At 37.5% G+C, this 72,089-nt stretch overlaps 1 pseudogene; it reads left to right on the plus strand.

The window, feature by feature from the left end:
- The first annotated feature begins 2,171 nt into the window (after positions 1-2,171).
- On the plus strand, positions 2,172-36,986 carry LOC121160212 (annotated as a pseudogene).
- Positions 36,987-72,089: the final 35,103 nt, after the last annotated feature.

Genomic DNA, 72,089 nt, shown 5'->3' on the forward strand with positions numbered 1-72,089 from the left:
AACTATATTGGCAATTTCACCAAGAAGAAAAAGAGGGATGGTGAGCTCCCAGACCGGGTGCCCCCAGGAGAGACTGGGGCATGGCTGCTTTCAAGCCTAGTTGGCTTCAGACACAACAGGATCCTGATCTTAGGGACCAGAACTCAGGGCTGCGTGTTCTGGATTCAGAGCACACATTCCACGTTGGTCTGCCTCCTGTACTGATTCCTGTGCAGAAGACAGGATCATCCCAAGGTGTGCATGAAAGATCGGCCTCAGTCAAGCCTTTGTTTTCCATTCTATCAAATCCACTGTAACTCAAGGCTGTCTATTCTTCCTACTTCTTTGCATGATCTTCTCTGGAAACTGGTATTTATTGCAGAACTCCTTATGAGTGGCTCTAATATAAAATCAGAACTTATAAGTATGTTACAAGAGTTTAAGTTTAAAAACAACCTGACTGGGGGGCACTGTGGCTCAACAGGCTAATCTCCCACCTTGCAGTGTCCACACCCCATATAAGTGCTCGTGCATACGCCAGCTGCTCTATTTCTCCTCCAGCTTCCTGCTTATGGCCTGCGAAAGCAGCAGAAGAATGGCCGAAGGCCTGGGACCCCGAAGAGCCCTCTGTCTCCTGCTTTCACATCAGCTGAGCTCTGGCTGTTGTGGCCATTCAGGAAGTGAATCAACAGATAGAATTTCTACCTCTATCACTTCATTTCTGTAAATCTTTCAAATAAAAATAAGTAAATCTTTAAAAAAAAATTCTTATTTTAGGTAATTTGGCCTTTACTTTAGAGCAAATTCTACAGCAAATATACATGTCTGTGAATCTTGTCTAAAGTAGGCATGTAGAGTAGGCACATATAACCCACAGCCCTTACGACAGACACTCAGGACAGGGAGAAGGTTTGAGGTAAGTCACAAAATCTGTCACCTCAACCAACGGTAGTATATTTACTGAAAGGATGCTCAAGTTAGTTGGTTTTCCAGTGTGTACAGGGGCCATCAATCACCACCTAGTCCCTGGAAAATAACAAAATACAATCTATCCCATCCTAAACAGCCCTCTATTTGTAATTTGCTTCTTTCTAAATTTGTTCATGTTGAAAGATAAATCTTTTCTGTTTCCCGAAGCCAACAACTTCTCACACTAATGATGACAGCACAGGGAAACAGCCATTAGAAGTGACAGGAAATTTTCTGGTTCAAGAGATGGATCCATTACATGAGATGGAGAAAGATTTCCAAGCCTGGGACATCCAAGGCCTATGCCCACAATCAACAGGAAGTAGCTACAAAATATATAATTACTATGCATCCTTCAGCAACCCTTAAGATTAAGGGCTGGAAATCTCTGAAGGGGAAATGAAATGGGACAGTTAACTAACAACGGTGAACTGGAAACCACACCTCCCCACTCCTATGTAACACTATTAGCCTCTCTGCCAATCAGATGATGACCTTTTACCCAGGATATATTTACCTCATCCTGGCCTGGTATCTTATCCACATTCCCCTTTCCTGGCTCAGCTTAAGCCTGGCATTGGGGAGCGGTACTCTAGCTTTCTGAAAACACAGGATGTAGACAGAATATCTCCCTCCCTCCTATCTTTCGCCTTCCTGCCCACTGTGTCTCTGAACATGGCCCACAGGCTTTCAAGATTTACTCACTCTTCACCAAGCTTTACTAAAAAAGTGCAGAAATAGAAAAAAGGAAAATAAAGGGAAGCTTTTAACAACTCCCTTGAGCAACTGCAGGAAGTCGGGCAATTATAATGCCTCCATGAGTATTCTTTGATGAGAGATACGGTTAGAGAGAACAGGAAGTGAGAAGCAATTTGGATTTGTGTATCTCCCATAAGCAACTTCCAAGCAAACATGTGAGTGATATAAAAACTAAATTTCTTATAAATATGTAGATATTTCATGTGATACTCAAATAATTCTGTCTTGCTCTCTTCCAGTTGGTGAGTTTTTCTGTGCTATTAAATATTTAAACAGTTTTATATCTGATAATAGATAAATGGCATGCAAAGTGTTCCATTAAAAAAAGATACAGTTCTTGGTTCAACGATGCAAAATTCATTCACAACTGAAAACAGATTTAAAATTACTTGTAGTGCCATTGAGAGCGTTCATCATTACAAATAATTCCATGAGGCAAGCATTCACAGGAACCACTTCACACCATGACTCTCGACGAGCTGACTGTTCCTAACTGTGACATATCCTTTCATCTTAACCGGAAACCTCAGGAGGTAGACTGTGTTCATAATTGAAAATATAATTGAAAACAAAGTATCATGCAATGTCACTTGGAAAGTCAAAATGATAATTTGCACATTTTCTGAAGTAAAATTAACCATGAGTCAAAAACATAGATGTCAAAGTTACTGATGTTTTAACAAACCATGAAGAGTGGCACAAATGATAAAAGTTGAAAATAAAATTTTGATTATTTGGATTACTCATGAAAAATATATGTGCTTCTGAAAACAATTTTCTCTTTTCCACAGATTTATAGTGCCACTGATTGAATGCCATTATTGATATTTCTAGCATTTTTATACTGCAGTTGTTGAAAACACTCACTCTGAACAACCTAAACTAACTGCTCTTACTCAAACAGAGCTCCCACCTCTTTCTAAACTCACAAGCACGGATCAGGGTCAAAGCAAGCAGGACTAAATCTACACATCAGCAGAAGAGACATAACAAAATTACAGTGTCCACATTACAAGACTGTTACATAGTAAATCAGGTCTCTTGTGCCAAGAGATTATCACGTGCACTTCTTATTCAAACAACAACAAAACCCAGCTGCCCATGATTTCGAAACTTAGAATGTCATTCCCACCTTAACAAAAGTAAAATGTGAGGTGATTCTGTAGAATTTTAATTCTTCATAAATTCGTCAAAAAGCTGTGGCTACAGTCAGCAAGGAACCAGCAATCCAAGACAACTCTAAAACTCAGACACTATGTGGACAGTGTGGTGGACTCAGGTGGATGAGTGTTTTTCAGCAATAACCGTTCATGCATTTCCACAATCACCTGTTTACAGTATGAGCGTGATATAACCCAGATGTACATGTTGAAGTCCTAATCTCCAGCACTTCACACTGTGATATTTAGAAATACTGCATTGAGAATCCTCTGCTTGGTGCAGTAGCTAAGTCACTGCATGAGACACCTGCGTTCCATATTGGAGTGCTTGTTCCAAACCTCAGCTCATCTGCGCCTGAGTCCCAGTTCCTACTAATGGGCACCCTGAGAACACGTTACAGCACAAGTAGTTCAGAGAAACTGAGTTCTTAGTTTTGGGCTTCAGCTGGGCCCTGCCTTGTCGCTTTCTTCCATGTTTAGGAAGTAAACCAGCTGATAGCAAGACTTCTCTTTCTGTCGCCCTGTCTTTTGTGGGAAATGTCCTGCTACCTGGTGGGTGTGGCCTTAAAATGACTTCCCATTGGTCTGAGGCACAGCTCCCAAGCCCACACATGGAGTGTGACCTCCAACCCGGCTGGAAAGTCAAGGGCAATACACGGGGAACATGACCTCTGACATGACCGGAAGATCAAGGGAAATAAATGTGTCATATAGCCAATTACAGTGTCTTTGGTGGGCAGGGAGTCTGCCGGAAGAAGGCCTCCTGCCCTCCCCTTTCTTGCCCTTTAGAGACTGTAACCTGTGCATAATAAAGCAGACATTCCTCACCAGCTTTTCTCCCTTGCTTCTTAAGGCCAAAGAGCACCACTGCCTCACACTTGGTGACCTCAGGGACTGCTGGCAGGCCTAAACCCCAAGTCTTTCAAATAAATAAGCATTTTTTCAAATGTGAACTTAAAAGCAAACCCAAATCCAACATGACTTTCGCCCTCAGAAAGGGAGAGAATGTGAGCAGAGAGAGCAGGATCCACACCGCCCTGGACCAAGCTCATGGACACACTGCAGAGGCCTCAGAAGCCAGGCTCGCCGGCAACTTGGCATCGGACCTCCAGCATCCAGAGCGGTGAGCACACAACAAAAAACTCACTAAATTAATGATTACATAGAAATACAATTATCCTTAATTTAAATATCATGGCACAATTTAACTTACCCCAAACTACATGAAAACAAATTAATATAAACATATAATTAAAATAAAGATCATTATTAATTTCCTTACTTTTCTAGCTATAGCTTCGCCACCATACCATATTTATTATTTAAAGAAACAAAGTAATATTAGAAAAACAAATTACGGTATGCAGCTATATAGCAGAAAAACATACTCATTTAGATGTCTGAAAGAATATTTAATGTGTCCTCCATGGGTGGCATCAAGAAATATATAAATGTAAGTGGATCTACAAATTTGCATAGTATAAATATGACCCATAATTAGGAATTTCAAACTCTTAAGCCCAAGTGTAAGCACAGGATAATTTTTCAAATGTGATTGCATTTATATTTATAGTTTTTAACACATTAAAATCCAGTTTATTTAATTCTATCAGCAAAATAATTGAATCAAGTAAATTGAGGTTAGGTCATATTTCCCTGATATCATTAACAATACTCATATAATTAGCTCATGATATTATTTGCAACTGATTCACGCCTCACAACTTTTCTGGTTTCAAATATAGTTTGTTATAAATAGATGTGCACTTGGTAATAAAAAGAACTTCAAAAAGTTTATAGAAAATGTATATTAATATATATAACGTATAAATTTTAAAAATCAAAAAAATGTTTTTGTTGGTGTCCTAAATTAATCAATGTATATGATATCTGTTAATGATTTTTTTTCTTGTCATGGAATGTATTTTCTCATTAGCGATTGACACAGTGGGAAATAACAATTACAATTTTATATCTAGGGACAGACCATTTGAGGGCAAGGCAAACATAAGTGAACATGAAGTGTCAGTCTAGAGTTTATAATATGTTAATAAGAGTACACAGGAGATAATGTGAATGTTTCGTGTATATGCAACTTTATGTAAAACATGTCACATCACTGGAATAATTATGTTTTATGGAAAAAATTTCCCTAAATAAACTTTACTTCTTTAGAATTGAAAGGTTTTAAGCTCTTAAAAACACTGGCAATGGGATATCAAAAAAGAGAAAAGCATCATAAGTTCAAATCATGTCATATTTTAATCATATATTTTTTCAAAATGTGAAAACTCAGATGCTAACAATTAATCAGCCAAATTTCTATTTTTCACATAAGTAACTTGGTTGACATATATAAGTGTGAGAAAATATGTAGTGTAATAAAATCTAACATGTAAAGAAGACATATACAAATCACAAAATGTGTGAATGCTGTAAGAGCAAAGGACACTTGCGTAAGGGTGTCACTGGCACAAGAAGGCAATTTTGATGATTTTGACCAGGACAGTCCGGGGAAGATGAGTCCCATGCCCTGATGTCTTCATGATGGCCTAGGTGGTTTGTGGATAGAATCATAACCATTCTCTTTGCTTTCTGTTTACAGTTCATTAAGGTACATGCGGTGACATATTTAATGCATGAATAATTTGCGCACCATAAAATGGCTTTCATTTGTAATCACTTGTGAATATTAGACTTTTAATAACTGCTGGGAAGAACTGTACTAATTGCCTCTTATTTATGTCTCCTGGAGTTAAAAGTCACTTTCTTTCCAAAAAAAGTTGTACCACATGTCTGTGGCTTCAGTCTGCAATATTGGTGTCTCCATTAACCACCTTTTTCTCACTGTGTTCCTGCTGATATGAAAATAGTGCTATTATCTTGCCTTAATTTTGCCCTCCTATTGCTACCTCACAATTTATTTTGTTTACTTTGCACAGCAAAAACTGCCTGCACCACTGTCTTGTTTCTCAAACTAAGTTGAAATTTACTTTAGAGAAAATTAGAACCATGGATGAGAACAAAGCAATAATGGCTAATGAAAAATGATAATATTTAAATGATGCAATGCTTGTATGCTGTTGTTCAGGGATCTAGAATATTCTTACATTTATAAAGGATAAATATAAGAAAAGCTTATAATAATAATAAAATGTAATCTAAAAGTAGTCAAGCAGTAAACTGATAATTTTCTTAGTAAAGCTTTTAGTTCACCTTGAATTAATCTGTGTATGTTCTCAAGAAGCAGTGAGGTCTGAGTCATGGGCCATCCTCCACTGCTTTCCCAGACCACGAGCAGAGAGCTACCAGGAACTGGAGCTACGTGGAATTCCTGCACGGAATTCTGGTACTTGGTAAGGGGAGGAGACTATCCAATTGAGGCATCATGCTGTGCCACACTCTCAAAGTTATAAGTTTTATACATAAGCTTGCTAAAATGAAATGTTGCACTAGACATGAGTAAAATCAGCATCTTAATACTGATGCACAGAAATATACTAGTGATAAATTTTTTAAAAGATGAAGTGTTAGTGCTATTTTATTAAATAGAATTTATTTATGTGAATCTATGCTTGTCTGATAGCTTAATACATCCTGGTGAATATGAAGTCATTTCAAATGTAAAATAAGTGTATTCTCAGATGATCATAATTACAGACACTTAGAGAAGCCATATGAATTTATATTACATACATTTAAGAAGATACTGTGTTCTTTTAAAGAGATTTATGTATTAAAAATATAGAGTAACAGAGAGAGTCAGACACAAAGACCTTCGTTCTTCTGGTTCACTCCCCGAATGGCCCTAACAGCCAAGTCTACACAGGCCCTAAGTTAGAGATGGAGAAATTCAAGCAGTTGGGTCATCACCACGACTTTCCGAGGCACACTAGAGGGCGCTGGATCAGAAGTGAAGCAGCTGGGATTGGAGCAAGCACTGATAGGAAATGCAGGAATCTGAAATATTGGCTTAGCCCACTAAGCCACAGTGCCAGCCCCAATCCTGTGACAACACTCTTCAGGCTTGATGGTCAAACAACAACCAGAAAGATAAGAAAGTCGCAAGATCAGACCTTAAAATCCCTTGGAATAAAACATTAGATGCCTTATTTCAAGTCTTCAGAAACTACATGGAAACCACATGAAAAAAATCACATGCACATTTCAAAACCTGCATATAAAATCAATTCATATGTACTTTCATATTGAAGGCAGTGCATAATAATTTTGACCCCCCACGCAGTGTATGGTATAATATATACTTCCCAACAATCTTTAAAAATCTCTCAAGTCATTCTAGTTAGCAACTTAAATAACCAAATGAAATAAGGTTTGCATTGTTATGCTCTTCTCAACTCCAAAAATGAACTAAATTGATGAAAACAACAAGTATTTTTGAAGCCATGTATTCATTAACATATTACGAAAATGATTGACAGTGGACATTACATTGTCTCATTTTCCCTCTTGGAACAAATTCTTCCAAGAGTAGATCTCATTTACTGCAGGCTTTGATGGACTATCCTATTCCCATGCTTCGGATGAACTTGGATGTCACGTGTCCATTTAGAAAGGTTGATTCCACATAGTCTCCTCTAATTCATGACAGGACCATGTGAGAAAGTCTCTGCTTACCAGGAGTATTTTTTAAAAATCTTAAAAATATGATCTGGAAAAGGTCAGTTGCCTTATTAGTTCTCATCTTTGATAGCATTTTCTAAGCTTAGGGTTTAATATCAGCCTTGAAATTACTTCACACCTTTGCCATTTGGGAATCTCTTTCAAATCATTGCCAAGTTCCTAAGCCTTTCCCACACAAACGTGGAGGGGATTTGTTTTTTATGATGCTCCCGCAATTTTACAATGTGACTTTTGCCCCTTCTTTGATTTGTCACTGGAATTTTTGGCCTAATGAAATCTGTTTTCATTTCTTGTATACCTTCTTTCTTCTGGCATCCCTACTTCAAAAGGACAAGCTCGGCTTTGAGACGGGCCTTCACCTTTGGGCCATAGTTGCATAAAACAGCAAAACCTATTTTTCAGTCCACCTTGTGTTTAGGTCTAGCAGCCTCTGTGAGAGTCAGTTTCCCTCGTGGGTGAGTGAAGTTAACAGGCATGGAGGTCAGCGGTGCCTTCTCTGATGGATTAGGTTTCACTGTGACTCCTCTGGCCTCAAATATGGTTGTTCTTTATAAGATTTCTGAAATGGGTTTCTAAATTAATTTCTGGTCATGAGGGACTCCGGTCACTTTATATTAAATCTCATCATCTTCCTAAAGGAAAACACCTAGTGCATGTTTCCTACATTTATTCGATGTTTTGTTAAGGTCCATTACTGTTCCCACCAAGAAATCACATTTTTAGACTGCCTTCAGCAGAGGGACGGGCTCCGAGAGTACAGAGTGCAGCAGGTGTGGGAAACGGGTTCCTGCTACGTGTTCCTGGGAGTGCAACTAAGACTGAAGAGGTTTTTTTGTGTGTGTGTGTCATTTCAATACTCCGGTAAGTAATAATAGTTTAAAATCCCTACACCAATCATAAATGGACTTATAAATTCACGAATGCACAAATGAACTTTTCTAACACCAATAATCCCGTATCAGTTAATCAGCAGGATTTTTTTTCCTTTAACATTCCTGAGTAACATGATTGAGATTTTAAGAATCAGCAATATTTCAGAAAGTTTTGAAAATGGAGAAAACAAATATTTGGACTCTTCAAATATTTTTCTTTGAAGTTTATAATGTGCCTATAGAATTCACATTTAATAAATGTTGCTTAAATCCAACTTTTCTATGAGTACTATTTTCATCATACCGGAGTTCATGTACACCTCAAAATATTTAACATCATTAAATACTCAAAACTGTATGCCAAAGCAAGTATAAGCACTTTTGTGAATTTGAGGATGAAAACAGAGAAAACATATTTTTCACATCTTCAACAGCGTGCACTATTTTTGTCACAAAATGCTTTTACACTTACATAAAATACAGCTATACGAAGAACTAAATTAGGCTCTAGCCTATAGGCTTTGCTGTGCAATTTAGGGAACCAGAGTTTTATAGCTGACCTTTCCATAGCCTGGAAACGTGTAAAGAAACAACGCAATCCAAAAATAGTGTTTGGCATGGATTTGACTTAACACAAAAGACTTTCTAAGAGTCTAAATGCTGAATTTCAGCTTATATATTCTAAAGTTCATCTAGTACTGGGCAAAAGGGCTAAATCTGCTCTATGTAGCAATAAAATGAAACACTACACCGTTTCGTAAAAGTCAAATGTTAGATGATGACCCTATTTTAAGGGACCAACCACTTCATAAGCCATAAAATGGATACAATTGATTATTGATGATGATTTCATTTCTCTTTGGAAATAGACTCCAGTTTATTACCTTATGTTAATGTACCAGAGTAAAGCAGGCTTAGGTAATTACGCTGTGAGTATTTTATCTCTGAGTTATTAAACTTGTCTCTGCCTCCCTCCACACTGATGTCAGAGGTTAATAGCAATGTTCTATTTTATCCAGTGCTTTACTTCACTTAATGCAATGATGCATGGCTTTCATTAAAGCATGAGGCAAAGGAATTGCAGGAAAAAATTAACATCTAAATTCAGGGAAAAATAACCTTGTAAAACAGAATCCAATAGTGGTAAAAATCTCTGTCAAGTTTAGCTAGGTATACAATGTAGCTGCAAAATTAAATTTACGTTTTTAAGACATAAAAAGAACATTAAATCATATTACAGCATTTCCAAGGTGATATCTTTACTATTGCTTTCATACACTCATATCTGTTTAAAAAATAACAAGCAGATAAAATGTCTTATTGCCAACCAATCTAGCTTTTACCATTTAATCAGGTGCATTGCTCTTGAAAATGGTTATTGGCAATGATACTGAATAAAGGACAGTATAATTGGATGGGTGTATTTTTTTCCCATCTTAAATCATCAACCCTTACCTTAACTAATTCTATTTTTATACATGCTGAACAAATAAGAGCAGTCATTCTCTGCATCTTAATTCCTTTTTGTAGTTACACATTTAATTTTCAATTTACAGCACTAATTCAACTATCTGACATGTTTGGGAGCTTCCTTTTCCTTGTAAATTGAGATACAATGAATTTCTGTCTCCAACATCCTCGCCCTTGTGACCCTGATTTGCATTTGTCATGCCTGTGCAGGGTATTTGGATAGCTTGTTATCATTGGGGTTCCCCATGAAGTTAAGCCTTAAATGAGTTTTGAACCGATGAATCAGGTGGGAGTGAGATTCTCTGACTCAAGGTTGTCCTCTCACGTATCGACATCCATCCCATGCCCCTTTTTTCAAACTTAATCTCATATACATGATGTCATTCTATATCTTCACCACAATCATTTAAAGTTTACCACACTAGTATATCAATTCTGAAGTTAACTTTAGAATCTAAAGAATTCAAAATACGCTTTCCTAATGGTGTGTATTACAATGTTTCTATTGTTAGCTATGACAAACAAAGTTGATACCTACGTTTTTTTATAAGTCTTTCCTACAGAATTCCATATTCATTCTTCTTAAAAAAAAAAAACCCCAAAAACTTAGAAATAAAGTTACTGGATCATAGTATATATCTCCATTTCCCTGAATAAAAGCAGTTTCCTAAAGTGACTGCAGTCTATATTTTTGGCCAGGAAACCATAATGTCTTGGTTGCTCTTGTCAGCTAAGAGTGCTGTCAGCGTGTGTGCCAAGGTGAGGATAATGGCCGTAACAGGCAGTGCCTGTCCATTAGAGCAGCGTCTATGTCCTCACTCTTGCTGAGTGAAGGTGCTGAGATAATGCTGGACATCAGCAAGTCACATGTTGTGCACAGTCTGCTCCCTTGAGCTAGGCACTCCCTGAGCACACACCCAACAGAGGCACAATGAGGCACTTTAGCACCTTGCCTGTCTCCACACAGAGTCAACCAAAGGACATGGGATTAAGGTTCAAAGCCACCTAAGGTAAGTATTTTACTGCATCGTGAGGTTATTCTTAAAAACAAAAACTGGAATTTTGTTTCATAGTTTGTGTATTGAATGTGAATAAAACAAAACCTGCCTATAGCAACTGGCAGCCACTGCAGTGATCTATGCTATTTAATTCTCTATCCTTTGCATTATCTGCACAAATGGCTCCAAACAAAGAAAGATACATTTCTTAATATTAGTTTGAACACAGCTGTGACTGCAGATCCCATGGCAAGGCCTTCAGGACTTCTCCATACCCATGAACTACAATTTACCAACTTTTTTTTTTTTTGGCAGCCATAATACTAAAAATGTATACTATTGTGGATGCAACCTACATGTGTCTTCTTACAGCCAATCTTAAAGCTAATTTATTGACAAACAGAAAAGAGAAATACGGTGGTCAGTATAATTAGTTCCTGATTTACTCTCTCCTAAATTTAATAACACTAACAAAATACTTGGTCCATATAACTATTGGTAATAAAAATAAATGCTTAGGGGCAGGTGCTTGGTGTAGCATCTAAGACACTGCTTGAAACATTACACATACCACACAGCCAAGATCTGGGTCCCAGCTCTCCCCGCAATCCCAGTTTCCTGCATGTCCTACAAGCTGCAAGGCAGTAGGCGATGAGTCCTACTGCCTGCTACACAAGCCCAGACCAAGTGCCCAGTCGGCCCCTTCCGGCCACTGCAGTGTCAACAAGTGACTGGCACATCTCTTTCTCTCCGTATGCCTATCTCAGTGTCTGAAATACATAAATGAATAATATACTTTATGGACCACAGAAAAACAGAGAGCCCATTTAAGATAAAAGACAGCTTGAATAGTCGGAATGCAAAGTAACATTTTAAATATTTTTGACACATCAATTTTGTGCAAAATGCAACCACTATATATATATATATATATAATCACAAACAGAACAAATACAACACTAATGATTTCTAGAAATTCAATGTTTTCAAATAAAACCTCTTGAACTGACATGCTGTCTATTATATCTTATATACAAAAATCCCATATTAGAAATTAACTATCACTTGAAGATAAAAATAGGAAAAATAACCTATTCTACAATTCTCACTTATGAATAACAGTGCAGCAAATCAATGCAGGGATAAAGAGGAACTAAGAATATTATAACACTTAAAGTTTTCACTCCAGTACAATATATATCAGTTCTATTTTAGATTACGACAAAGGCAGATAATTAGCAGGAGTAAAATTCAGTGGTTCAGGAAGGGAAACATTAAAGTCCAGCAAGTTCAGTCAGACAATTTAAAGTAATGAAATGGTTCAAACACACTTAAAATAGATTTTTTTAATTTAAAATATGAGCTTTGTGAGGTAAAATTTTCACCTTAAAAACGTGTCCCAAATACTGTTGAAAGGTTTTAAACAGAATAAGCATATAACTGAACAGTCTGATGATGAGCCTCAGACACTGTGATTCGCACTGTACACACAGACCTCAAACACCAAATAATCCTAACAAGAGGCTATGTAATTACCGACGAATGCATATTGACGCAGTGTACAAAAACAAACAGAACACCTTGGGATAACGCAAACGGAGACCTGCAAACCAAGCACCTGTGCCGTGCAGCCCATCTTCTGGTGCTGTGCGACCTAAAGGCTACAGAATTCTTTCACATTTGCCAACAGCCGAAGAAGCACACGAGAAGCTAAGTCACAGGAGACGAGCACTGTGTGGAATTGGAAGGTCAAGGAGCATGACAGGAGCTTCACTGGACACAGCCGCAACCATACATCTGGCTTTGACTGCGGCACTTGATTTAACTTGTTGCAAAAGAGGCCAGATGGCACACAGGGCTGAAAATATTCAGTCTCTGGCCTTTCACGGAAAAAAAAAAAAAAAAAAAAAAAACCTCGATGACAATATCGGAGATAGCATTAACAAGAGAATATATTTTAAAACAGTAATTCAAACTTTCATTATAAAGCTGGAATAATTCTCATAAATCCTTTCCGTGGTTGCTTGATTTAATATGAAGCCTGAGTGATCATCAAAGCGGCTGTTACTCAACATAGCACTGACCTGGTTTTAAAACATGACATTTGAGATACAGTAAAAATTAGTATGTGGCCAGTACTTAACTGCTTTAGATATTCAGGCACTGATGAGGAATTATTCCTGAAGAACTTTCAGATTCTCTATTTCTCTCCATAAGTTAGGAGCTAAGAGGCAGAGGTTGTGGCACAGTGGGTAAAGTGACCACCTGTGGCCCTGCGGATGCACTGGGGTAACTAGCTGTACCCACGTGGAACACCTGGATGGAGTTACAGCTGGCTCTTGGTTTTGGCCTGACTCAGCCCCAACCACTGGAGAACGAATCAACATACGGAAGGAGTTGCTGTCACTCTGCCTTACAAATAAATACATCGATACACACACACACACACACACACACACACGAGGAAACAAAGGCTCATGGGAATTGGGCAAATCAGTGGTGGCACCTGGAAGGGAGACAGCATTCAACCTATTTCACTTCTTTATGTGTGATTATAAGAGAATTTCCAAAAGTCCTGTTGACTTCAGACATTTCAATGAGAAGCAGTTCTTTTGCCGTGTCTGTGAGCCCTAGGGTTGGAGGTCCATCTTGGCCCAGGTTGCCTGGCCTGGGTCCATGAGCCCACCTAACAGAACTGGTCCTCCTCAATGTAAAGGATGGAGTGCTGGACAGCAGACCATGGTGCACATAGAAGACATTGTAAACCATTGGGATCTGCAAAGGACATCTGGTACCATAACAGAGAATGGAGAACAGAACATATGGACAACTACCCCAGCCAAACAATGAGAGCAAATATCTGGACGAACAGAGACTCTAAGGTCCACTGTGGCAGCCAATGACATTCCTCATCCACAGATCAGCAAAATCAGCAGCATTTCAAAATTATCGCATCCACCTGGGCAGAACCCTCAGAGTGTGTGCCACATTGTGACCCTGGGTTGATACTGAGTGGCCTTTCCCCATCCTCAGGTACTGGGACGGTTGGGAGGCTAGGGATGGCCTATCTCCTTATCTCCTTCCTGCTCCCAGAAATGAGAAGAAGTATAAAGTTTGGAAACACTTCTCCCCAACCCTAGATCCTTCCCACCCTGATCGACTATGTAAACATCATCTAAAATAATAATTTTAAAAAGCTTTTTTTAATTATATATGAGGGTACTACAGAAAGTCCATGGGAAAACAAAATTAGCAGTCACTTATTTTGGGCAAAATTTGAAATCAACCATAGTTGTTTTTTTTCTCATATTGCACAAATTTCAATAGTTACTTAGGCATATGGGAAAGGACAATTTTAAAAAATTCTGTGCCTATACCCAATATTATCAAAATATATTATTTATCTGAGAATCACACACAAGTTGGGGAGTTGGGGGAAGGGAGAGAGCAACACAGAATAAGCTGCCATCCACTGGCTTCCCTGCTGTGACTGGCACTGGGCAGCAGCCAAGGCTGGCACCTTAGGGACATGAGTCAGATTCCGTGTGTGGATGGGCACAGCCCAGCCACGTCAGCCATCAATGCTGCCTCTCAGGGTCTGTGCCAGCAGGCGGCTGGATTCAGCAACCAGAACCAGGAAGCATGCAGAGGCACAAGGGACTCTTCACCTGTTAACCTGCTCCTGCCTCACTGAGCAAACACCAGCTCTACAGCTGCGATCTTAACGCACTGTGAGTTTCTTGCCTATGTCTGAAGCCATAGCTTCAATCCTGTACTTGTATACACATCACTCGCAAATTTTTTCAAACACCTAAGATATTTATGTAGGTAAAAGTTTTTGCATTTTTAACATTATTTCTTTTGCAGTATAAGGCTGCAGTAACAAAAGCTGGGAGAGGAGGATGGGCGAAGAGAAAGGTAGATTTTTTTAATTTCAAAACAAAACACGGGGCTTTTCTTTTACATTGTTTGTAAGGGACAACAGGTGGGCTGCACTTCTAACTCCCTGCACATGGGATCACATGACCCAGGCTGAGGGGACAGTCTCAAACAGGAAATGCCACAGTGAAGGCAAGAAGGAAAACACAGCACAGTTGCCGGAAACATATGAAGTAGTTTCCCGGGGAAACTCCTCACAATTTCCTTATTAAGGTTTTTCATTCACCTTGAATTAATCTATGAATATTCCCAAACAGCAACTTAAGGTTCTCTTGCTCCATGTGAAGAAATAATCACCCCACATGGTTTAACGATTCAGCCTGTTGAAACTAAGTGATGTGTTCGCAGCATAGAATGAATTCAAGGCCCTCCATCCTTATTGTTGATGTATTTTCCATACAAGAATTAACTCATCCTTAAAATTTTGATAAGTACTAGCAAACATAAGAATTTTGCATCAGAGTTCAATCTAGGCATGGTGCATTTAATCACATTTCTAATTCTTTTGGAGTCAAGTTTGTCAAATTATTGCTAAAAAAAAAACACTTTTTTTATGTTTTCAAATTTAACAGCTTAAACTTAATATTGAATTTTGAAAAGTGTATCTTCCCATGGCTATAACCCGTATTATTTCGTTCTTAGTATCAACAATATTCTTTTTTTTTGTTATTCATCTTTACAAATGCTTAGGCAGTTTATGAACTTTTAAAAATCAAATTTAATTTTTTTTAAGATTTTTTATTTTTATTATTTTTTATTGGAAAGGCGGATATACAGAGAGGAGAGACAGAGAGGAAGATCTTCCGTCCGATGATTCACTCCCCAAGTGAGCCGCAACGGGCCGATACTATGCCGATCCAAAGCCAGGAGCCTCTTCCGGGTCTCCCACGCGGGTGCAGGGTCCCAAAGCTTTGGGCCGTCCTCGACTGCTTTCCCAGGCCACAGGCAGGGAGCTGGAAGGGAAGCGGGGCTGCCGGGATTAGAACCGGCGCCCATATGGGATCCTGGGCGTGCAAGGCAAGGACTCAACCACTTGCGCCACCGCGCCAGCCCAAAATTTAATTTTTTTGAATTTTTTTATTCACTTTTACATTTTTTCTTAATATGATATTATTCTTACTTCTAAGTTGTATCTTTTGTGAATTCTATTTGGTTCTAATGGCCATTTATCCATAAGAAATCCAACATCTAAATTGGAACCATTTCCACTCCTGCCGAATCCTGACACTTTAAGGCTTATTTACCAAGTGATTGCTTCTGATGTCTTTAAGAGATCAAGTGCTGCATTTTGACGCCTTCTTTACTCGCTGTAGTGACCTTAGCCATGCAGCTATCAGCTGTTATGGGGTCACGCCTTAAAGTTACATGCTTTATCCCTGCTCAGTATTTATATGGTGAGACTACGGGCATTATTAATGGTCATTTCAGTATGATAGATTCAAGTTCTTAAAATCTAAAAATGTGAACCTTTAATTTTACATGTGATTTCTATTATCTGACACAATAAAAGAGATAGGCTTCAGAAAGACATTCATTATAAACATCCCTTCTTGTTATAGCTATTCCACTCAAATGTTTCAGTTATATCAAAGGATAAGCAAGACATACCATTTGTAGGATTTTGAAAGCCGTGAAATATATTCTAAGAAACTTGATCATTTTCCAGTAACTGAACTAGAGCTACCACAGACATTTAATATATCTAATAAAAGTGCAGATAAAATGAAAGCACTACCAAAGTAATATATAACTAGAAACTAACATTTCAATGACTTCTTCAAGTACTGAATATACCATCAATTGCAGAAAAACGATCTTAACAGCTCATCAGGCAGCTAGAAAAGGGAAATTTCCAAAATAATCTTGTGCATCATTTTCAGGTATTAGGCTATTAATAAAATGATAAGCCTTTCCCTGGGTGTAAGAGATCTGGGAAATGATTTATAAAAATAGGGTTATTTAGGTTTCAATGACTTAGAATCACCTTTCAGCAGCTCTTTTCTGAGAACATCCTGTAAAATTCATCAATTTAAGGCTTGTCATCATTGCAAATTTTAGGGCTATGTTTTGTGAATTACTAACTATATACTCCATATATCTGAGAGAGATACTTTTTAAATAGTAACACATATGTTAAGCATTAATTAAGCATTAATTTAACAAACTCAAGACAAAACATTTATGTAAACAACTACATGTCACTTGTTAGCCTAAAATCGAATCATTATAATTACTGTGTAATCTTTTATTGTAACATATATATTTGATGCCATTGCATCTTATCTTTTTCTTTTGGCTCAGAATACTTTGCATATTCTAATAAATTCTCCTCCACTGACCCTCTATTCTCCTGCCCCCACCACCACAAAAAAAAAATCAAAGGAGAAAAATACACACAGAATTATGACCAAAGATTAAACAAAATCCCCATTGTCTTACTATATTTTTATGTATTGTGATTCTCAAATTGGAAGTCGCCTGAAACTGTATTAGATACATTAATCACCGAATATGAATTACTAAACACGCCATTCACATGATTTCCATGTTTAACAAATTAACCAAAATCATGAGAATTAGAATCATCTGGAATCCTATGAAAGTACAGTGCCTGAAATTGATAAACTGGTAAATTTAGGATCTTCAGATGGCTTTAATATCCTAGACCTTAGCTTCTCCCTTTATCTTACTCTTTACAATTCTCACATTGACTTCTTGATGCTTTTGATGATCCCTTATGTATAATCTCATTCAGCTTTCACTGCAAGTGAATGGGGTATATACTATCGTCCCTGAACTATTCCAGTAATGAATTTTGACGCAGAAAGCACAAATGAACTACACAACATGATTAGCAATGCAGCCTAACTCACCTCACATTCCAAAACCCATTTCTCTCCTTTGTTTGCTTGTTCTCACTGGTATTTTCAGAACTATACTCAACAGAAGTGGTGACTATGAGTACCCTTCCTCTATCCCAACAGCATGGCACTGGCAGAAAAAGAGAGTCCAAAATTAACTTAGGAATACACAGTTACCCAATCTTTGCTGAGAGTGCCACAAATACAAAATAGGGAAAGGATGGTATCAATAATAGTTGATGCTGAAAAAAGTGGACATTCACATCTAATATTCATTAGATTCACACACACACACACACACACACACACACACACACACACACACACACACACAGAGTAAACTCAAGCTTGACTACAGAATTAAATGTCATTCCTCAAAACTGAAACCCCAGGAAGGAAATTTAGGCAAAATGCTCTTTGATATTGATTGTGGTCATCATTTTTCGTGTATCCACCAGATAGTATGTCATAAAAAAATGTTAAAACAGACTTGAAAATTCTGGCAGATTTTGTGATTTTTTTTAAAATAATTACAAAATCTTGTTAACACTCCTAGAAAACAGAATAGTACACACACACACGTCTTTGAAAGTAAGGTTCATGCTGAAGAGACTATAACTTCAAGTCACATTTACTTTTTGTATACTACTCTCATAACTAACGTTAGCACTTCTGAAACTGCCCCCTCACATCCCTTTGTCACTTCAGCAGAACTACATTGATTACGGACTGCAGGATCGAAAGGGCTGCAGGAGTGAATAATCTTGTCAATTGGAGAACAATCATTTCAAGTGCATTTATTAAGGAAAGGAAAATAACAGTGATTTCCAAGTTCCCTGTACTTACTTCTTGGAAATATCTATTTAGCTAGGCTTGAATATAGATCTGTCATCCAAAAAGATATTAGGCTCTGAATTGAAAAGAACAAATGATTCTGCATATAATGGTGAAAAGTAGAAGAACATTATAATGTTATTTAATTTGGTTTTGCAGAAAGCACTTTATATGAGAGATGGAGCATTAGTGGCTGGGTGAATCTAATATGTGCTACCGAGGGCAAAAAGAAGTTACAGAAATCGAAGTAAATGAACTCAAGATCGCTACCAGAAAGTTTTACTTCCACTGGCAGAATCTCAAGGGAAGTGGATAAATGAAATTGACTGAAACTACTGAAAAATTGACTGCAAACTTTTGTTGTTTTACATAAACATTTTGGTGTTATAAAGGAGAGAAACTTGCTTTAGAAATTAAAAGCAAAAGAGAGCTTGAAGTTCCCAATCCCCTTAGGGACTTTGGCAGGGCATTTCAATGGACCAACTCAGCCTTCCGTGTTTCCTTCTAACTGCCCAGGAGGCAAAACCTTCCAAGTTTGAAAATGTTCCCCAAAAGCTTTTATAGCCCCAGAATATATAATGAATTCCTCCATCTCAACAAAATCATCAAAAACATAATTTAAGAATGACAAATCATTCATATAAATGCTACTCAAGAAATGAAAGTGAACACAGTAAACAAACTTCTAATTGTCTTCATCTGTAATCAGGATAACTAAAATCAGACAATAATCAGGTAACAGTTCAAGCATATGACCCATTATCTGTGGCCTGAGCAGGAAGAGGAATTCAATCAGTGTACTTACAAGTACATAGGTATGAGAATCTGGTTACCCTGCAACTCGTGAAATTATTAAATGCAAATAAATGTACAAAACAAAAGCTTAAGACATGTAAAAAATAGTGTGATTTCATGGGTAAAACCAAAATTTGTATTGAAGGAATCTTCCTAATGCTGTAACAAGTTGCAAAACTGACACACTAGACCTAGCAATGAATATGTCTTTTTTCTATATTTGTTTTTACTTATTATCTTTTTTGAGCTCTCACATTGTTCAATAATTTGTCATTGAATAAACACAATCTGCTCAAATATCGACATTATTGACAGAAAGAGTCAGTTGTATACAACAAGTAGTTTCTAGAACTTTGACTATAACTTAAAATATTAACATAAAATATGTTATTAAAATAAAGCTTGTGACAACTGAAAACTTTGTCTTGGCAAGTGACGCTGGATGTGACAGCTCAGCTTGCAGCCCCAGTGCCTGACACAGCAGTCAGTCCCTGTGCATTTCAACCATCTCCACCAGAACAGTCACTTATCTAGAAGCTTTAGTTATGTGATGGTTCAAATACTAATTACTGAGCTGCAATAAAACAAACTTATGAGAAGATGGTCACCAAATGGCTCTGAAATACTCATATTTTATACTAAAACACCTTCAAAAACACTAAGATAGTTTATCATTTTTAGATCTATCAGCTTAACATATACAGCACAACTAAGAAGGCTAAAGAAAAAAATCATGATGAAAGATGAAGAGAACAGAAAGGAAAAGGCATGAGAAAACATCGAAGAAAGCAACAATTATAAGAACAAACTGAACACAAAGATAAGGAAAACAACTCATGAGAAATAGTCAGGCTTGGATTTATCCAGAAAATACTAATAGTGACACTAACCCTGATAGAGCGATACAGAAATCTCAAGGTCTTTTACATACCATCAAAGCAAAGATTTAGAAACAGTCTGAATTTAACTAAGAACATAACATTTCTAGGAAAATAAAAGAGGGTTTTTATAATTTGTAAACATACCTGATGTGACAAGCTTTAAAAAGACAATAAAAAGAAAAGAAAGGTGTAGCATCTCCAGGATATTATTTTTCTATTTTTGAAAAATAATCATTCTTTAATTTTAATCATTTATAAGAACAATTTTTTTCTGAGTAAGGATATCAAAACTTGGTTTAAGACATGTATTTTTTTAATTGTTAGCAAAAGTTAATGGCTTTGCAAAAGATGTGAATCAATTTTATTGAAACATTTGCATATTAGGGCATTTAAATGGTAAAACAAACTTGAAGCCAAATGATGAGAAACTCGTCACCAAATCAGGTTTTCTCTGCTTTCTCATTCTTGCAGCAACTAGTGATTTTAATTCTAATGAAGTTCCAACTAGCACTATAAATTTTGTTCTAATTAAAAACAGTGTATCATTCACAAATGGACTGCACTACAAACTGCAGCAGGACTTGAAGAATGAAGAATAAGCATGCCAAAAGACTTTTCAATTCATTTCAACTTCACAAAAAAGGAAAATGCTTTGGTTTTTCATGATCTATCATTTTATGCTAAAGTAATACATTTTATAAGTAGTAGTGTGTGTCTGACTCATTCACCAGTGTTTTCATTTTCCTTACAAAATAGACACCACCATCTTAAAAAGAACTAAAACAATAATAGCATACTCAATCCAGCTGTTTAACAACTGAAGAGATGAGGAGATAAACAACTATGTAATGTGTCAAACTTCAGTCAAGCAGGGGAAGAATGATGACTCCGGCTAGTAGAGTCACCCTGATGTTGCATTGTTCCCTGCATAATTAGACACTGGGGCATGCGTTACTTTGCACAAGACTCTCGTGTACTGACCCTGACTACAAGGGATGAGCTGTATTTAAGGCTTTTACAGACATTCACTACACAGTCCATTTCTGCTTTCAGGTTGCAAGCTCCCTACGAGGGAACCATACTGGGGCTCATATTACAATTACTTCATATAGACATAAAAACAAATACTCCCATAAATAAGTGAAATATCAATACATGAAGTCATGTATTGTCAATGATGAACCAAATTATGAGCTGGTGGGGAATGTTATAAAGTGTTAAATGTTCAAAGGCATTATCCTCCCAGCTTCTTCAATTTTGAAATTCATGATCTCTTAATATTGATTATTATTCAACAATAAGCTGCTCCTGCATTAATACTAAAGTGCACTGTAGAAAGCACTTACTGATCTCAGTCTTTAAAAAAAGCCACAACACACTGGGAGGAAAGACTGAAAATTCAAGTGTATGTGACATTAAATGTTGAACTGGCGGGATTTATGTAACAGCTTATCAACATTTAAAGACAGTGGTACTTGATTCCCTCTTAAAGAAAAATTTATCTCTGAATTTGAAGCTGGTAAGTCATAGGAATAGCTTTTACAAAGAATGCTAATTCATGGCTTTATTAAATTCTCAGTGTATATATTGCAAACTACATAAATGGAAATGTCTGTGCACTGAGTCTCAGCATCAATAAAGTCCTGATTATGAGCCAAAAATGCCACAAGATTAAACTATTTGCTGTTCTATATTTTGATTAGTCCTTTTAATTCTCAAAAAATGTTTTAGATGTAGATTTAAAGTGCTTTTAATTTCATAAATGCTTGTTTTGAAATGTATATTGTAAGAGATTCATGTCTTAGCTAATCAAGTGTAGTTTTGAAAACAGTCACACTACAAGCAAAGCAAGCTGTCCCATGATGGACTACCAAGAGGACCAGTCATTCTGCGAGGCTGCTTCCAATTCTGTAGGCAAGCAGACATAGTAGACCAATTATACAGCTCATATATATCCATTCTGTACTTGTAGGAGCGATGTCTTTACACACTCAATGCAAATCATAAAAAAAGATACTTGTCTTCACCTGTTGGAGCTGCTCTGACAAAGGTCAGTGGACTCAATCACTTGAAGAACCATCAACACGGCTTTCACTGTCTGGCGGCTGAGCCCAGGATGAAGGCACTGCTAGAGTGCATATATTGTGATGGCCTGTTTCATCACAGTGGCGCTCCTGCGGTAGCTCACAGCACACAAGGAGCCAGCGGCATCCCTGGCATCTCTTCCAAATGCACTAATCTTGATCACAAGGGTCGTCCCTCATATCCACTCACCTCCCATAGGACTTACTTCCCAACATCATCACCTTGGGGGTTAGAAGTTCAACAGATACATGCTTGAGGCTGATGCAAACATTCAAATATAAACAATGTTACGAAATAGCTTAGAATTTTTCAGGTTCTCAACTTGAAAAATCTAGACTTAAGTTCAGTGAGGTGGCTTTCAATCCCTGCACTGTTTGCCACTTTCTCTTTCTTGATCCACTCCCGATCAAACCCCCTTGCTATCATTCTGCTACTTCTCTGGCTATAAAATATCAAATAGGAAATATTTCTGTCTTATTTTTTTAATGAAGATATACTTCATGAAGATGAATTTGAAATAAAGTTACAGAAATAAAGGGAAAGAGAAAGATCACCTATCCTCTGACTCATTCTCCAAATAGCCTCAATGACTGAAATCAGAAGCTTCACTCAATCACTAGTGTTTTGGACTTACTGAAAATTAGTACCATCTAAATTAGTGAATGGAAGTAGAACATCATAAATCTGGGATAGTAAGTAAATGTGACACACACAGACTGACAAGCCAAGAGTTCCAGTGATCTATACACACACGTCAGGACAGAGAATCAAACTCTGATAAGGAGAAGTACCTGTTTCCAGTGGAATCAATAAAGTAAACGTGGTCTTTGAAACTAGAGATACTTAAACTGTGTATTTTAATGTATTTTCAAAGTTATTTTATATATTAATTTCAATTATATAAAAATTAACACATCTGAAATTTTCAGATCTGAAAAATATCTGAAAGACATTAGAAGAGGTTTTATTAATCCTATCATAAATTCACCACAGAAAGAAAACAAGAATGACCTTTAGAGAATAAATCGATAAGGTTAGTTTAAACCATAAATCCAGTTAATATGAAGCATCCCCAATCTTTGAGATATCTTGAATGGTTAATATCCTTCAACGTACTCATACAGTTCTGTAGGAAACCACATTTTAAAAATCAATATTGGCAAAATTATATGAGATGTTGGCATCAATATTAAATTTGGATTCAAATGATTAAGTTAGTTCATACTCAGTGGCCTCTGCGGTGCAAGATACAGACTAAAGCATGCTCAATCTTGCTGCATTTGTAGGCAGCTGACACCAAACCAGTGTCTTTTTGCCACTTAGAGAACACTGTATTATTTCCAGCCTTTCACTTTTCAGATGAAATCTGACAAGCTAAGAATAATACTTTTAATTACTCCCATTTTCTCTTTGCTGAAGGACCACTCATCATTTTCTCCGTCAATCGTCTGATGGTTCTTTGTGACTCCTGAAAGGCAATTGCCAGAACTAATCATTCTTGAAACAGAAGAGAGAAGATATTTAATGGGTGGGAAGTCCATTGAACTGCTTTAGAAAATAGCAAAATAAGACGCTGAACCTTATTTCCATGCCGTTCTTCAAAGAGTGCTGGAGCTAGTAAGGGCTATGGATGTGTGCTCCTTTAACTGACCATCGTCTATTCACCTACTCAAACATCTCTTCAAACTTGTACCATTTATTCAAGGAAGATGAAAAGTTCAAATTGAAGCTTAATAATGAAGAGGCTGACCATTATTATTTAAAAATTGAGATACTTTATAATATATTCTTTTCACTTAAATCATCCAACACTTTACACATGTTTCCAAAGAATAAATATAATGAAGTAGTTATAATTTTCAGAACTTCTGTGTTCTATAAATGTTTTATATATTTGTTATCTTTTGAAGAATGTATATGCAGTTATCTATAAGGTAAAATTTCAGTTTTTATAGCCATAGAAATCTTCAAAATAAGGAGATTAGGGAATGTTGACGCCACTATTTTCTAATGATGTTACATTACATTAACAGGTTGGGTAGTATAATCAAATTCCTGTATTAATTTTTTACCCACTTATTTACTCTCATACTATCAAAGACTATCTGAATCACCACAATAAATATATTTGCTATAAAATAATGACATTAAGAAAATGAAAAGATTGACCAAAGACTGGGAAAGGAATTAGAACTTACCTGATAAAGGTCATACATTCAGAAAATACAAATAACTCTTATACATTGCTAATAAGAAAAGTAACCCAAATCAAAATATGGATAACTGTATCAACACAGAGAATATGCAAATGCAAATAACATGAAATTTTGCTAAATGTTATTAGTGATTATAGAAATGTAAATTAACCCCAGAATGATGTACTACTGGAGTCATCCTCTAAAAGGGATGCTGTAAAAAATAAGAGTGCTTAAACAAAGTATTGATGAGTACATGAAGTCTCATCCACTAAAGTTGAATACCAACACGAGAGAAAACAGTTTGATAGTCTCTTAAAATTTAAATCATACAATTATTGTATGTCTAGAAATCTGATCTTAAGGTACTCACTTCATTGAATTTAATATTTATCTACGCAGACATGAAAAATTATACAAACATTACTCAAAATAGTCAAAAGTACTCTACAAGCATAAATAGTACAAATGTTCATCAACAGAAGTAAAAACTGTGGCATACCTTCTCTCCTAAAGGTACTGGCAGTTAACAGCTACGAATCTTCTAGGGGAGTGCCTTGCTTCAAGTCCTTCTGGCTCCAATTCCAGTTTTCCCTGTTGCAGACATGGGAGGCAGGAGGTGATGTTTGATATTGGCACGGTGGTGCCTCCCACTCATATTGGAGAACTCAATGGAGTTTCTAATTCCGGACTAAGGCGAAGCCAAGTTCAGGCCACTGCGGGGGAGAATAATGAGAAGCAGTTGTCAACCTCTGCTCCTTGAACAATATTTACAAATATTTTGGGGTCTGTACATCTTCAAAAAAACATAATTCATCTTACAACTTATATATAATTCAAGAAAAAAATTATTTTCTGGACTTCTTACAGTATTTCTTTGAGAAACCATTTCTATACCATACAATGCATTCACGTCAAGTGTGCAGTGCAATATAGTTTGCAGTATATCTGCTGAAGAGGCTGGCCATCACCAAAGTCAATTTTAGAATACAGTATCCCAGAATGAAAACTCACACTCTTCAGATATCACTACCTTATATGTTCATGTCTTTCCCATTCATCACACAAACAGTATAACTACATATATTCAACTGTTCAAAAATGAAATTCAGAAAATAAACCAGCTTACACCAGCAAGAAACATAAATGAAAATAAAGCCTAGTCAGAAGAGAAAATGTAAACATAAAAATACAACACTGATGACAGGTAAGAAAATAAAGGTAAGGAAAGATGTCAATGTTCATGAATTAGAAGAATTAACGTCATTAAATACAGATTCTCCCCAGAGTCATCAGCAAACTCATTGAAATCTCCATCAGAAATGAAAGGATATTATTTACAGAGAAAACACAAAGCACTCTAAATACCAAAAGGAGAAAAAAGAACCCAATATACATGAAAGCTACAGTAATCCATACAGACTGATACCAAGATAAAGACAGATATAATCCAATGGAACAGAATAAAAAACCCATAAATAAGCTCACACATCTATGGCTACAAGTAATTCTGTAAGGCTGTAAGGAGCACATGTGGAAAAAAGAGGATTTGTTTCCACACGCAAAACAAACTGAGTTTTTAATCTTGTATAATACGCAAAAGTCAACTCAAAAAGAATTGAATATTAAATGAACATTTAACTATAAGAATCCAAACTAAATCTATGAAATGAAAACTTGGTGGCAATTCCATGATATAAGCATAGATCACAATGTTTTTGGATATGACCCTAAAAGCATAGACAATAAAAACAAAAACAAATGAAATTCTAACAGAAAATAATAATAAAAAGCAGTATGATGTAATATGCACGGAATCTGAGAGTACAGTTGCTAACCAAGCATCTAATAAGAGGTGAATATTCAAAATATGTTAGCAAATTAACTAATTAGCAACAAGACAAATAACCAAATTAAAATGTAGGTAAAGGATATGAAAAAAAAGGATTCACATGTATCTGAAGAATATGAGTAATAACACTAATCAGCAAGAAATGAAAATTAGGGACCTGGGATGATAGCTTAATAGTTAAATCCTCACTTTGCAAGTGCCAGGATCCCATATGGCACCGGTTCATGTGCCAGCTGCTCCAATTTCCAACCAGCTCCCTGCTTATGGCATGAAATAATAGGGGAGGATGGCCCAAGCCCTTGGGACCTTGTACCCATGTGGGTGACTGGAAAGAAGCTCCTGCTTCTTGGCTTCAGATTGGCTCAGCTCCAGACGTTGTGGCCATCTGAGGAGTGAACCAACAGATGGAAGACCTTTCTGCCTCTCCTTCCCTCTGTAAATCTAACCTACCTTTCCAATGGAAATAAAATATTTCAAAAAAGAGAGAGAAATGAAAACTAAATTCACATTTGTTAGAATGACTTTTACACAAAAAGGTAAAACATAACAAGCTGTGTTGATGCTGTAGGGAAAAACCCGAACACTGTTGATAATAATGTAAATTTATAGTTACAGAAAGCATTTTAAATGTTCATCAAAAAGTTAAAGACAGAAATAGTGTGTGATACGGAAACAAGCCACACAGAAACAGTCATCTGTACTCACATGTTCATCACAACATTTTTTACAACAGTCAAGATGGGAAACCACCTTAGTGTCCAGCAGTAGATGGGCCAACATACAGAACATGCATGATTTTCTAAAAAAAGTAAGCCCTGTCATTGAAGACTTTACACATGAACCTGAGAACATTTGTTAAATGAAATACACCATGCCCAGAAAGTAACATACCAAATGATTTCACTTCTGTGTGGAATCTGAAGATGCTGGACACATGGGCTAGCACTGTTCTACAACGGATTGAACACCATCACCTGCGACACAGCTGTCCCATATCGGAGTGCCAGTTCTAGTCTCAAGTGATTTGTTCCCAATATAAAGTCCTGCTAATGTTCATGGGAAGGCAACAAAAGACAGTTCAAGGACATGGGCCCCTGTCATCCACATGGGAAGCAAAGATGGAGTTCCCAGAACCTGGCTTGAGTCTGGTCCAGAAAGGACTGTTGCAGCCGTTTCTTAAGTGAATAAATTTATGGAAAATGTCTCTCTTCCTCCCCCTTCTCTCTCTGTTTCTTTGATTTACAGATAAATAAATAGATGTATTTTAACAGCTTTTTGAATAAGGAAAACAATGATGGAAACATGGAGGTTAAGGGAAGGACCAGCTTGGGGAGATATTAATCAATACAACCAAAAACTAGGTTTAAAATGGAGAATTAGTTTGAGCTCTACAGATTAAGAGCTCTCTTGATTAAATTTAATCACAAAGTGCTATATTGTTAAAAATTAAGAGGTATATTTTAAACATCATCATAAAAAAGAGAAGGAAATAAATATATTAACAAGCTCAATTGACCTATTTCGGAGTATATACATATTTAAAACATAATGTGGTATATGATAACTAAAGTCATAAGTTAAAATGCTATACACGATAAATATATATATGAATACGTTACTGGTCAACAAAAATGACAATAAAGGCATATGTTATTACACATGCAAGTGTGAATATAAACACCTAAAAAATTAAATTGATAATCCTGATTGTATCTGGTATTAATTCCTTAAATATTTTGTATGTTATTCCACAAATAGGCTGCTATGGCTTAAATATAAATGAAATTACACATTTCATATAGCTAACTTAAATACATTATATCATATATTTGAAACATAACAAGTATTCTAATTTATATGCCATAACTTTAAATATATATATATATATACATCATATTGTACGTATATATAGAAATATCATTTGGAAGATACTGTTAAGTGTTTTCAGCTGAAGACACTATTTATTATTTTCAATTGACTGGATATGTAAAGACTGTGAGGGTTTGTATACTCTTGTAATCAATATATATATATTCTTGTTTTCCATTATTTAATCCCCAACAAATTCATAGTTCTAAGTCTTTTCTGCCATTGAAATATTATACCTGTTTTTCAATGTATTTCAAATTACATATTTATTCTACTTTGAAAATTGAGAAGAAAATGGTCAAAATTATAGCTTGGTCACTATATGCATTTCTCAAACATTTACAAGTACTATTTTTTTTAGGATCTGAAGTACTATATATTAAAAAATGCTTCTTACATATTATCATTAATTTTTCAAATTCACTGAATCAACCAGAGGAAAAATACATGAAACCAACCATTACTTTCACTGTGGGAGAAAGAAGTTATACATTAGTTCTAACAACTGTGGTTAAATCAAAAGTGGCAAAATATATTTCTCAGTTTGCAACATGGAGAACTAAGGGATTGGAAATCTACATCCTAGCTGGCAGTAGATCCTCTTTTCTGTCAAATCTGTAACCAACAGAGCTGTACTTACTCAACAGGAGTCTGGGCAGTCTAGCATTTTTCTTCCTGTAGAAGGTACATGCATTTTGGAGGCTCTTGCATTCCTCACGCTGTAAATCTGAAGTTGAATTCCCAACCTCAGAAGACTGTGCAGCACCTCAAAGCTTTGTTGGTTTGTTTGTTTTTATGTAGCACATTTTTTAAATGCTTAACTGTCTACATACAAGTCGACATTTGCATAAAGCTAACTCCTTTTTATTGTCTTCTTGTTGTCTTTTTTATTGTCTTTTTAAATACTACTTCAGTTAAGGGTTCTGCTAAAGTCCTTGCCTTGCATGAGCCAGGATCCCATATGGGCATTGTTTCCATTTGGAAAATGTGTCGCTTTGCTGATTCCTTACTATTCCAAAATATTCATATTTTCATATCTGTTTGAAATAATTTGACAACATTTTCACTTTCTTTTAATGATGTTTTCAGAAATTTTTCAGCTACAATCCTTCTCTTCTGATCACTTAGCTGAGCAACAGCTCTTTATTAACTGCAGTTCTTCACAGAACTGAAACTTCTTCTCCCACAAACGTATTTTCCCATTTTCACAAGGTAAACACCCAAACATCAGTCAGGGATGGTTTTCTTAAAAGTAATCAACTTGCTGGTGCCATTTGTTCTCAGTGTCATTACACTCACCCGGCTGTGGGGTTGGCACTACAGAAACAGAGGGTGGCTTTAAATCAGAAATCCACTACACAATTCAGACGCATATGTAGCACAGATGGAAATAATATGGATGTGACACTTTCCAAAAGGCTGATTGAACTGTAACAAATTATGATTCTCAAACGAGTGGTAAGTGAAGGCAAAATTTAGCAAAAATAAAAACTGTTGTTAGACAAAATAAGAAAAGGTAGAATTTGACATTTCTGGCAAAATAGCATTTTTATTAAAAATGCAATTTGAAGACTAACAGAACCTGTCTTTTATCAAACTTCAGTTCCTCAAGCTAAAAGACAAACCCAAAGATAAATGCAGCCTTTTTTCCGAACCTCAGGAATCTATTCAGCCTTGGCAGTGGGGGGCTACTCTCACACAATGACTCTAAGCTTCTTACTGTTCTACCCCTCAGCATTGTTCTGTTTTGTTTTTTTCCCTCAGAATCACCTGCTTGCTACTTGGTGAAGAATCAACCGGGCTGCAAAAGAAAGAGAGTGTTCAAGCCTGCATGAAGGCACGGATGAGATCACAATGAAACAAGTCACAGTTAAACCACTGTCCCAGCCTGCTTGCCAGCAAGCATGTGGGTAAGCCTTCACCAACTCAGGCAAGTGCCTCTACCTGTGCTGCCTTGTGGCACTTACTGCACTGCACCTGCTCCTACCCAACCAGGCAGAAGCAGTGCACCACTTCCTGAGCCACCACACCAGACCTGTACTTCCTATCTTTGCACTTGCATGTGAAAAATTGTGAACGTAAAATTCCCCGTTAATTTATCTCATTATTGCTTATTTGCATTCGTAATCAACCAGAGCACAGAGTAACCCATTTCCTAATATGTTAGTTACGTAAATGAACAGTGTGCATGGTTATGACATGTCATTACTGCTGCCGTCTTTGAATAAATATTGTCCTTCAGGAGCCCAATACTCCCTGAGTGGCATTTTTAACATTAATCCGGGAAGTTGATGCCCCTACAATATTTATTCACAAGTTTAAATACGGAGACATTCTTTTTAAAATAAAAAGTTTTCAAATGCATGAATATTCTGATACATTTACTTTTTTACATAACAAAAATTAAGGTCTTTGCTTCTAAGACCTCTGCCTGTGCTCATAATATCTTTATTTAGCTGCCAGGCATGTGTCTTGGGAGATTTGGCAAGTTTCCAATCTCTAGGTTTACTTTCTTTGTATTCCAACTTGGCTGCTTCATGGCAACACAAATGCGTCTCTAACCAACATCTTGTTATTTCCAAATTCATTATTCCATACTTTTGAACCTTGGATTCAATGGGCCTGGGAATCCAACTCATTTCCTCCCAACAAAGCAAGTCAGAATTTATCCCAGTTTTCAGTATATTAAAGGCAAAGAATCAGAGTGTTGCTAATGGAAACTGAAGTTTGAACCATAAACAAAGTACAATTCATTTCCAAATGTTCCCTGAATATCCCATTAATTTTTCAAGGAGCCATGAGTTTCTCTTGTTAAAAATTAGTTTGGGGCCCAGCGTTGTAACCTAATGGCTAAAGTCCTTATCTAGCCTGTGTGGGATCCTATATGGGGACCAGTTTGTATCCCAAGCATTTCACTTCCTTTTTCAGCTCCCAGCTGGTTGCCCGTGAAAGCAGTGGCAGTAGGCCCAGGCCCTTGTGACCCTGCACTCACGTGGGAGACCTTTGTTTCTCCTTCTCTGTAAATCTGACTTTCCCATAGAAACAAATAAATCTAAAAAAAACAAAACAAAACAAAACAAAAAACTAGTTTGTTGCTCAGTGATTATTTTAAGTCTAGAGGCCAATACTCTAGATCATACAGCAAGCGTGGAAAAAGTAAAAATTTCATTTAAGTATTTATTCAAGTTTAAAGGAAGATGTGAAACAAGATGCTTTTTAATATTTATTCAAAGCTTTCATCCAATCTTGTGAAGGATATTATCTCAAGACCTCTAATGCAGTATTAAATTTGTTTTTATGCAAAAGCAATTCATGGTACACAGCTATAATAATTTTAAACTTCAGGCATGCCTAGTCTAATTTCTTTAAAATAGAGTATGTCCATGTTTATTTTCTACTCTATATTAAATGCAAATTTCTTTAAACAATATTTAAAAATACATATCAGTGAGAAGCAAAAATAGTAGATTCCATTTGTGAAGCTACAGATAACTTTTTTTTACAGTAAATTCTTATTTTTCATAAGTAAGACTTCAAGTCTTACTTGCAATTTTAAGCCTGGCATAGTACTTCCAACCTTCCCTCTTTTTCCTCCTTCCTTTTTTGTCCTTTTAATTTTTGCAGCAATGATCTTTCGATTTACTCTATAGTTATATACTTAATCCTCTACTAAAGAATTCAACAAGTAGAAAGTAAAATTACCACTGTCTTGCATGAGGAAAGACAGGGCTGTAGAACATAAAAATATCTCATGATGCTGATTTCATTCATACACGTTTTTGTACTTTATACAGGAATAAGCTTTTTAATGCTTTCTATGTGTGAGCAGTAAAGGTGTATTCTTATAAATTGTATAATTGTAACTGTTATTAAAGGATTATACCATTACAATGATATGAGGGGAAATGGAGGAAGGGGAAAGGGAGTCAAGAGAAAGAAAGGAAGAAGGGGAATCCCTATACCAACAACACAATCTCATGGAAAACAATAAAAAAATAACTTTTGAAAGTTGTATTCTTGGGCCTGGAGCAGTGGCCTAGTGGCTAAAGTCCTCGCCTTGCACACACCAGGATGCCTTACAGGTGCCGGTTCTAATCCCAGCAGCCCTGCTTCCGCATCCAACTCCCTGCTTGTGGCCTGGGAAAGCAGTCGAGGGTGGCTCAAGGCCTGGGGACCCTGTACCCATGCAGGAGACCTGGAGGAGGTTCCTGACTGTTGGCTCCTGGCTCCGGATCAGCACAGCTCCGGCCGTAGCGGTCACTTGGGGAGTGAATCATCAGGCGAAATGTCTTTGTGTCTCTTCCTCTCTGTATATCTGATTTTTCAATAAAAATAAATAAATCTTTGAAAAAAGAGTTGTATTCTTGAAATCTGTCATCTACAACAAACTTCTCAATATTTTTTACTATACCGTAAAATTTAAACTATTGATTTTTTGAATATTATATATAAAATATTGAATATTCACATACTGAATTTTCCGCTTTGGTATTGAGATTCCATAGATTAAACTCACAATACTAGTTGCTCCCATTTTGCAGAGAACAATAAATATTTCTATATATCATCTAAACTTTTGAATGTCTATTCATTTGATGTATTCAAGGCATTTACATCATATTCATCTTCCCAACTGCCAATCTACTGAACCTCGGTGACGGTACAACTTTGGCCTTGCTATTTCATACTTTAACAATATAATGACTTCACATCACTATTCCAGGAATACAGCTTTACATTATTCATGAAGAACAGTTTGATTCCAAAATGAGTTGAGAGGGGTACCTTATAAAGTGATACTTACAACTCATTACCTTGATATAGTTTCTTTTTGGAAATGCTTATGCTTAAAAGTAAATAGACTTTCCCCTCCATCGCTTGACAGATTATCTTATCTAGCAAGTGCTTTTTTTCATAGATAATCACATTAGTTGTACTGACAAGAAACATTTTATGCTTTAAAAAAAAAAACTTTACATTTTAACGTATAACAAAAAATTTAGTAAGCTAAAATGATGATAATGTTCCCCTAAAGATATGGAGACACTATTACATTTAAATTTGATAAATAACTTTTAAAAATCTAATTCATGAATACTTCACAGATAGCTCAGATTTAAGCATGAAATTTTTATTTTGGTGTGATTACCTTCATCAACTCCTCAAGTTTGTTAGCGATGGGAAGAATTATGTTCATGCCTTTATACCTATTGTGTTTATCTGCCAGATTCCCAAGAATGCTAGCATATTTTTATTTAGCATATTGCTTATCTGCAATCAATATTATAACTTAATATTTAGTTCTGATACCTGCATTATTCTACTGCATGCTTATTAAAAAGGAGAGAAATAAAATGAGACAGAATACAAGTAAATAGTGTGCCATGCGCTGTCCCAGCTTTTTTTTTTTAAGATTTTATTTTTACTTTTATTGGAAAGTCAAATATAAGGACAGAAGGAGAGGCAGAGAGGAAGATCTATCCTCTGATTCATTCCCCAAGTGGCGACAATAGCTTGAGCTGAGCCGATCCGAAGCCAGGAGCTAGAAGCCTTTTCCAGTCTCCCACACGGGTGCAGGGTCCCAATGTTTTGGGCTGTCCTCCACTGCCTTCCAGGCCACAAGCAGAGAGCTGGATGGGAAGCAGGGCCACTGGAATTACAACCGGCGCCCACATGGAATTCTGGCACATGCAAGGCGAGGATTTTATCCACTAGGCTACTGCCTCAGGCCCAACCCGTTTTGGAAGAAAGAAAAGTAGAAAAAAGACAAGAATTCTTAAAAACTCACGCTCTAATGAAATATGCAGTTTGATTATTCTGATTTTCTTTGTAGTGTGAATATCAGTTTCTATAAGGCCAATATAGATGAATTCTTATTGCAGAGTTCATATATGAGAAATAATATAACTAAATAAGAAAACCATAGTAGCAGAGCAAGATACAGTCTTAACAATAGCAGCTTCTTCTGAAGAAATTTTTATAGCATAAGAAATGAAGGACTCCAAAATAATAAAAACAGACTTAGATAACTCTCAGTAGGAAATTACTTTCTTTCTACCAAATGCCAAGAAAATACCCAAAGGCCCTTGTAATGTAGCACCAGAGAGAGTAGATTTAGCTGTGCAGTAGTTTTGGGTTTTAACGTAACTGGATATGAGCCATATATCTTCTTTTTACATCAATTTTCATAAGTTTATGCAATGGAAATCAGGAAATAAAAAGGCTTTTGTTGCTGAAATGTAATTTTTAAAGAAGTCATACTTGTAAGCTTCAACTTGAGAATAGTTTGCTATTCCCAAATTAGCCATCTCATAAGAAAACAATGAATATAAGTCAATATAGATGTGCACAGATTGTAAATGAAGGTAGACGTGAAAGCAAATATGAGAATGGGGCAAAAATGGAAAAAAATCAAAATAGGTGTCGAAACAGCTACTAGACGTGAGTGGAGTTGACATCTTCTCATGTAATCATTGTTTATACCTCTTACATTTATGCTGAAATGTGATCTTATTTTCTATTCATTGAAATATTTAGTGGAGTACTAAGCCCTGACTATAATGTAGATTAAAATGTTACCCAAGAACAAAGTAAAAGAAAAACAATCAGTAACAGCAAAAATATAAATTCATTTACTAAATCATTCTATTAAATTTGTAAGTACATAAATATGTGTGTGTATATTTCCTTTGTTTCATCCTCAGAGACCAGAGCAACAATGCTTTTATGGAGTAGCAGAACAACATTACCTGTGAGATGAGAAAGTAATGGAAGGGGTAGGAAGAATAAGGGAAAAACATGAAAATCCAAATGATTATAGAACATGACAAGGATGCACACACACCCGAGAGTCTTGTGTGGCACAAAATGTTGTACTTCACTGTGATGAAGATGAAGAGGTGGTCAAATTTGAGATCAGGGGAGTGGGAAGCCAAATTATGGGTTCATTAAGTCAGGGGAGGGTCTTGTTTGCAAGCAAATGCAATAGTTCTTTCAATAACATTACCAGATGTATGTTTTATTAACCCTTTTTGCTCTATAAAAGGTGGGTTAGGTGAGAAAGAGGCAAAAAAACAAAAAAAATCTAGATTAAAATGGGTATGTTGGATATAAATATAGTTAATATCAAACTGATGATGTGAATTTGCCAGCTTCACCCAAACTCAAATTCATATAACAAATAACAGAATAAACAGAAACAAAGCTTTTACATACCCAAATTGTTAATTAATGATATACAGTCATAACACCACTCTGCTCCATGATGAGTTACTTCACTCCTTTCTCCCAAAGCACCAAACTACATTTGCTTACAAAACAACAAAAAGAGAACTATTGACAAATGTCCCTGATAAACACAGATCCAAAAATCTTCAGAAGAATACTAGCAAGTAAAATCCAAGAACATATAAAAAAGATCATCTATTCAGACCAGACAGGATTTATTCCAAGGACACAGAGATGACTCAACATAAACAAGATAAGAAAGGTGATATGACAAATCAACCAAATGAAGGATAAATAGCCGTATAACTGAAGAGGATGTGAGATGGCTGAACTGGGTATATCCATTCTAACTTCAGCTTCTCTAAGTTAGGAAAAGAATAAAGGAAGGGCCACCTTTCCAGGGACTGACTGATGGAAATTTTGATTGAAGAAATGAGAAAAACAAGGAACATTCTGTAGCTCAAGAAGAGATGACAGGTCCTGCTGCAGCCTGTGCTGGCTGAGAGTCACCATCATAGCATGACCAGATAGGAATAGCCCCAACGCCCTGCCGCTTGAAGGTGTAGCTGAGAAGAAATCCCTACAGCCACCCACTCACTTTCATTTCAGCCTGGGAGCCGACTGGGGTCTGGGAGACTGCTAAGCTTGGACCAGGCAAGCTACCCTGCTTCCTTCCAACCTCCACTCCTGCAGAAGGATGTATCTCTGTTGTGCAGAGAAGGTTCAATATACACAAGTCAATAAATTAATATGTTGAAGAATAAAACCATATCATCTCAATGATGCAGAGAAAGCATCTGATAAAATACAATATATTTTCATGATCAAAACCTTAAGCAAATTAGGTATAGAAGATGCATTCCTTAACACATCGAGGCAATACACTAAAAAGAAAAAAAAAAGGCTGCATTTGGCTTCTGCTCTCACAGCCATCGTAGAACATCACGCTACAGAGACAGCCCTGGGACAAGTGGGAGCCAACAGGCATTGGACGATACTGGGCCTTGCTGACGGAAAATGACTAAACAAGGGCAAAAGAGACTCTAAGAAGCCAAGAGGCTAAATGTCATTGTATGAATTCTTTGTAAAACTTGCCAGGAAGTGCAAAAGAAGAAGCACCTAGATGCTTTTGTCAGCTTCTCAGAGAGGTGGAAGACCCTGTCTGCTAAGTAGAAAAGAAAACCTGAAGACATGGCAAAGGCACATAAGGTTTGTTATGAAAGAGAAAAATGAAAGCCCATATCCCTCCTAAAGAGAACACAAAGGAGAAGTTCCAGGATGCCAGTGCATCCAAAAGGCCACCTGTGGCCTTTGTCCTGTTCTGCTCTGTGTATTGTTCAAAAATCAAAGAACATCCTAGCCTATCTGTTGGTGACGTTGCAAAGAATTGGGAACAACAATGCTGCAAATACAAACAGCCTTATGAAAAGACGACTGCTAAGATAAAGGAAAATATGGAAAGGTTATTGCCACATACTGACCTAAAGGAAAACCTGAAGCAACTAAAAAGGGACGTAGCAACATTAGAAAGAGAAAGGAAGTGGAGGGAAGGGATGAAGAAGGGGAAGAGGAGGAAGATGAAGATAATGAATGGTGAGTAAGTTGCCTCATTTTTTCCTATAAACCATTTATCCCCTGTTCACCGCTCAATCCTTTTAAAGGAAAAATTGAAGTGTAAGATTATTTAAGGTTTGTTTTTGAAAGGGTACAATGTATAAGGGGTACAAATTAAAATCTATGTATGAAAATCAGGTTATGCGATGAGAGAAACTCATTGCTTGTTAGTGAGGACTCAAAATATTGCAATTTACAGGGAATTTCGGCAGCTTATTGTGGAACTAAGAATATCCTAACTATACAGCACAACAGTCATACCCCAGCATATTTACCTATTTATTTTGTCTCCTTGTCTCTGCTTCTGTGACTTCATTGAGGCTTATTTTCATATTTTATATCATTCTTCATCTTCATGTTCTGCTCCATTTTATTATGTTCCACTGCTCTATTTATATAATTCCTATTGATCTGTTTACAACTCCATTTATTCTTCACTGTTGAATCTGATGAATCCAGCAACATAAAGCTTAACCTCTTACACATTTAATTCTAGAAGTTGACTCATTATCATTTCAATAATACTAAATATTATCATTCATAGCATACTTTATTAAATTAATGAATTTATGTATTTAATTGGGATGATTTGAAGGTATTTGAAAACAGCAAGAAAGTCAATGTTTACTTTCTAAAACTTTCTTTGCAAATGAAAAGATCTGGTAAGGGGAGGGGACTCTGTGACAAGGTGAGCTACGTAGGACATGCTGATTCCACGTAGAGTGCCTGGCTCCTGTTGAAGATGCTCTAGCCTCTAACTAACACACCTGACACATCATTCAACTGTTTCAGTCACTGTCACCCAGGGATCTTTTGACAATATCAAAAGATGCAGTATTTGATAAAGTACAATACCATTTCATGATTAAAAAAAAAAAAGCTGAAGCAAATTTGGTATAGAAGGACCGTTCTTCAACACAATCAAGACACTATGTTGAAAACTCATAGCCCCACCATATTGAATGGGGATAAGTTGAAGGAATACCCACTAAGACCCAGGACCAGACAAGTATGTTCACGTTCATCATTGCTGTTTAATATAGTCCTGAGAGTTTTAGCCATGGCCATTAGGCAAGAAAATAAATCAAATTGAAAGGAGAAAGTCAAGCTACTCCTGTTGGCAAATGACATGATTTCCTATAGAGGAAAATCAAACGACTCTACTAGGGGACCAGGAGAATTCAAAAAGAGTTTGGTAAATTGCAGGCTATAAAATCAACATGCAAAAATCCACAGCCTTTATATACACAAATAATTCCTTTGCTGAGAAAGATCAGTTCCATTCACAATAGTTGCAAAACAACTTTTAAATTTCTTGGACCAAATTTAACCAAGATGTGAGGGAAGCTTGATCAAGAAAATTATAAAACAATAAAAGAATACATCAAAACAAGAAAAAATCTTCCATGTTTGTGGATAATTAGAATATCATTAAAATGTCCATGTTACTGAAAGGACTTTACAGATTCAATGAAATTCCAGTCAAAATATCTATGACACTCATCTCAGATCTAGAAAAAATGATGCTAAATTGAATGTGGAAACACAAGATACCCTGAATATATGAAGAAATCAAACAACTAAAACAATATCAGAGGAATCACAACACCAAAGTGGAAAATGTACTACACGGCAATTGTAATCAAAACAGCCTGATATTGGCACAAAAACAGACCTAAAGATCAATGAAAGAGAATAGAAATTCCTTATATGAACCCACGCAGCTACAGCCAACTAATTTTTGACAACTGAGCCAAAATCAATACAGGGAGAAAGGATGGTCCTTTAACAAATTGGATTTATATATGCTGAAGACAAAGCAAGAGCCCAACCCACACCTTAAGCAAAAATCAATACTAAATGGATCAAGCATCTACATCTGTGAATTGATACCATGAAATTATTAGTGGAAAACATTAGGGAACTCCAAAAGACATAGGCATAGGAAAAGACTTCTTGGAAAAGACCTGAAGACAAAATTTTTTAAAAAGCAAAAGTAATCAAATAGGATTATATCAAACTAGGATGCTTCTTCACTGCAAAGGAAATCAACAGCAAAGTGAAGAGGTAGCAACAGAGTGGGAGAAAATATTGGCAACTAATACAGGATTAATATCCAGGATCTATAAGGAGCTCCAAAACTCAACAACAAAACAGTCAAGTTAAAAAATGGTCAAAGGACATGAACAGGCATCTTTCAAAGGATGAAATTCAAATGGCCATTTGACACAGGAAAATATTTTCAGGACCAATAGCCATTACAGAAATACAAATAAAGACCACCAAGAGATAGCACATCACCTTGGGTAGAATGACTTTAATTCCCAAATCAAAAACAGCACCGTAACCAAAAGAGTCACACTGAGGGAAAACAAAAGCATACTGCAAACAACGTAAGACAAAAATGCTTTTCTCCTTTTGAACAAATGCCACTGTTAAAGAAGTTGTGAAAGTCATACAATTTCACATGTTGTACAATATTTGGAAGCATATTTGCTCAATGTGCAACTTACGATGTGCAAATACGATATATATTCAAATATGTGTATGTTTGCATATATATGATATCATTTCAGTGTCCTACTTACAGGATAATCTGCATTTCAACAATAAAATGTACGAGCTCCAGATTATGATTCCCTACCTTTTTAAATGTACCTATGTAAGATTTCTCTTCTTAATTTTAATATTTTTTGCATACTTGTGAGAGATGCACACTCCTGTGGACTTCTGCTTAGGATGGGGAGGGCTGAAGGAAGGAAGAACATGAGTTGGGCCAAATGCTTCAGTTTTTTTTTTTCCTCCTGTGTCTGCAGTGAGGGAATGGAGGAGATGGAGGAGTCCACTCCTTCATGTTACACTACATCAGTACCTGGGGATGGGGCACAGTCATTTCATGACACCTTAGAGATCCCAGTGTGGAGAAGAGTGTTTTGATCTTTCTGAGACACTGGTTTGGTGAGAAGATCTTTCCAAGGTCTATTGGCTGACCAAGTCTACTTTACTCCATCCACACACCCAGACACTCAGGGTCAAAGTTTGACCAGGAGAGTTGTACAATCTGTTGTGCTAGACTAGATGAGCTGCTGGCATGCACCCCATGTGCAAGTATGCATGTTGTCCACTACACAGGTATCGGCAACTGAGGAGGCCCAGCCATGACACACGCATTCCAAGGTCACACTACGCCTCCTGTGATTTTTCCCTGTGCCTTAGGTTTGAGTCCAGTGATCTAGTTAGAAAGTCACCCAAGAAACCTTGCTCAGGATGGCCTCCGACTTTATTCTTGTGTCAGCCAGTGTCAAATTACTTCAAATGCGTGCAGACTTGCAAGCAAGACACATGATATATTAATCATGTAGTAACTTATTTATTACTATTCAATATTATATGTGTTGTAAATTGTAGGATCCTTAACGTTAACTAAGAATTGCATAAACTTTGGTGCATCACATGTGTATTTACAAAAATTTATGTAACATCTGCAACTTCCAGCAATTCACAGTAAAGAGCAGAATACAGCAAATAGTAAAGATATTTCGAGAAAGAGTAAGTGGACCTAGAATATTACATCTAAGCAAGGCAGTAACCTTTTATTGAATGAACTCTGAGTAATTCTTACAACACAATGAGTTGAAAGAGTGAAAATACCTGAAAGTTCTATCTTCAGACCAGAGGTTAGCATAGAAAAACTCCTAGTAATAATTCTAGAATAATCATTTTGTAGGTCTGCACACATATTACTTCCACTCTAATAAACATTTCATTTAGAAAAGTCTTTTGGGTAAATAGAATGATATGTGTTTTTTGACACTGTGGCATAAAATAAATATCTGCCAATATTAAAACTAAGATTAAATTCACGATATACAAGCATATTTTTATTTCAAAAGACATTGATAAACTATACAGAAGAATTATATAAATATATGGTAGGAAAAAACACTTAGTGTGTTGGACAGGTTGCTGGATTTGCATTAAGGAAACAAGTTCGATGCCAAGGGCAAATGCTGAAACTCATGAAAGTATTCTGAGTTCAATTTTCTGGTTCTAAACTTCTTACTAGTTACTTGACTTTGCAGGCAATTCTCCTATGCAAAGAAGTAAATTCCAGAGGTCAGTTTTGGCTTATGCTTCTAAACTGATGCATCGCTTGTTGCTTTGCAGTGATTTAAGAAGGAGAAAGGAAAGATTATACTCATTCATCTTCCTAATGATATCTGCCTTCCAGGCCACACTCTGCATCTCTAAGTTGAATTTTTCAAACAGCAAATAATTCAGCAGAGAAGTGCCCTTTCAAAGGGAATATTCTCTGGCAAGATAATTTTTGAAATATTCATTTATGATTTCTTCATGTGCTTTTTGCTCTCTCTTTCCTAGTATGTCCTTCTTTGCTTCTTTTTTGAAGGATTTGTGATGGGTCTTCAAGGCTTTTGTTTTTAGACAAAATTTACTGAGGCCAATTGAGAAGAGCAGATCTTTTAGCAGACAATCCAGTGAGAATAGGAAAATGAGAATAATGATTGATGTAAAGTATTTCCTTCAGTTCTGACAATAATAATCACCCTTACTCATAGCCACACTCGGGCTCTGTAAGATAGAGAAAAAAGGAGCATTTATGTCGGTCCCGAAGGCAGAGCCTGCACTGAGTTGCTTGTGCAGACAGAATAACAATGACAAATAACTCAGTAATGGTTACTGGGACCAACATTGTTGCATCACCACAGACAGAAGACAAAACATCAAACCAAAATTGAGCAATCTCTTAATCTGAATGATCTCCTATTGACTGAAGAGGGAGAGGGGTTTGTGTGTGTGTGTGTGTGTGTGTGTGTGTGTGTGTGTGTGTGTGTGTGTGTGTGTGAAGGTAAATCCACAACAATTTATCTACAGCTTCTCATCCTCCGTTGGCTGAGAAGCTATTAATGTGCTGCTAGGGGCAGGCACTACAGCCTTGCAGTTAAGGTGCCACTTGGAACCCCTTCATCCCATATCCCGGGTCCCGAGTTCAAGGCCCTGCTCTGCTTGTGATCCAGCTTCCCGCTGATTCTCACTTTGGCAGGACGCAAGTGATAGTTCTAGCAGCTGGGATCCTACCACCAGTGTGGAACACCCAGCCTGTGTTACAAGTTCAGCAGTGTTCAAAGAACACTGGTGTGGAAGCAGTGTTCCCAGCAAAAAAAAAACAAAAAACAAAAAACAAAAAACAAACAAAAAAAAAAAAACAAGAGTAAGAACGGAAAGCCTGCACGCAGCTGCCCACCAAGAGTCAGACAAAAAGCCAAAAGGTAGACAACCTACACAATCAGGTTGGCATCCAAAAAGAGTTCTGGAGGGGTGAGCCCTGATTAGGAATTCTGTGGGATGGATTAGAAACTTGTCAAGACACACAATGAGTTCAGAATTCAGATTTTGACAACAGGATAGATAACTAGATGAATTAGAGAAATTTTAAGAGGATAAAGTCCCTAGGAGGCCCCATGAGAATGGTTACTCTATAAACAATACACGATTTCGACCTTTTTTTTACACCAAAATCAGCTGAATCTTTTAATTCAATTTTCCATAAAATTAAGTCTCCTATTGGACAAGTTTAGGAAATAACCAGGGAACAATTGTAAGTAAAACAGAGATTGGGATTGAAAATTAGGATTTTAAAAATCTAGTCAATGGCTGAGAACATTTTTGATAGAACAGGGAGAGAGCCTGTCTGGGGGAAAAGTTTATATGTCTCTTGCGGAAAATGCGATGTTGAAAAACCGACATGAGATACAAGATTTAATGTTACCAAGTTAAGGAAAAAATTCAGAGTAGTGTAGGAATATTTAAAGATTTGTTTTAAAGATTTTGTTTAGTTTATATTATACAGACAGGTCTGTTTTAGAATAAATAACAATCTGGAATCAGAAGTTAAACACAAACGACCAGAAACGGCACTGAGTTTGCTTTGTCCAACATTTCATGAATTCAGCCAGTGAAACAAGAATAAGTAAACAGCACAACACGGGGAAGACGGGACAAACGTGCAGACCTGCTGTCTGGGTCAAGACATCTCCGTGTGCTAGCACCTGATTATAAATTTTCAAATCTTCTGACAAATATGGCCTTACTCAATATTCAAACCAATTGCTTTAAAGTACACAGGGAAATACTTCTCGGAAGGAGAGGGAAATTCTGAAAACAGCAGATGTCTCCACAGACAACAAAGAGAAATCACAAAAAAGGTGGGTTTTCGATGGTCACACCAAAGCTACAGCCAGACTACTGTATATACCCTTGTGGAAAACTGCAATCTAACAGTTCCTTGATCACTGCTTCTTCCTTTTCTATCATAAAGTGGTATAGTTAGAACTGGAAATGATTTTTATCAGAATCCAGTCACTCATGGTTGAATGTATTCATAAAAATTACAAGAGCACGGCAAAATACAACAAAAATTTATTTCTGAGTTTGGCACCTCCACAAGTGGGGTGCTGACTGAGTCTGGCTCTCCGGAACCTATAAAAATCCTTGTTTGCGAGTCCAGTGCCATGGCTTAGTGGCTAAATCATTGCCTTGCCAGGATCGTATATGAGTGCCAGTTCTAATCCCAGCATTCCCGCTTCCCATCCTGCTTCCTGCTTAAGGGTTAGGAAAGCAGTTGAGGACCTTGAGACCCTGCACCCATGTGGAAGACCCAGAAGAGCTCCTGGCTCCTGGCTTCAGATCGGCAAAGCACCAGCTGTTACAGTCACTTGAGGAGTAGTGAATCGCTGGATGGTAGATATTTCTTTCGGTCTCTCCCTCTCTCTCTCTCTCTCTCTCTCTCTCTCTCTATATATATATATATAGATCTAGCTATCGATATACTCTATATCTATGATATAGATATAAAGTCAGATATATATATATATATCTGACTTTGCAATAAAAATAAATAAATTTTTTTTTAGAAATCCTTGTTTGCATTTCCAAAGCTGCCTTCTCCGTCTTGGGGCTGCGTAACTTTGCGTTGTTCCCTCTGTGACCCTTTCTTCAATCTCCTTCTCATAAACCCCAGTTGATCCTCATTTCCAGATACGGTCCCACTTTGAACTACATGGAGTTAGAACTGGCTCATCTCTTTGCGGGGTGGGAGAGTGGGAACAAGATTCAACCCACCATCCTGCTCCACATGGTTATGTGAGTACTGTGTACTTAGAAATTTAGCCAAATTAGTGTGTTTTAAATATTGTAAGACACACAGAAGATTTAGCAATAAAACCCTCATTTTGACAAAGTGCTCCAAGGCTTCGGAATATAACTGACAGAGAGAAAAGGGCAATTTGTCTCCTTCAGTTCTAATTTATATGTTAATTGACTTTCATTTTTTTACAGTACAGAATGCAATAAATACAATTTTAGTGTTTTGTTTTCCATAATTGTAGAATACTTTCATTATAGACACAAAAAGGCAATTATTCAGCAGATTGATTTAAAGAGAAAGTAATTTCCATTTTATTCAGTAGGTAAAAATTCTTGTGGTGACAAAATATTTAAAATTTGTAAACATCTTCTGGGATAGTTTACACAAAGATGTATCTTAATGTCTTCTGACTTGTTTGTAGGAAAGACACAGTGATAGAAAAATGTAGAGATGGACTGATTTTCCTTCCAGTGGTTTACTCCCCAAATGCACGCAATACCTGGAGCTGTACTAAGCCAAAAACACAAGCCAAAACTTCCCTCCAAGTCTTGGACACAGTGTCGGGGCCCACACACTTGGGTCATCACCCACAGACTTCAGGTATCCATCACAGCAAAAGCACGGAAGTCTGAACTCCATTGACACACAGACACAGGACGCCAGCACTGCAAGTGTCAACTTGATCCACTATCAGCATCACAAATAGGCATTCCAATGATATGATTTTATGCAAATTCACATTATGATCTTATAAATATCAAAATTTGTGGGTGATCTAATATTGTTTTATGATAAATATAAAGGAACCATGATGAAACAAATAAAAGGTAAAAATGTATGAGTTCCTAGATGGGCTCAAGAGTGCTCCATTCAGATTTACCTGAAAGAGCTAGTAGTCTGAATTACCTCATCTTATAAATGAAGATATTTATAACTTCAATTCTCAGTAATCTATCATTAAAAGAAGACATCCCATTTACAGCAATTAGTACATAAGAGCTGCATATACTAGTTATGATAATTATACAAGGATTCCATAAAACTATTGCCGTAAGAAAATACCAAAAAAAAAAAAAGTTCAGAGGACAATCCTTTCAAATGTGGAAGGAAGGTCATTCAGAATCAGAACACTTCTGTCACTTGGGTAATATTTGTGGCCCTACTACTGCACCAAGAGATCATAGGGAGACAAATGGTAAGACTGCATTACATAATCCAGAAAAAAAATCACTGGATTCCTAATAAATTCTGAATCATTTGGGCAAATGATGAGTTTTCCAAGTTTTAAATTATATAATACTTTGAATAAGCAGTTATTCGTTTTGGACTATTAACAATGTAAATGATTCAAGTGAATATTTCTTCATTGACATGTGTTTCCCTTAAGGATAGCATAAACTGGCCTCTGTCAACAGCAGATGACCCCTTGACAAACTACAACACAACTGCATCATAAGTTCCTGGGAGAGGTAACTTTATTGTACATCCTTGGCTATTTGTGGCCATCTGGACATTTACGGCATAAATGAGGGAATGGAAAATCAATTAATCACTTTCCCTCTCTGTCTTTCAAATAAATAAGCCTTTAAAAAAGACTTATTTATTTTTATTGGGAAGGCATGTAAGATTTACAGAGAGAAAGAGAGACAGAAACAAAGATCTTCCATCCACTGGTTCACTCCCAAAATGGCTGCAAAAGCCAAAGCTGAGTCAATCTAAAACCAGGATCCAGGAACCTACTCCAGGTCTCCCACATGCCCACATGTGTGCAGGGTCCCAAAACTTTGGGCCATCCTCTACTGCATTCTGAGGCCACAAGCTGGGAGCTGGAGGGAAAGTAGAGCAACTGAAATACCAACTAGTGCTGATATGAGATATCAGCACTTACAAGCTTAGGGTTTAACCATTGAGCTGTTGAGCCACTGCACCAAACCCAAGAAATAAACCTTTCTTAAGAAAATAAAGCACAATTATCATTCCAAGAACCTACACTTTGTAATTAATAAGCAACAGGGATTTTCTCTACAAAATTGGTGACTATAGCCATGCCCACTTGCAGGTTACTTGGGCTCTCTTTCCAGTTCTTCTGCTCTACTTTCATCATCCATACTTTGGGATTATGGGAGCATGTAAGAGTCCATGTCAACTTTACAACTCCATTCATTTTTTTCTAACTAGTTTCAATAAATATTTTCTCAATGAACAGTTCCAAATCAAATTCCCCAAATATGTTCTGACTTTGGGGTAATATTCTGTTATAAGGCAAGTTTTCACTTAACTATCAGTAAATTAAAAAAAAATATCTTAGTTAGGTCTAGTAGCAGTGACAAAAGAAACAAGTATTTTTAAATGTTTAAAATGCTCCATTCTGAAGCAGTAATGACCTCTTCACACTTACCACATGTGTCCGTGATCACAGTGCTAACTGGAGACCACTAGCTAGAAAAATGATTTCATCTGGTTTGTAGGAAAAGCGATCACAGCACAGTAAGGAGAGAGATTCAACTAATCTGGACACTTTCAGGTCTAACATTGATGGCCAAGTGTTCCATCATGCAACCTTGTCAAGGAACAGGTTGCTGCATGTACGCAGGACACAGCAGAGTAACAGGCTGGAAACCCCACAAGAACAGAGCTGGCAGTCATGAGACCAAGAAAATCAAAATTAATAATTCTACCATATTTCAGATCTCAAACTGTAGTCTTAAGTGATGAGGAAGAGCCCACTCACAATTGAAAAAAATAATCAATTTTCTTAAAAACCTTTTGATTTAAATGCTGATCACGTCAGAAAACATCATTACAGCAACTTGTAAAGTGTGTCTGTTCAGACACTTGCACATCAGAGCACAGCCAACTCAATCCGCAAACTTATCATTGCAGTGTCACCAACTCCTTAGTGGAAATCCCACGAACTGCTACCCCCCACATTCTTCCAAAGCCACCAGAGTAACTCAATCTCGTCAAATGTTTGATCATTTCTGGCACAACTCCTGCCTTTCATTTCTCCCTTTATGTTGTGCTTAGATGACACAAATGTGTTTCCAGATAAAGTGTTGTGAATATGAACTGTGGCCGTGGGTTCCTCCCTGTCTTCCAACAGTTTCTGCTTGCTACAAGCAATGCTACAGCTGATTTTGTGTAAAATGAAGTTAAATTATTTTGGGCTGCAAAGGTCCAGAAATTTCTGAATTACATCATAACAAAAGCTTATATATTCTCAAGCATACTTGCCTCGATGAGCAGCCATGGCTCTGTTCCATAGTAAATTCGCTCCAGAGCCTGGCTTTCCTCTTGGGCACTGTAGTTCTTGAAATAGAGGAAACGGTAAATTATTCATTGAAAATTGTCCCTGCCCAAAATGATATGCATCATTTCTGCCCACGTCTGTCATATTAGAATAGGCCTAAGTTCCATTAGAATGAGCCTTCACCATCTTATATAAGAGACAGTTATTTGTTTCTGGTAAATTACACGTACCCACAGCCGAAGAGCTTGTCTAGACATAATCTTTAAGGCTGAAGACTCCATTCTTTTTCTTCTGGTCTCTTTTTCTGTTCTTTCCCTAGCCTTCATCTAATAACTGCTGCCTCGAAGCAATTTTTAAAAATAGGCCTTTATGTTGTGTGCCTGTGCTCTTGTTTAGCAGAGAACGCTTAAAAGAAAGTGCTGTGGAAAAGCAGGTCACTCCATTACTATGCCCTGTTAAGGCCGCAGCTTCAAAACCACCATAATAATCATTACAATCTGTGGTCTTTTTCAACCCCACAAATGGCAAACTGTGAAACCCTCAGCCACTTGGACGGCAGGTCACAGACACAGAGGGATGGGCAAGGAGAATTATTTCCTTCCATTTCTAACTTTTCTTTCTTGCAAGTCTCCTCAGAAAAGTGTTAAGAGGTAGGTAATATTCTGGATCTTTTTCCCCATTTCTTCCATTTTCATACACTCAGTCACCACCTGGTCTTCACCCCCAACCAGTACAAACTGTTCAGGTCTTCCACTGAAGCCCATCAGGGTACAAGCATCTCCCACTCCAGAAAGGGCAAATCCTGCCTCTCAACTCCCATCGCATTCCACATTGTCTGTTCTCTGACACATATAAAGCAACACTTAATACACTAGTAAAGTGAATTTTATTTCAGATATTCTGTTCGTCCATGCACAGCAGACCTAATTATCTAAATTTTCCAACACAGCCTTCCTCTGTTCAAACAGCTACTAAAATGAGGAAACACAGGACTGCTCAATAATTTGATTTTGAGCTAAGTTGGTCGTCATTCCAAAAGCCAAGTGTTCTGTTAGTAAAGACAGAATGAGTACTGAGTGGTCAGCTGCTCATACTGATCACATTACATTGGGAAGAAAATTAAAATGAATGCATATAAATCTGAGGATGTGGTTTAAACATCACAGAGTAGCCATGATAATAAAATGGTTTCCATTTTATTATAGACTATCCATTCCCAAAAGCACCACGTTGAATCCTTAAAGCTAGGAAATCTGCTTTAATTTTAGGAGAAGCCTAAGAGATACTCAACTAACAACTTGGACATGATTTCCTAATTCACGAAGTAGCTCTGTTGACTCTACACCATTCTTTCTCCGATTAGAAAATTATCAGCTAATATGCTGTAAGTAACAGCAAGTAATATCCACAGAACTGATCCAAAGAGTAGCCAAAACTACAGTGTGTATACTTCAAACACAACTGAGAATGCAATAACGAAATAACTATTCTTTTATCACCACTATCAAAATCTCATTTGAGATACTTAATATTTGAGAAGAGGATGTATGAGACATTTTAACTATATATTTATTTAGATTCTTTCTTTTTTCTCTACACTGACACAGATCGAAAACCAATATGATTGGAGAAACTTTGTTCTCTACAGAAAGGCTATCTGATGTGTAACTCAACACTCTAATTAACCACTACAGAACAGTTGAAGAAAACCTTACGGTAGATATTTCTTCCATTAAAAAAAAAAGAAGAAGAAAAAAAAAAAACTACAAACAATGTCAAAACTCATTTTGCGACTCAGTACCTATTTCACAAAATTTTTGTGATGAATAAACTGGGGTTCTGGAGACAGATAACTATATCAGTACTACTCACCAAGAAATGTCTTACTGCTATAAATAATTACATGGATAAGCCAGGGAATAATGCCAACTTCCAGGGTGTTGATCTTTTTTCTTGTTAGCCTGAGATTTTTTTTTAATTTAATTTTTAGTGTTGTTTATACAGTTGAGAAAGATGTATGCCTATTTGGGCCATGGTTTAGGAAGAGGAGGATCAAGGCATCAGGAGAATTGGGACAAGTGTTTCCAATTTTTGTTTCTTTTTCTCCTGCAGCTTCAGAGCAGTGCTAGGGGAGGGAAGAGGGCCACTCCATGCTGTCAAACTACATGAACACTCAGGGATGGGGAACCATCATTTGTAATAAAGATGTTCTTAAAAAAAAAAAGAAAAAAGAAAAAATTCCATCCTAAAGGACTATTAGTAACAATTAGGAATACCAGCTTGTACTAACACTGAAATACATGTGTGAGGATCTCTGCCATCTTCTAACCAATCATTTAATTAAGATTTTTTTCCAAAGTAAACATTCATATCTCTTTCATTATTCAAACAATTTCACAGTGCATAAAAGGAAAAGAACCTGAAGATTTATCAGAACAGAGATAGGCAGTATAGAAACAAAATATCCAAATAATTGCATAATGGCCCACTCCCTGACTTGTGTTCTACGTTTACTCATTTTATTATTAATCATTTACAGACTATTAACAACCACTGGGGTGGATATTTTATACACTTCTTTAGCAAAATCTTTTTAAATCCTCACATGATTAGATTTCTGCCAAATTTCATTAATTTTAAATGTTAATGTTGATAAATATCTTCCTGAAGTTTGGTTTCCATTTATCAGCCAACAACATGTGGAATGCCATTCATTTCACAGTACTTTTAACCATCTTACTAATACCAAGCTTTAAATTTCTTCCAATACGATACGTTACAGATTAAATTTTACAGGGTAACATATATTCATACATTTTGGTCTATCATTAAGTTTTGTATGTTGTATTGTTATAGATTTTTCTACATTTACGTACTTTTACAACAATTCCTGAGATATGCTTTCATTCTTTTAAATGCATATGTTCAGGAATCTTTTTTATTATTCATGTCAGTAATTTCTGTTAGATACTAAAATTACTATACAGATTCACTGAAATTTATATTAAAATATCCTGGGACATCAAAATGAGTATTTTGATAAACTCAATATCATTATCTTAAAATGTGTATGTCATGATAGAGATCTATAAATGACTAAGCCAAATTAAAAGCAAGTATGATCTTGCCCTACCAGATATTGAAATATAGCATAAAGCTATGCCTGTGAAAACTATTATTCTGCAAAAGGAAAATAGTGAGTGAAATATCCAGCCACAAATGGCACATTGGTATATGATGATGTTGTATTTCTACATACATGTGGAGGAAAAATGGTCTAGTGGTTGGATGCTAGAAAAGCTGCTCACTTTATATAGTAGCGATAAAAATGGTACTACTCAGTGTAACACTTACACACAGATGGGATCTAGATAAAATATAGGACTGTGGGTCCAGCATGATGGCTCAGTGGCTAAATCCTCACCTTAAACAAGCACTGGGATCCATGTCCCGGCAGCTCCATTTCCCATCCAGCTCCCTAATTGTGGTCTGGGAAAGCAGTGGATGATGATCTAAAGCCTTAGGACCCTGCACCTGGAAGAAGCTCCTAACTCCTAGCTTCAGATCAGCTCATCTGTGATCACTGCAGCTATTTTGAGAGGGAAGCAGCAGGTGGGGCCTTTGGGAGATGACCAGCTTGGACTAGGTGGCCAGGTGGAGCACTGCTTCAAATCCTAGGAACCATAAAGACCCAGACAAAGGTACTCCTGCCTGCCATGCTGTGCCTAAGCACTCTCACTCCCCTCTGCCATGTTAGGCCATGTTGGGCCCAAGCACCCTCATTCCCTCGTCATATTGGGTCCAGCCCCTCTCTCCCTCCTGTTATGTTGGGCCTTCGCCCCCTCACTCCCTGCTGCCCTGTTAAGTCTGGGACCTCTCAGGACTCTGCCAGCAGAAGCACCACTGCCAGAGGATGAACCTCTCTGTTTTTTCCCTTTTGCTCTAACCGCCCATGAGAGCAATAAATCTTTCTCCAGTGCTTCATTTTAGTGAGGCAAAGCTGGAGAAGCAGATCCAGACCTGTCAAGCTTGACCAATGTATGTCACTGAATCTGTCTTTCCATCCGTCTAAGCCAGAAGGCCATCTTCATCAAATGTAATTATGTTCCAATGGTCCTGTACTAAGCTAAGTGAAGGCTTTAGCTTAATTAGAGAACCATTAGCTTCATGGGAATGTCACCATTGATCACTGAACTCTGCTTTTAACACAATCTGAATACAATTAGCTCCCACTTCTGCTGCCTTATGAACAAGGAGTACTTCCAGTTTCGATTTCCAATCCAGAATTGTGGATGTCAAGAAGCCATACACAGACCCCTTATTTGTGAAAATTTAGATTATGGGAAACTAAGTCATTCAGTGATCCTCAGGATTAACACCAACTGACATGGTCAAAAATCTTAGGCAACAGTTTCCTTCTGGATGTCATGGGTGGGATAAAACCAGCCAGATGCACTCCAAAAACTGCGTATTCAAATCCAAAGACATTGCTATTGCAATTTTCCTAGATGCTTAATACATCATTCAAAACCAATTATAATCTTCTAAATTAAATCTTAATAGAAAATATCATTATGACATCCAACTCCCTTGCAAATTGGAACACTGTTCAATTTCATGGGTGATTAAAAATATCTTCCCAAAAGATATCCTTGGAAAATGATCCCAGAGCTAATTTTTGCATGAAAAATTATATTTTGAAGCCTTATTCTGTATAAAATGCATTCATTTAACATATTTACATGCATAATAAATAGCCGCAAACCGAAAGATTTATAAATTTTGTGGAGTTGTAAACACAACATATAAAAAGGGTTCCTGCAATCCGATTTTTAAAAAATAGCCTACTCTACTTTAGTTGAAACACTATCAAACATGTGGTAGTTGATGTAAATACAAAATCTAGATTCTGCTCAATTGAATGTGAATGAATATTTTCTTGTCAAGAATCATTTTTCCTTGTAACATTTTGATATCAAGTGTATCTGTGTCTTAATTCCTATATGAAAGCAATTTCTAAAAAAAAAACTTTTTCTATTAACTTGGCTATATCTTTAAATCTGACTTAATCATCATTGAAAAAAGCTGAAATTTCACCGTATAGGCAGAGAATACCCAGGAGGCTGCCAGATTCTAACACATATTCCTTTTTCTTCATCTCAAGTGAAAAGAACAAAACAATCCATTAAAATCTTCAGCAACATACTCTGGTCGTGTTTTACTGTGAAGTAGTGATGGGAATGTCATATTTCTACTTTTAAATGTAAAAAAACAGGTACTGATTTTGTCACTCATACTTTACATAACATTTGACTGTAAAGGGTTTCCAGCTGTTTAAACTAATGCTATTAACAGAACAGAAAACTGGGGGATGTAGCTGAAGCCACACAGGCTTTTCACACTATGATCAAGGACTCTGTCAAGTAAGATGCTGAAAAGCCAAAATTATAAAGAATGGAAATTAAAAAAAGAGTGATGGTCCAGGTTTTCTCATACATGGCATTTTGTTATTACACTAAGGAAAATATTCTGATGGATGAATTAATATGACAGTGTCTTAAGACTAGTTAAAATCTGATTTATTATAATTGAGCAATTTCTAAGCAAATATTTTAATACAGTATATAAATACTGCTCTAAAAAAAATCTTGGCTCTTAAAAAAGAACAGAATCCTTTTAACGGTGTCCACATTTTCCCTAATACATCTTTATCAAGAAAAATGAAGTTACTTTTTCCTCTAGAGAACATTAGTGTCCGGTTCTGCTTTCTCCTTTACATTTAGTTTCCATTTACATATTTGATAAATTCTTAATGTTAATAACTCAAACACTAGCCCATGGTTTTACATTATTAATAATAATAAAAAACACAACCTCAAAACCATTTATCCTCCATTATTTCCATAGCAACACCTGGGACATATTTGTTACTCTCAAATATTTCCTCTCTGTTGTTGATTACTTTGGCATGACCTTTCTGGAAACAAGTTTCACCGTTTCTTACCCACAATACCTTGTTGTGCTGTGGGGGAGGTTTCAGCTTCATAAACTCCCATCTGACTGGCTGCTCCCTGCTGAACTCCTTTTCACAGATACAAAAATAACAATGATGGACACAGAAAAAAACACAGCATCACGCCATGTTTCATCTGTTCCCCAACTTTTCCTTATGAACTGTCAAGACGGCTATTCTTAATTTCACTTAGTGTTTACCAGAACTCACAACATTTCTAAATAGGTAATAGACTCCCGAACAGACAGAATTAGGAAACAGAGACGAGTATCAGGCACAAATAGGAACAGAATATTCATGGAGCAGTGAGGGAAGGTACATACATTCACGTGTGAGTGTGGGCACTGCCTCACAGCAGCATCCCAAGTGAGCGGGCTGGCACGGCCTGTGAGGAAAACAAAAACCAAGCACAGTGCCTACTGGGAGAAGCGGAGCGGTGTGTGCAACCTTCCAGAGTTCCTGCTCACGTCGCACTTCTGTGTAATGTCCCGGAAGTTATCCAGGCATGATGGGAAGGCGGGTGTTTCAAGCGGACACTTAAAGACACAGGGTTACAGTGACGGAGTACGAGAATTGCAGCTGTCTGAACTTAACTAACTGGCCGGTTTCACTGTATCTTTGAGGCGAAATGCTAGTGACTAAAGAAACCAAAATTCTCCGTAAACATCCTACACTCACAAGCTCTCCTGCCTTCCTCTCTTCCTTGCCATTTCCAAGAAGTGTAGGCAACAACCCCCATCTTGATATGATAGAGGCAGAGGGCTACTTTAGGGTCACAACTCTGGAAGCCACACCTCCCCTGCCTGTGTAATATTTTCTGCTCACCCAAGCATTAAGGGATTACCTGGGACTTAGGGGCGCCGGGTCCTCTCCAGCCCTGGAGAAGCCCATGTGGGGAGGGGCGGGCCTCTGGCCCCTCTGCTTGCTACTTTGTGAATTGGGCTTTCTTTCCTCTCTCTCTTGGCCTCCCAACTCAGCACTCTCTCGCTTCCTGCCTGCAGACTCAAGAACAAAAGGCAGCAATCTCTCTCCCATACTTTCAATCTCTCCCATACTGTTTTGTGGTTCACTCCCCCTATACATGGTCCACAACAGGTTGTATTATTCACCTTCTGAATAAACTTTACCACCTATATAAGTCATGTTGGCACCTGGGTTTAAAATGCTCTTTTAGTATATGGCAAGAACCTAGGAAATAAGCATTTGGCCCAACCCTAGACCACCACACTCCAACATCACTACCTACAAAGTTATATTACATGAACAAAGGTGAGCTTATTATGACACACATTTTAAGTTATAGTATCAATATCATTCTTACCACCTTAAATCTTTTAATATTGTGCTTTGTAAATAACAAATTACAACCCCTACCACAAACAGCAGAACCCAGTCAACCAAGTTTTGTTGTGTGTCCAAGATGTGTAAGCAAATGAGCTAGGTACTAGGTGACAAAATTACTCCCTTAATTAGCATTTACTTTTTCCAGGTTAGGACCCCGCTGATGCCTAGCTCACCACACAGAGAGATCTGAAGAGAATTGCTTTTCAAGTTGACAAGTGTTTTGTCTCAAACTTTCTAAGTCTGTAACAGATTCATGCATCAGTTACTCACAACAGTTATCTCAAATTACCTGCAAATGACTACTTCTCTGCCACTTTCATGTATTAAACTTATTTATTTCAATGTGAAAGTCAAATCAACTTGGAACTTGACATTTTTTATGCTTAAAACTTCCTTGTGATGGTAATTTGCATTCATTTCATTGCTGAGTAAATTACCTCTACTAATTAAGGTTTTTTTAATGCTGTATTACCTGCATTTCAATGTCACAATAAACTAGGTTATTACACAGAAATTGTAATTACAAGCAAATGCTTGCCATGGTGGGCTGCTGGACTACGATTTCATAAATGTCTTAGGCATGCCTTATATACACCTTACACACTGAAGGATCTTAAATCTGGAAGAGGTCAGTTTGTACATGTTTGTTATAGCTATATTGATGAGGGGGACAAAAACAGTAATCTGAATGAGGGAATTACTATTACTTATAAGGGTGGGGCAGTGCTGTGACACCGCAGGCTGATCCTCCACCTGTGGTTCTGGAAACCCATTCGGGCACCAGTTTTTGTCCTGGCTACTCCACTTCTGGTCCAGAGATCTGCTTATGGCTTGAGAAAGCAGTGGAGACTGACCCGAGGCCTTGGGCTCCTGCACTCATGTGGGAACCCCTAAAGAAGCTCCTGGATCACAATTTCAGTCCAGCCCAGCTCTGGCCATTGTCGCCATCTGGGGAGTGAATCAGTGGAGAGACAACCCCCTTCTCACTCGCTCACTCTGTTTCCTTCTCTCTCAGTAATTTTGACTTTCAAGTGAAATACATAAATCTTAAAAAAAAAAGATTTTTTTTTTAAATACACACACATAATGGGAAACTACAGAAACAGAAGACAGGCTGGCCACGGTTTATTTTTCTACTGGTGGTTCATGGCATCTGACTCTAATATACTGAGACACACACAATAAAAAGCTCTATGAATTCTGTGTACAATTATGGAAGGCCATCCAACAATGTTTGACAATATTAAGACAATATCTTTAAGACTCTGCAGTGAACAATATTTAGTCATGCACTGAAGGTGCTAAATAAATATTAAAAGCCTTATAGTTTATACTCTTACAAAATTTTTAAAGATTTATTTATTTTATTGGAAAGGTATATTCACAGGGAGAAGGACAGGCAGAGAGAAAGATCTTCCATCCTCTGGTTCACTCCCCAAGTAGCTGCAACAGTCAGAGATGAACCAATCTGAAGCCAGGAGCCAGGAGATTCCTGTGGGTCTCCCACATGGGCTCAGAGTCCCAAGACCTTCGCCCATCCTCTACTGCTTTCCCAGGCCACAAGCAGGGAGTGGGATGGGAAGTGAAAGAGCTGGAACATGAACCATTACCTATATGTGATCCTGGTGCATACAAGGTGAGGACTTTGGTCACCAGGCTACCACACTAGGCACTGGACTCATAATTTTTCATTAAAATATAACAGTAAGAAAGTAGAAATATAGTCATAGGATCAAAGTAGATATCTGCAAGAAATACACAGAAAAACATGGAGAAAAACACAGTGCACAGCAAAACATTTACCACCGTACTAACTGGAAAGTTGGATAATCCAATTTAAAAAGGCAGTCTTAGTTAAGCACTTCCAAGAATTGTGTGTGTGCATGTATGTATATGTGTTTGCCTGTGCACTTTCAGTGTAACAAGTTGCCAGGGAAATGTTATCTAAACCAGAATGCTATGACATGATACACACAACACAATGACTACATCGGTATTTACAAGATGAACAACAGTTTACCTCAGACAATCTGAAGATGTAACTAACTGCTAGAGGCAATAAAATTGGTCCAAGCATTTTAAGCAATTTCTATTATTCAGCAAAGGGCAATATGCACAAATTCTATCAATTCCACATTGGTGCCCATACACCAAGCATAAATATTAATATAAAGAAGCCAGACACAAAGAAGATTTAAGTGTAATTTATATAGAATTCAAGATTTGTAGACTAGGGTAAATGGTTGGAAGTCTAAGTGGTGGTTATCTTCAGAAAGTGGTCCCAAAGGAGGGCCTCTTGTGCTGACATTCCTGTTTTTAAATCTTGGTGGTGATATTGTAGGCAATCTAAACCCACTGGAATCTGTTTTTCTTTGGTGTTAGTTTCTTTTCATCACCACTTTGGCAAAATGTATTTTTTAAAAGATGTATTAATTTACTTGAATATCAGAATCACACAGACAGCCTGAGCGACAGAGAGAAAGAAGGCAAAAGATCTGTCTGTTTGCCTACTGTCCAGATGGCCATGATAGCTGGGGCTGGACCAGGCTGAAGTCTCCCATATGGGAGCAGGATCCCCAATTCTTTGTGTCATCTTCCATTGATTTTTTTTTCCAGGCCACAAGCAGGGAGGTGGATTAGAAGTGGGGCAGACAGGAATTGAACCAGACCCCAACATGGGATGCTCCCAAAACAGGTAGTGGCTTTACTACCATGCCATGATTCTGGCCCCTCGAAATGAGACCACCATGGCTCTAGAACCATAATTGTAAAGAAAAAAAGTAACATAATTTTAGCAGATTAAAAAATACTTCCTATTAATGTTTGTTCTGCTTTTGTAAAAGGAATGTTCTGACGTGTCTAGGATCAGATTGTTTTTAGAGTTATGTGTTTAGTTGGTACTCACCTGGAGAGTCCAAAACAATCTCCCCATCTCAAGGTTCACAAAGTTAACCACCTTCGCAAACTTTGCTACCTAGGACAACACAGGTTCTCAGGAAATAGATAATGGGCATCTTTGGAGATCACTGTGGACTGTTTTTCAATTTCTTCCTCCTTGGGTATCACTTCATGATCACAGGAAAGGTGTTACAATCCTATCATCAACATTCCATTCCCCAAAGAAGAAAAGATAAAGTAAGCAGCACTACCAGGAGACCTGCCACCCCTTAAGGAACCATCGTTTAAAACCTACCCAGCTACCACTACCTTCTTCAAAGTAAATTAATTGGGTGTCGCGTAAGATCCAGCACAGTCATTTATCATAACAGGAAATCAATAATCTATGAGCAAAGTCTATGAATTAAGAAATAGCAACACTAATACAGTATATGAAAATATGGCAAAAGATTAAGAAGTAATGGCTGCATGAACCATGAGCAGTTTTCTCTGGAAAATGGAAGGAACACAGGAAGAAAATATCGTACAGTACTGCACAGCTGATCTAACATATGTGCATGTGTACCTGGGTGACAAACTAAATGAAGTAAAATCAAGATCTACTGATTATTAGCCTTTTTCTTCCTAGTTTTTATAGCAGACTTTGCACAAAGATGGATTCTACACCAAGACTGGCCTCATTATGTATGCACTCCAAGTTTCGTGCTCCAAAGCAAAGGAAGAACCTCCTTCAGCACTACATATTTATCTTACTAATTTCAATGCTGAACAGCTTTACCTGAGGATTTTCTTACCACCTATAATCTCCCTGTATAAATGTTTGTGTTTGTATGTGCATGTATATAATTCAATGCTTTGACTTAGAAGCTCTTACAACATAATAAAAACAACTATTTATGTATTTTACCCAGCACCCAAGGGACCTGGGTTTAATAGATGCTGTAGGGGAAGTTGTGTAATGGAATTTAAACTAGTATTCCTTGGCAATTGTAATAGTGTACATTATGATTTGCTAGGTTATAATTTCCAAGGGTGTCTCTTTCAGCAAAAAAAAAAAAAAAAAAGAGTTTAAATAAAGTACTAAACTGGAAAAATGAGAAACACCCCTTAGATTGCCTCTTGCTGCGACTGAGTAGAAGGCACTTTATAACCTGGACACTGAGCTTCCTTTTCCTTACAGCACCACTGTTCATTTGCCACTCATTCAAACCGTCCCTTTTGTTCAGAAAATGAGAAACTCAGTTTCTGTGATGGTCAGTGGAACTGCTGACAATTTAATGAAGAAACCAAGGGAGTTCAATGGCGAGTTTGGAGCTGTTTGTTCTTCCTATCAAGAAGCAGCACTGAAGTGGTAAATATTCAGTTTTATTTCTGTCCTTAGTATTGTTCTCTGGCCTGCCTGCCTTTAGTTGTAAATTAGGAGGCATCTAAAAGAATTCTCCCAACAACAACTATTGCTTCCATTTTCTCATGATTTGCTGTCTCCATCAGAGGGGAGTAGGATGCACTCATTGCTCGCTGAGACAGAGGCTAGATCAGCGCTCCCTAACATTCATTCTTCGCCTGCTCTCCGTCTCTCCCCTCCCCACTTCTGACCAGCCAGGAAAATGAACTGAAACCCGTGGACTCAGGGAGGAATTTCAAGCTGTATTCTTGTATTATGAAAACATGTTCAAGAGCTATGGCCCAGGAAATACAAGGGCAGCAATAGACCTCAAACCTCAGCCTCCCATAAAATTCTGTTTAAAATCACCTTTGCATCTACAGTTCTCTGACAGAGTCAACTACATCCTCAAGGATACATCCCAACCTCGCTCAATCAGCAAGATGGAATCCTGGACAATATTCCTCTCTGCTTAGAACAACACACTGCAAGATGCAAGATAAAGATGACAGTAGCAATGACATAATGTGAAATGACATGTTTGTGAGAGCAACTGATTGAAAGACATGAAAAAAAGCAAGAGGACTTGAAAACATCAGGATTTAGCTAAACCAGGTGGATGATTTTGCTCCCCAGAGATCACTTGCTCATGTTTGGGGATCAATTTGTTTGTCCTAATCAGAGGATTCCATAGGTATTTTCTAGCTAAAGAACAGAGATGGTACCACATATTTACAACACGCAGGACATACCTACACATCACAGGATTCATGATTTAAAATTTAACAGTGCTGTGCTTGAGAAATCCTGGGATAGATGTTAATTTGGAAGCCTACCAATTGCAGAAGGCAAGGCACAACTAAGAAAGAAAAAAAATATACATGATATTATTTCAGGTCATAGATGGAACAGATATACGAGCTATACCAGGTTGTTATACTTTTTAAAAGGTATTTATGTAAAGTGAACAATATTCACACATTTCATAAATATATCAGGTGCATAGTAATACTTCCCAGCCTAATCTCCCTCCAGCCCACCTTCCCCACCCACCCTCCTCCTGCCCTCATCTGCTTTTCTTTCTTTGTTAATTTTTACATCAGCATCCTTTCATTTTACCTAGTAGTCACAGGCTTTTAAAAACAGTGCAACAGAAACACAGCTTACAAACACTCTGGACACACACTGGAGCAGAGGCCACTGAGGGCAGCACGCTCAGACCTACCAGTAAACAACCTCATCTGTGCGGCAGCACTTTCAACAATCCCGTACAAAAGAATTAGTTACTTCTTCCCCACCCAGTTCTCCAAGAACACAAAATGCTTGTCTCGGTTATAACTCTTCATGCTATTAATATTACTGAATCTTGCTTCTTATTCAATCTTGCAAATCATTCAAACCATGTACTCACCAAGGAAGGAAAGAAGGGAAGGAAAGAAGGGAGGGAGGGAGGGAGGGAGGGAGGGAGGAAGGAAGGAAGGAAGGAAGGAAGGAAGGAAGGAAGGAAGGAAGGAAGGAAGGAAAGATTAGACAGTGTTTTTTACCACCCCACCAAAAAGAGACTTGATACTGTTTCTAAAACTGTTGAAATCAATAGAACACCAGGCATGTGTGCCCGAGCGGTTCATCAAAAGATCACCATTAAAACCCACTGATAGATTATGACAACCCACATGCTCTTTGTAAAAGCGAGGTAGCAGAACTTGGCCCTCCCTGTCTCTGTACACCCAGTAGCACGAATGGCATGGATCCTGCTCACCCAAAGCTAACTGAGGTGTGAATACAGCAGAGTGCGAGGAAGGTGTGAAGTGAGTATGGGACAGTGTGAGTACAGTCTGTGTCCTGTGGCAGCCTTAAAGGTGAGGAGCGGGTGACCGGAAGCTATGAGCAGCCCTAATAAGATGACATTTGGAAGTACCAGACTCTCCCTCAGAAAACAGTACAGTTCCTAAGAGACGCCCAATCCAATGGGTGGGAGTGAGGGTAGACCTTTTCAACGTTTAGGGAAATACAAGTGAAATTAATCTGGTTTGTCACCTTTCCTTGAATATATGCATTGAATTACTATGCTGCACATATGCGCAATTAAAAATAATGATAAACTACTAGATTCTGTATAACTTCCCTGATCAAGTCACCATATTCCCACGTTACAGCTTTGTGCCCTTTCCCAGATGACCTGCATTTTGGCTGGGGTTGTTATACAGCATCAGACATGAGATGTGGGGCCCTGATAGGAGCTGGAGTGCAGATACATGGTAGTGGCAAGCACAATTTACATTTTATGTCACTGACTCCTCCACTCGGATTCCCTCGTCAGAGTCCTGTGAGAGCAACACAAATAAATATTCCAACAAAACCTTGCAAGCTCTAGGATCTTACTTCATGCAATTCAGAAGCCCATGCCTATTAACCACCTTGTAGACCTGCGAAGACGAAGATGTATACAATCTGAACTGTGACATGCTTGTCCACTGAGGACGATGCCCTCACAGGGTCCTGACAGTTCTCACGAGTGACCAGAGCCTGGCAGTTGCTCTTCTCTGCCTCCCAGTCGCTTGTTTCCAAGACTTCTCCCAGCAGCAAGCAACTGCTCTGCACCGACTTCATGGACCTCATCCTGACGTACTGAAAGGAATAGTGCCCAGCACGTAGAGGACATCTTCTGGATGCAGGTATGCTACAGGTGGGAATGAGATGTTTTCTCCCTGACAGGTGCCTCTCAGCTGGGAGATTTCTGCAGGTGCTCCCTGCTGAAAAGAGAGAAATGCTAACAGGGACTCCGGAAGGAGTTTCACAAGATGCCGCAGCCTGTGCCATGTATGCACAGGCACAGGAGCTCTTGCCAGAAGTTCTGGTGACAGCACAGATTATAAACCACTCAAAGACAGCCAACCTGTTTTTTTTTTTCACTTCCCTCACACACGCCTTGGGTCATTCCATGTGGCTCCCTCCGTTCAAGCAGCCCGTGACAAACGTGGTCTCACTCTCGGCCTTAGTGCCCACTATCTCAGCACAGGTAGCCATTTCTAAGAATCCATCACTCTGCCCTGTGCAAGTTCTCCTTTCTTCCTGGCCAGCTCATGCTAAAGGCAGCTCGGCACCAAAATCAGGAGAAACGGCAACACGACAAACTGTGCACAAAAACTGCACGCTGCTAAGATGAAGACACTATAATGAGAGCAAGGTAATGAGCAGAAGAACAATTTGCCAGAGGAAGACAAATTTCCTTCCCTTGGAAGCAATGCCTACAGAGAATACAAACAGGAAAACATCATACCTCAAGCTGCTTGTCTGGGACATATTTTCTTATCAAGTAATGCATTTCTTATCATGATGAAAAAGAAAATAGATCCATGGCTACTGCTGATAAGTTAACAGAGATAATGTGGAAGAGTAAACATTAATTTATCATTCCACTGCTAAGAAACAGAACAAACTAAATAACCAAAGTGGGAACATGTCAAAACAAAACCATATACTCTCTATATGAAACACATACAGTAAAACAGGACAACTGGCTATCAAAAAATAAAATATTTTAAAACAAATTTTCTGATTTTGAAACAAAAGGAGGCTAGCTAATTTCATGTTCAGATTGCTGAGTGTGGGATTTAAATAGAGTTATCTGAAACAGTAATTCTCCTCAGAAATTCTCCTTATCCAAAAAGATCCCCCAACTGAACTTAGTCCTCCTCCTCTGGCCAATCATTATAGGCGTCTTTGCTTATCCAGTTTGAAAGGTGAAGTAAAATATCATCCTCCTAAAAAAAAAAAAAAAAACATTAACAGTGCCATCAAGTCTTAGGCAAATTTTTAGAATATTAAACAGAGACAAAGTTAAAGATGCAATAAACTTAATGATCCAGTCTGTCAAGGCCCATCCCTGGCAGGCATTAGAGAAGCAAACCAGGGCCCGGTGCAGTAGCCTGGCAGCTAAAGTCCTCACCATGCACGCGCTGGGATCCCATATGGGCGCCGGTTCTAATCCCACCAGCCCCGCTTCCCTTCCAGCTCCCTGCTTGTGGCCTGGGAAAGCAATGGAAGATGACCCAAGAACTTGGAATCCTGTATTTACATGGGAGACCTGGAGGAGGCTCCTGGCTCCTGGCATCAGATCAGCTCAGTTCAGCTCAGCGGCTACTTGGGAAGTGAATCAACATACAGAACATTTTCCTCTCTGTCTCTCTTCCTCTTTGTATATCTGACTTTGAGATAAAAATTAAAATCTTAAAAACAATTTTTTAAAGTAAACCAGCAGATGGGAGACTGCTGTCTTTCCTATTATCATTATCTTTACCCCTTAAATAAATTTTTAAAAATTTAAATTTCTTTGGAGCAAAAGATTTTTGGCATTGATGCATTTTTTTCATGGTATATTTTTTCCATGAGTTTTTTTTCAAGTACCCTTTGTTCAACCTAAGGCCAAATTCTTTGTGAAATCTGTATTTAGTATTAGACAATTTAGGATATGTCTCTCCATTTCCAAAGCAGTTGAAATATCCTCATTTCCCGCACTTGACTTCTAGTTCTTCCTACAGAATTCTGAATTCTTAATTAACCTAGACAGTTTTTATAACAGTCAATAAAAATTGAAATGCATTGAGGAAATCCTTAAGGCTTCATCCAAACTGAAGAATACTAGTTATTTGCCCTTGTTTTTCAGTAGTTTTGAAGTTATTTTTGCTGTTTCTTTCTCCTCTCTTTCTCTAAATAGCCTTTCTTTAGCTCTCTCTGGTTTCTTCAATTCTCCAGCTACAGGCTGCTTTGTCCCAAGATTCTACTTAAGTACACAGCACCTTGTAACCATGTAAGACACTATCCGTGGCTCCTCTAAGTTGGCTCTCGGGAGCAGAATACCATCCACTGATATTCCCCATCTGTCTTCTGCTTAATCAGTTTTATCATTTCAGGTTTTGACATGCAGAATTCATTTCATCAATTGCATTTATCTCCAAAGATATCTTTGTTTCCCATACTCTTAAGCCTGCCTTATTTTCCTTTTTTTAAGATTTTATTAGCTTATTCTGAGTTACAGAAAGAGGGCGGGGGGAGAGGGAAATCTTCCTTCTTCTGGTTCACTACCTAGATTTCGACAAAAGCCAGTGCAAGGCCAGGCCAGAAGCAGGAGCTGTGAGCCTCACCTCAGTCTCCCACAAGCTGTCTGAGAGCCAAATCTTGGACTATATTCTTCTGCTTCTCCAAGGATATCAACAGGGAGCTGGAACTGAAGTAGACCAACCAGGATTTGAACTGGCACCAACATATGATGCCAACATTGTAGGTGGCACCCTTATCCACAATACAACAGCAGCCCTTCAACCTGTCTTCTTTCTCTTGCTTTTATTAATAGTTAGTGTGATTTTAAACTTTGTTAAACAACCAGTTTTGTTGTTTCAACTCAAAATATCCAAAATAAATATTGTCTACGTTTTTTGAAGTTGCAATTCACACATGTACCTAGAGAATATAGCAAATAATTCTGGCTATCAATAAATCTGAAAATAAAACTTCCATTGTAGTGTCAATCTGCACTCCCACAACATTAATACTAGATACCCTCTGGAGAAAGATTGCTGGGCCTCTCAATAATACTGTTCTTTCTGTAGCTGATTCCAAATCACTATATGACTTCCATTTTGTTTGAGTTTAACCTAAGCCACACTAAATCATGCATAACAATGGTGTTTGATTTGAAAATTCTGTTATATGCTGCTGATTCACATGGCAGATTCTGAGGAATGCACTGTCCACACAAAGGCAAATCTGATGTTCCACGCAGGCCCATGGTTCCTGTACTCACTTCCACATCCTTCTTTCTTTGCCACAGGCTGTTATACAAAGAAGGTTCAAGAACTCTCTTCCCCTGGGCCCGGCGCGGTGGCGCAAGTGGTTAAGTCCTCGCCTTGCACGCCCGGGATCCCATATGGGCGCCGGTTCTAATCCCGGCAGCCCCGCTTCCCTTCCAGCTCCCTGCCTGTGGCCCGGGAAAGCAGTCGAGGACAGCCCAAAGCTTTGGGACCCTGCACCCGTGTGGGAGACCCGGAAGAGGCTCCTGGCTTCGGATCGGCATAGTATCGGCCCGTTGCGCTCACTTGGGGAGTGAATCATCGGATGGAAGATCTTCCTCTCTGTCTCTCCTCTCTGTATATCTACCTTTCCAATAAAAATAAATCTTTAAAAAAAAAAAAAAAAAAAAAAAAACTCTCTTCCCTCTCAACGTATTTTTTTTTTAATTTTTAAAAAGAATCATTAGTTTATTTGAGAGAAAGGAGGATGCAGAAAGAGAGAAATCTTCCATCTGTTTATTCACTCCCCAAATGGCTCCAGCATCTAATATCTGGCAAGGCTGAAGTCAGGAGCCAGGAACTCCCAGTGAGTAACCAACCCACAGGGATCCACGGGCGCACGGGCCACCCTCCACTGCTTTCCCAGGTGCCTTCACAGGGAGCTGGACTGGGATTTGAGTAGCATGGAGTCACACGAGAAGGCATACTGGATGCCAGCCTCACATGCACTGGCCTAACCCACCCCATCAATAGAATTAAACCACAGTTGTACAGGCACCATATCCACCTGCTCTGACTTGGTGAGACAGTGAGTGATCCAGGAGGGATCTTTCCCTCCTCCCTTTAGGTGCTGCATGTGTATTTTTTTCCTTTGCTACTGTAGACACAGAAAGTGATTTAGGTTTAATTTTGCTCCTTTAGAGTCATGATAAAAAATCACAACAATGAGCCAATATGCTTTAAAAATCCAAAGGATAATAACTTTGATGATTCATTTTCTCAAAACAGATGCCCCCTTAGAAAGCATATTTCATTTCTGAAACATTACAAATATTACCCAGCATGGAACTGGATAAATATATAATTTATGAGCCATGAGTTGTTTAAAAATAAAGTCAAGACTTACAAATTCAGAATAAGCTGTTACTATTTATAAGATCCACAGTGCATCTTACCTAGATTAATCTAGATTAATACACACTGAAACTACCTTTCTTTTCAAAACTGAAGCATAGTTTATTTTATAAAGGATGCAGAATAAAAAGCAATAATTCAATCGCTTCTTGACCTTTTGGCTAAGATCAAGTGTAAAAGTAATAATTCCACAATAAAAAATTACATGATTTTTTTTAGTATGTGCCCTAAGTATTCATATATGTGCATGCATATATATATGTACTGGCATTGAGGAAAGTTAAATATATTGGAAAATTCATTTTCATAAAAAGGAGATGAAACCCAAATTTTATAGACATATTCATAAATTGATAATTCATCAAGAAAATGCTATCATTTCGATCATTACGTGTATACTACATTTTTTTTAATTTTTGGAAAGTACCTCAAAACATTTAATAAGAGACTCTATGCTTGATTATACAGAGTCAAATAAATGGTGAATAAGGATATCTAGTAATAACCTCAGGAAATGATAGCTATTTATACATCATAATGAATCAAATCAATTGAACTGCCTCATTCCGCTGTATGGTAATACACACAGAAATTGTGTTAAAAAAAATCCATCCTGCCATGCAACCTAGGGACATCTTATCAATTAATCATTATAGAAATAGTAAAATTAATGTGGATCTGTAACATTAGTAGACAGAAAATATATCACAGAAATTATTTTTCTCTCATGTCTCATGGGTGAAGATCTTGAGTTCCAAGTTGAAAACAAAATTAAATCAATAGAGCACTGTAATAAATATTAAAATCATGCTTTGCCTTATGCTTTTGGAGAGGTTAAAAGTTAACCTGACAAACAAAATTAAGAGAATGTGCCACTGCAAAACAACTACTGAAGAAATTAGCAGATGTATTAAGGAAGAAGAAATTGGATTTGACAAGAAACATCAAATGCCCAATGCAGATTTAGCAATTCTCAAGCCCATACAAGTTAATAGAAAGGTAATGATGATGATGATGACCACAATATCCACGCTGATCAGTATTAACAGTTACTGAATGCTAATAATAAATCACCAGCATCTGCAAAGTCGCTTCCTCCATGTAACGACCCTGCAGGTTAAACACCATCACTAGCACATGGGTTTAGAGAAGGCTGCTGATAAACACACCGGCTAGGTAATTTGTCCTAAGTCATACCTTAGTATGGCAGAGGCTCAGGTCAAATCTAGACTGCCTGGTCCTGCATGCCCAATAGCTTGGATTTCCCTCCATAGCAAACATTTTCCCTGAACAAAAACTAAAAGAATCTAGTTTTGGTAACTGGTGTGGTAGCTTACTATAAACTGTTGGACATAAACTATAAACTGTTTGGCAGCTGGTTCTGGTAGCTTACTATAAACTGTTGTAAACTAATTAGAAGGAAAATAAAAAGTTAAAAATAGCAAAGATAGGAAAAACGAAATAAAAAACAGTGTTTGCATAGTGACTACACAAAAGCTTCATTTGCTTTTAAATCATCCTTAGGTTATCTATTATAGCTAGACTAAATGCTATGAAAACAATTTACAGTGTATTGTTTAGGGAACAATGCCTAATGAAAAATAATTATATATATGCTACACAGATGCATTGTTTTATTTTTTATTTTTAATCTATAATTGACTAAATATTCAGGTTCAGAACCTACATACACTAAGAGCCAACAATACTGATTTTCTTTGTGTTAAAGCAAAAATTATTATCAACATATATTCCTATTTTCATATTAAATGTACATATACATGTTGTATATGTATATGTTTCATGAACATGCTGTAAAACAACAACAAAAATATTTATTTGAAAGGCAGAGAGAAGTGGAGAGAGAGTATCTTCTATCTGCTAGCCAACTCCCCAGATGGCAACAGCAGCCTGGGCAGGGCCAGGCCAAAGCCACGAGCATGGAACCCCATCCCCTCTTCCCAGTGGTGAATGGCAAGGACCAAGTGCTTGGACTATCATCCACTGCTTCCCAGGCAAATGAGCAGGGGCTTGCACTGAAAGTGGAGTAGCTGGGCATTAAACTGGCCATCCTGATTGGAATGCAGACATCCCAAGGGTCCACATAAGCCACTGGAATACACACTGGCCAGAGAACAATTTTTCTTCTCCAAATAAACTTTGTTGAACTGAAATATGTGATTCATTTAATAATAAGCATATGTTTCATTATTACCGCAATCATTAAATCTTTCTCCGCTATACACTTCATTTTGTGAGTATTTTTTTTTCATTAAATTAATCAGATCAGTTGGCACTAACATGCTTGGCTAAAATAGTTTTCTTCCTAAGCAGGCAAAGTTGCTTCTGATGGTAAAAGCAGAAAACATTCTCATGGTAGCCATTCAGCATGCTATGTTCAATCGGTCATGTGCAGTAGCAGGACTGCGGACAATCAGTTACCACAGCACAACTCAATGACACCGAATTCCTTCAAGCAGGCTTCTCCAATGCTTGGAGATGGGTGTGTGCCTCTGTATTCATCTGCAAGTATTGTCCAGCTATTATTCATGCCGATACAATTCTCAAGGCTCACCATAGTGTCAAACACAGCATGTGCTTAAGAAGTATGTGCTCAATGAATAGAAAAATGCTGAAAGCAACATATGCACATTCATTTCAGTTATGCTTCTATTGCTTAAGAAATTAAATAGACCTCATTTCAATATTTTGTCATTTACATCTTGCTGCTAAAGTTAGTAACTTAGAATTAATTGGGTAATGGTATTTTCAATCTCCAGGTAGTACGCACATGATGAATCAAAAGAAAATAAATTTCAGTTCACTGATGCTGTTTTCAGGGCATGAAATGAACTGCGTTTATAACATTATATTATAAAAAAAATCTTGATGCTTCCTGAGCCATTCTGAAATTTCTTACCTGACTTACAGCAATTATTTTTAAAGTTACAAAAACATATCAGCGTGGTTTGCTTAGTAACTGACAAAGGAGTACTTCAAGGTCTTCAATTCCTGAGACCAGTATGAGCCTTTAGAATCTCAAGAACACTGAAGTATATAAACAGATAACTGAAGGTAAACATACCCACCATAACAGCAGTGAGGGCTTTGGATAAAACGCCACCCACCTTGCTGTATGAGCAACATTCAGGATTAATTCTGTCCATGTGCACATAAACATGCCTCAGTGGATTCTACTGAACACGTTTCCCTTCGTAAACCTCGAACCATCCTCCAGCTCAACTTATTAGCATCAGAAACATGGGATTCTTCCTCCAGCTCTTCTTTGTGAGCTGCAAAGACTACACAATTAAACAGGAATGCATTTATATTTCTAAATGCTCAAGATAAGTAGTCTCTTTGGTTTGCTCTATCATAGAGAACACTGTAAATCTAACCGTTAAAGGCGTCTGCTGAGGAAGTAACAATGTGACACCCAAGCATTTAGATGAAAAGTGGAAAATTTAACTCTCCAAATGTCTCCCATTGCATCACGTAAATAAAATGCCTGGAACACTGAAACCTTCCTTTAATATGTGCTCGGAATCTCTGCTGCATAGACGTGAACAGCTTTGCCAACGAACAATGCACCAGTCACAGGAAGGCACAGTCACTCACATGAGCACCTGACTCAGGGCCTCAGAAACACCCCCTAAACAGATTCATATCCTCAGGTCACCAACCCTCCATTAAGAATATTTTATGGTATCTAAAATTATGTATGAGTATAAAACGTAACATATATCTTCAGAAGTATATTTGTATATATGTGCTGTCTAGGAGTATATTTGCTGAGCCACATTTAAACACGACATTTATTTGGTCATTTCTTTGTTTAAAAGTTGGTATTCAATGGTTTCTGGACAGTGTTGGTAATACAATCTTTCACTTACATGAAGTTTTACATAGAAATGCACTGTGAAAAATATATAAAGATGTTTCTTCTCTGGCAAAGACCTACTGGTCTGTTGACAGGCCCATGTAGACGAATTCCACTGAGCACAGTTTGAGCACTACCAATCTAAATGATACATCCAAATCCTTGTCTACCCTGATATCGCCCATAAATCCTTCCCACCTTGCCTGTCTTACATCCACTTACTAATCAATTCAAAAAGCACTAATTGAGCAACAGTTATATGTTAAAAATTGGGTGAAACATAAACATGACTCTGATACATTCACAAAAATATGAGTTTATAAGAAAATGTCAATTTTAAAATAGTGTTTTGCATAATATGCTAAATATTTGAAATTTTTTTTGTTTGCTTCTCCTGATAAGCATGTCAGCCATAAGCATATTTTATGAGCAGAGTATATCTGGCAGGCTGGACCAGACAACATCTCAGTAAGGAACCCAGAGCCCCGTCTGGCACTCCTTTCTTTGCTCCTTGGCTACCTCCTTCCAACTGCTATCAGATTTTTTTTTTTCTCTAAGTCAAAGCCACCACACAACAGACATCAGTCAGTTAGGATGAACTATGCTATTTCTACGGGTGGGCTCAAACAACCAACCTTTCAGTAAACAGCCAAATGAGCTATCCATTTGCACCACAGACACGTGGATATGTTATATATGGGTAACAGTCAACACCACAGTGTGGTTTATTAGAGCAAATATAAATTTTGGCTCAGGTAATTGGCTTACGGCACATTAGCAGAAGTCTTTGCTCACAGTAGTCATTGAGAGGCACAGGCCAACCAAAAAGTCATCATTGGATGGTGCATTGATAAATAGATCCTTGAAAGCTCTCACTTCCACCCACATGGTGTTAGCCAGAATCACCCCTGAACTATCACCTTCACTCCATGAAGCAAGAGCTGCAACCTTGCTGTTTCCGCAGAAGGAACCTGGAAATACTTGACAACAGCACTAATTACCAGGAAATAACCCCAGAGTGCTGTGCTATTTGATTATTCTATAGGGATCATATACTATTTTTTATACAAAGGAGAACAGATTGGTTCATGTAAAATAGTTGTTAGAAGTTACAGAAAACACAGTAAGTCTATTGAACTCCTATGTTGGAAAATATCTCAGAAGAAAAATATTCTTTATTGAGTACTTTGATGAGGGACATGACTCTCGTTTTATGAATTTAATCTGATTCCCACTGAGAACAGTGTATCTCTTAAGCTGGCTTCCTTCTGGGCAAAGAAAAAGACAAAACAACAAAAAATAAGACTTATTCAATGCAGGACTCTCTTTTCCCATAAAGAAACAAGTATTTCATTTGTCTCAAATACTGAGAAAATGTTCCGCACTACCTTACAATTCAACCAGCTCTGTCGCAGTCCCAACCTTCCAGCAATTGCTGCAGCAAGAGAGATGGGGTTCAATTAAACTACAGATTCAAACCTTATGACATGGGAGAACTTTTAAAAATCCCAGCATGGTGGTGAATAATAAAAATACTTTTAAAAAAACCTAGTGCAAGACATAATCCACTATAATTACATTGCATATAAAATAGGTCCAGCGACCAACATTGGTTTCCTGGGTGATTCTGTATGTGCTGTCATGTTGATGAATCAGAGAATTACATGATTTTCACTCCTAAAGCCAGAGTTTGAATTATTCCACCCATTTTTTTCCTGCCTATCAGAAATATACCAAAGGCAGATGTTTAGCCTAACAGCTAAGATATCAGGTAAGTTCATGTCCCACATCAGAATTCCTGGGTCTTCCAGCTTGTGTCACCAGCTTCTTGTGAATGCAGTCCCTGGAAGGCAACAGCAGTGACCTGAGTAACTGGGTTCTTTCTATCTACCTTGGCAATGCATACTGAGTTCCCAGCTCTTGGCTTCAAATTTGGCCCAGTCTTGCTCTTGCAGACATTTAGGAAGCAAGGCAGCTAATGAATGTGTTCTCTCTCTGTCTCTCTCACACAAATAAAGAAATAATGGGTAAATAAGTAGATAAATAAATAATATACCACAGACCTTTCTTCCCTTTGGCTTGAATTGACCTTCCCTCCATAAACAGAGAAACGGACTTATGAACGAGATGACTGGGGAAAATCAGTGATGAGGATGAACAAAACAGTTCTTTTGCCACCAGACAACCATTGGCTGTAGCCATGGGTTGTATATCCTAGAGGGAAGCTTC

The sequence above is a fragment of the Ochotona curzoniae genome, unplaced genomic scaffold, assembly GCF_017591425.1.
Source record: "Ochotona curzoniae isolate NIBS_2020 unplaced genomic scaffold, NIBS_Ocur_1.0 contig_4501, whole genome shotgun sequence".
Lineage (NCBI taxonomy): Eukaryota > Metazoa > Chordata > Mammalia > Lagomorpha > Ochotonidae > Ochotona > Ochotona curzoniae.